This window comes from Cetorhinus maximus, chromosome 12 (genome assembly GCF_964194155.1).
Source record: "Cetorhinus maximus chromosome 12, sCetMax3.hap1.1, whole genome shotgun sequence".
In the NCBI taxonomy this organism is placed as follows: Eukaryota; Metazoa; Chordata; class Chondrichthyes; order Lamniformes; family Cetorhinidae; genus Cetorhinus; species Cetorhinus maximus.
This window is the reverse complement of record NC_135890.1, coordinates 117013440-117084771: the sequence shown is the minus strand read 5'-3', so window position 1 is coordinate 117084771 and position 71332 is coordinate 117013440. Positions and strand designations below refer to the sequence as shown.

The window sequence follows — 71332 nt, the reverse complement described above, 5'->3', positions numbered from 1 at the left end:
TATCTTGGTCAATTATGACACCAGGGTTGCAAACAGTCTGGTTCAGTCTTGGGCTGAGGGAGAGGGATGGAGTCAGCGACTAGGGAACAGAGTTTGTAGTTGGGAACAAAGACAATGATTTTTGTTCTTTCCAATATTTAATTGGAGGAAATGTATGTTCATCCAGCACTGGATGTCAAACAAGAAGTCTCATTTAACACCTTTCAGGACCTCAGGATATTCCAAAGCACTTTATTGCCAATGAAGTACTGTTGAAATGTGTTTGTAACATTTGTGTTCTTCCTATTTAAATAGAATAGTCTTTTGTTGGGTTTGTTTCAAGCTCTGTAAAATTCTCCACCTGTGAGCAGGTACTCCATAAAAACTGCTTTGTAGAGACCCTGTTTGGAATCTGAATTACCCCAGTGCTGTTTGCAGGGGTCAGCAAAAGCTTACTCTATAGTGGAGACAATTTTAACGCGAATTTCCAGCACCTGCAGTGTTTTGCTTTTTGTAGTTGAATTTCATGCCCCACCTGAGTCACTTACTCTTAGAGGGACCATTGTTTTATTCCCAAGAAGTAGCAAACATCAGCTGCAATCAGATCATTTATATCTGGAGTTCTGCAACTTGCTGCAACATTGGCATAGTGGTATCGTTACTACACAAGTGATCCAGAGACCCAGGTAATGCTCTAGTTTGAATCTTGACACAGCAGATGGTGGAATTTGAATTCAATTAAAAATCTGGAATTAAAAGGTGATCATGAAGCCATTGTCGATTGTTGTAAAAACCCATCTGGGTCACTAATGCCCTTTAGGGAAGGAAATCTGCCGTCCTTACCTGGTCTGGCCTACATGTGACTCCAGACCCACAGCAATGTGGTTGACTCTTAAATGCCCTCTGAACAAGGGCAATTAGGGATGGGCAATAAATGCAGGCTTAGCCAGTGACGCCCACACCCCATAAATGAATAATTTTAAAAAGCCTTAGATCCCCATAAATATATTCAGAGAGATTAGTAACCTCAGTCAACTCTGAAATTATCTAGAAAATCAGTGTCCAACTTGTAATTATATGTAAAATACATATATAATTATATGTATAATATGTATATAATTATATGTATAATTATATGTGTATTCTATGTAATTAGAATTATATATATGTATCTGTGTATATAAGTAGCACTTGTTGCCTCTGGGTCAGAAGATCGTGGGTTCAAACCCCATTCCAGAAACTAGCACAAAACGTAGGCTGATGCAGTATGGAGAGAGTGCTGAAGTGTTGGATGTGCCATCTTTCAGATGAGATATTAAACTGATGCCCCATCTGCCCTCTTGGGCCCTAAAAGATCCCAGGGTACTGTTTCAAAAAAGAGCAGCAAGTTCTCCCAGGTGAGGTGGCATAATATTTACCCCTCAAACAATATCACCAAATATTGTTGTTTGTGGAACCTTGCCGTGTACAAATTGGCAGCGATATTCCTAAATAGCGACAGTGACTACGCTTCAGAAGTACTCCATTGGTGGTAAAGGGCTTTGGGACTTGCTGAGATTATGAAAGGTGCTATACAAATGCAGGTGTTTTTTAGCAGTGTAGAATGTAGCTAATTTTGTAACATTTACTCTGAATATTCAGAGATGGTTACACTGTGTATCAAACCAGACCAAAACAGGGAGCTATTGATTAAGATTAAGGTTGATCGGGGTAGTGTAGTAGATGTTGAGATGAGAATGGGATTCTTTCAGAGACCACACAATAGAAAATTGATTGAGAACAATAACAGAACATGCTAGAAATACTCAGATATCTGGCAGCATCTGTGGAGATAGAAACAGAGCTAACATTTCTGGTCGGCCGCCTTTCAGCACTTGCAGGGAGAACTAATGCAGGACTAGGAGGAAAGGGCAGGGGAGTAGGACTAGCTAAATTGCTCTTGCAGAAAGCCAGCGCTGGCTCAAGGGGACAAAAGGCCTCCTCCTGTGTTGTAACCATTCTATGATTCTGTCCTGGTGAACTGACCAGGGAGTGCCAGGTTGCTGCAATGGACGTGGTTACCCATCCCATTGCAACACAAAACCCTGATAAAGTGTATACTTCTACTCAAGCCAAAGGTTTCCCCTTTCCTGCTGTATGATACCTTGTTCTGCTACGTTTATTCTAGAGTTCCTTTTAAATGGAGAGTTTATCATTCCCCCTCTGTATTCCCTTCACTATTCACCGTGCTGCCCCCATCAAACCTCTTCATGCTCAATGTTGAACACGGTGGAATTAGCTGTGTGGTTGAACAGCAAGAAATTTGGAGGGCTGTGGGCAAAGAGGTGGAGCGGGACTGATTGGCTGTAGCTCTTTCAAAAAGCTCGCACAGGGTCGATGGGCCGAATGGCCTGATTCTGTGCAGTATGGTTCTGCGATTTTATTCGTAAAGCAAATCTAACTCTGCTCCAGATGTGAAACAGATGCTGAAGTTTTGCTTTAAAGCCCCTGGTCAAACAACTATTCGTAACTTTTTAAAAAAAAAATGTGGAAAATAAGAATCTATCAATCCGCCTATATATCTGTCTATCTATCGAATATATTTAAAAAGAACTATTTGGGAACACATGCTACGTCGAAACATGTGAATATGGTATAAATAAACTAGAAATCAACACGATTTACATAATAAATGATATAGACAGTAAATAACAATTCTTTGTGTTGATATTAAGGGAGAACATGTTGTTATTCTCTTACTGTCCAGTAGAGAGACTTCCATTGACACACCGCCGGCCTCACTATGTCCCTCAGCGCCGTGTTAGAGCGCTTCGCACGCATTGAGTCACTTTGAAGTGTAGCGATTGTTGTGAGTGCATGAAGCAGCCTCGCAATATTACTGGAGTCGTTATTTTTCAGCACCAACCTTTCCTCCCAGATGAATATTACTGGGATGCCTGGTATCCGTTGTTGTCCTGTTGACTCGCCTGTTTTCAACCATATGTCTGTCTGTGTGTCTTTTTTTTCGCACTTACATCTGTTGTACAGTAACTGGCAACACACAGGAAAGGAAATTAAATCAAAGGCGCGACTTGTGGACTACAACATTTTTTTAAAAAAAAAAGTCAGGAGTGGGCCAGTCGTGGAAAAATCATAAAAAGTTACCCCCGCTCCGCTGCTTCGACCTTGAGAGTCACTGACAGCTTCCCATCACTGAGTCAGGCAACTGCAATAGAACAGAAGTTTAATGGGGTTTCCGCCTATTCTGTGATAAATCGAATTCTTTTAATATTACAAACAGATGTGGGCAGAGATTTACGAAAACATAATGAGCAAGGAAGTGCTGAGAATCATTTTAGGTAAATTGCGAAGTCAATAAAGGGAAGCGAGGGTAGAAATGGTAATTCTTTGATAAAGCGATAGAGTCTAGTCCCAGGTGCACGTCAACAATGATTTATTATTTTCAATGAAACGTTAATGAACTGCACATTTTGGGCTGTGTTTGCACTATTTGAAGTGAAATTGCTCGGTTTTGGGCCCTGCTGTGGCCCTTATCATGTAAATGCAGCCCGAAGCACTTGAACCGGGTGCCAGGGTGAAGCACCAGTGCAAGGTGGTGGCAGAGGTCCCTGGTACAGAGAGTCTTGCTCTCCCATTGCTTTGGAGTCAGTTTGACCCTTCAGTCTCAGATTACTCAGTTTGCACCCAAGACTTGAGCTGGTGCAAGCGTGAATGTGTACACATTGCTCAGATTTTATAGCTGAGAAATAATGCCTTTTGGCCCAACATTGGCTGATTTTTTAAAACATGGGTTTAATTAGTGACTCTTGTATTTATGACCCCTAGTTTTGGACTCCCACTCCCCCCCAAGCCACCCCCCCCAACTCCATCCCACTCCCCCTCCAACCCCGCCCCCCCCCACCCCCTGACTCCCCCTCCAACACCCCCCCCCCCCCGACTCCCCCTCCAAACTCCCTACTCCCCCATGAGTGGAAACATCTCTGCATCTAAGTATCAAACCCTTTCACCCTTTTAAAGACTTCTATTAGAAAGATCTCAGGCTTCTCTGTCTAGTGAGAAATGGAGCTAGTCCTGGAACATAGTTACAACCTTTCATTTCAGGCATGATTCTTGGAAATCTTTTTTTTTGCATCTTCCCCAGTGCCTCGATATTAGTTTTGTAATATGGAGATCAGAACTACACTTAGCACTGCTATTCTGATTTAGGATTGATCCACTCGTAACAATAGTTAAAAAAAACACTCCTTCCACATTAATATTCATTATTGACCGAAGGGTCAATTTTTTGACTGCTTCAATTCAACAGAAACCTCTGCAGACTGTTTGCTGTTTAAATGCACACCGTTCTGAGCAAATAAACATATTTTTAAACATAGACCATTTGCTGTGAATCCTGCCATAAGCCCCTACTTATTGGGATGACACAGTGGTACCAGTAGACACCCTGAGCGCAGACAATAAATACTATAGATACCCATTGGCTTGCTCTTCTGTATACATTATGCTGTTTGTTGTTTGAGAATAGTTCCACTGTCTCAAGAGTGACTTTGTAAAGGCAGGACTGTATTTCAAAGGGTTTCATGACATGGATATCTAATATACCTGGTTATTACCTGTTGGCAGCAGATGTGGAGGCAAGAGGCAACTTCATGGATATAATTTGCGATGTAATTCTGAGGAATGTTTTAACTGGTAGGGATTGGGTGACCATTACAATTCTACAAAAATATTCTTTACTTTTCAGGAAAGTTTCCCAAAGCCAATCAAAGGAATTCTGTTGGAGGATTTGCCTTTTAAAACCTTTCATGAACTTTTTCAAAGTTGCTGTGTTACTTGGGCTAACTATAACAACGCACTGTTGTCCCTTGCTCTGTAAATAATAACCTTTTGGGGGGGAAAAAGGCTCTGTTTGGCAATTTAGTCTGTCACATAAGTGTCTAGCATTAAATGCCTTATGAAATTACATGGGTGTGTAGTTGAAATCGTACATTTATTCAAGAAACAATAAACGGGTCCACACTCAGGGAACTTGTTCTCAGATAACTTTGCACACAGAATCATCCTGCAGTTCATAGAAAACATTGACTTTCCTGTAGGAATAGGCTTTTGTGTTGGGTGCAAGAAATCATTTAGCAAAACTTGGAATTGTGGGATTAATTGTAATAATTTGGTGGCTGCTTTGGGATAGCTGAAACCAGGATTACATATTGACATTAAAATAGATCACAGGTGAGAGGCAGCAGAGGAGTGAAACCAAAAGGCGATTTTTCTGAAATCTGGAACTCTCTTGACCCAAAAGGCTGTGGCTGCTGGGAGACAACTGAAGCTTTCGAGATTAAGATCAATAGATTTGTGTTAAGCAAGAGTTTCAGAGGATGTGGAATAAAGACTGGAATGGATTTGAGGTACAGATCAACCGTGATCTAATTAAATGGTGGAACATGCTCATGGGGCTGAATGACCTGTTGTTTCTGTGTTCTTATGAAATCATTACATACGCTCACGGACTATGGCATCAGAAGTAGTTTGACATGTTAAATGCATGCAACCTACTAGAAGTTACCAGTTGGTTGTTATCTACCAAAATGATCAAATTGATTAATAACATGATGGACGGCCAAAGAACTGCTATGATATGAGGTGTTGCTGCATTCTTTGGGTAATGTTAGTGCTACCGGTTTTTCTCCCGTTGCCTGTTTGACTAGTGATATCATATATCACAGCAGTGGGAGAGGCTCCGTCTATTTGAACTACTGAATCAAATTCGTTGGAGTCGGGATAAAGATTCTGGAAAGGACATTAAGCTTATGGATGTTTTATCGATTTTAGGATACAGTGAAACAATGTATTGCTGATTATTTGGTCAACATTTGCTTCTATGTAATTTCTTGTAAATAAACTTGGTCACAAGTTTTAACCTGAATTATATGGTCAGGCAGCATGAAATTTTTTGCAGTTTGGCGTGGGCCACCTACATGATCTGCATTACTTGGCAGGCTAGGAGAAATGTGTACTTGTCAGTCCTGCAGCACACTATCCCACACATGACATGCACAAGGTTTTGAGGTTCAGATCATTAAAGATTTGAATCTGCTAACTGAATAACTTTTACCTGTGACCCTGAGTAAAGATTGCTGGCAATAAGCAAATTGTAATGACTCTATACTGCAAACAAACCAGTTTATTTACTTTATAACATTCTATAACTCACACCAGTGTACTGCAAGTGCAAAGCAATAAAATGAAGAAATGCATCACTATTTCTGCTCAAGCCAATTTATAATTGAAGGAAAGAGCCAACTTAGGCCTTAGTATACTATTCATTGATACCAGTCATACATAGAAGCAGCATAACTTGAACTAAAACTGAGTGGAGGAAGATGGGGGAAGGGAGAAAATGGACAATTTATTTATTTAGCGAATGCTATTCCCTGAAGCCAAGCGATAGTTTCCTCATTTGCTAAGTTTAAGGTGATTAGTCCACCACTTAATCTGTAGAGGGGACACTCCGTAGTAATGTGCAACATTGTTTGTGTCTTTCCACAAGTGCATTACAGGTTTGTACTGAGGCTGCACGGGGGGCCCTGGCCCATCCTGAACTTGTTTAGCAAGGATCACTCTCGCCATAGTTGTTCAAAGCCAGCCATTTGACAAATGGGACTCATCACAAGGAACTTGTTTGTGACTTCCTGTGTTTCCCATTCCTTGATCCAAAGGATGTCTGGTCGATCTTGGTCAGGAAGGATGCTCCATATGGGGCGCCGAGATGGAAGGTGGGCAGTAGGTGGGTTGAACAGGTTATCCTGGAGTGAAATGCAGCATGGATAGTTTCAACCAGCTTATGGGTTTTCGTCAGTCCACGGATGTGTTGCGGAGTGATGTTTGTGAGGACAGGAAGCCAGAGGAAGGGTGTTGAGCAGAGAGTTCCAGTTATGCTGCACATTGTGGCATTCAATTAAGTGTCAACAAGATGTGTGTGTGATGAACTTTGCAGGACAGGTGCACAATACTCTGCTGTGGAGTATGATAGGGCAATCGTTGAGGTCTGGAGTGGACAATGGTCAGCACTGAGCCTCCATTTCAACTGATAACTCACATAATGAGCATGCGCCATCAGATTGCTTGGAAGTTCACAACCATGAAATTACTTTGCCAGCTTTGATGAAAGGTTGGCATGGAGTTGCACCACATATCTGGCCTAACATCAGCTCTTCCAGTGGTTGTAGGGTGAAATGCTGCCAATGTTTCTTTGCTTTCCTGTGGAGGGTGACTAGATTCAGTCCCAGATCTTGCCTTAGCATGGACATTGGAGACAGATCAGCAAAGTCGAATCGTGGCAGCAAATCAGCCATGATCTTATTTTATGTTGGGTTGGCTTGGGGGGATGTATGTTCTACTCCTGCTTATCATTCTTATGTTCTTAATGCTGAAAGACATTGTGACTTTTGGAACTAACTGGAAATAATGTTGAAATTCTTTCACTTCAGAATTCTTGAACCTATTTCGTCCCTGAAACAGAATCCCTGCAGGAGAGATATTTGGGTTATGCAAGCTTTCCCCTCCACTTTCATAGTTGTAAACGTTATTGTACCGAAAGAGATTCCAGATAGGTTCCCCACCAAATCATCAACCTGCCGGACATGGGGCATATACCATTCCTTTACTGTCTCTGGGTCAAAATCCTGGAACTCCCTCCCTAACAGCACAGTGGATGTACTTACACCACATGGGCTGCAGTGGTTCAAAGGACAGCTCAGCATGACCTTTCCGAGGGCAACTAGGGATAGGCAATAAATGCTGGCATTGCCAATGATGTCCATATCCCAAGACCAAATGAAATATATTAAAAATTCAATGGGTGCTCAAGGACTGAATTCTATGGGAGTTGAAATTTGCAGCTCCATATGTCTCGTGGTGCACATGATCATGTATGACCGTACATCCATGTAAACATGTATGGTTTGACTTGTCAGCTAGTCTAGCCAATCTTACACGCTAATCTAGAATATCAAATGAGAATGCATGTGTTCTCTTTGTCTTTTAAAAAAAAAACCAAGCCACATAGTTCACAGTGAAATTTGATATCCGTGTGGTGATTGCATATCAGACACATTGATGCAGCCTGTTTTTGCTGGGATTAGGGGTAATGCAACACAGATCTCTGATCCTAGGATCTTCTTGGTATCTGTGACTCAGCGACAGATACTGAACTGTCAAAGAGTAACAGCTGTGTCAATTCTGAGTCAGAAGGTTTTGAGTTCAAGCCCCACTCCAGACACCTGAGCACAAAATCTAGGCTGATATTTCAGTGCCAGTACTGTGGGAGTGCTGCACTGCTGGAGGTAGCATTTTTCAGATAAGACATTAATCTGAGGCCTGCTCCCTCAGGTGGGTGTAAAAGATGCCATTGCACTATTTGAAAAAGGGCAGGGGAGATCGCCACAATACACTGGAAAATATTTATCCATCAACTAACACCTGAAGATATTATATGGCCATTATCACGTTGCTTGTGGATCTTACTGTGTGCAAATTGGCTGCTGAGTTTTGTACATTATAACAGTGCCTACACTTCAAAACAGTACTTCATTAGCTGTAAAGTGCTTTTGCATATCCAGAGCCATAAAAGGCGCTATATAAAGTCTTCCCTCCTCTAAGCCAGATTGCCTTAGTCACACAAGCCCAGGACTGACACATAATCAAGTTGACAGCAAGTATTCATTGAATGCTGCACTACATAAAATCTACAGTGCACAAACAGGCCATTTGGCCCTGCATGTCTATACTGGTGTTTATGTTCCACATAAACCTCCAGCCACCTTATTTCGTCTCCCTCTATCACCATGGCCTGAATTTTCAGCTTGGCCGCCGGGCCTGGGAGCGGTCAGGAAACAGACCACTGACCACGGTCTCATGCTGGCTGGCCGATTAATGGCTGCCCAGCATGAATCACGCACTGATACGACAAGTGCTGCCTGGGTTGGGGGGGGCGGGAGGAGGGCGAGCGCTGAAGTCAGCGCGGGCAGCACGAAATGGTAGCTCTCTGAAGGCGGAGAGTTGCTTCAGGGAGCTGAAGAATTTAAATACAAAAAATAAAAATTTTAAAAACTGGGGAAAAATGCCCCCACATCAGAAACAGTCACCTGAACATATACATGAAAATTCTGTCCAAACATTTTTATTTTTTTTAAATTTAATGATGGAAACCTCATCCCGTCCTTGGATGAGGTTTCCTGAAAAATGCAGAGGCTGCCTGGCCGATTTGCCTGCCCGCCAACCATAAGGTTAGATGGGCAGTGAAAAATTCCAGTTAATTACGCAGTTTATGGGCTTAATAGCCCTTGGAATTGTTGGCGGGCGCGCTTCTGAGTTTAGCGCGTGCCCGCTGACCAAAATATCGCTTGAGCGTGTCGGGCATGCACCCGCACGCTGAGCGCAAAATTCTGCCCCATATTCTTCCATTTCTTTCCCCCTCACGTATGTATCTATCTTTCCCTTAAATACGTGCATGTTGTTCTGGAGGTTCCAGTTCTTCGATGAAATGTTAAAACTGAGGCTCCATGTGGTTCTTCAGGTGGATGTAAAGGATGCCAAGCCACTTTTGTTTTTTTGAGAAAGGGCAAGGAGGTGGCCTGGCTATCATTCACTCCTCATCAAAACAGATTAACTGGTCACATTTAATTTGCTGTTAATATAGGATCCCCAAATTGGTCAGAGGCCCATAAATTCAAATCTTGCCATTATTACAGCTGAGTTCATGAAATCTGGAGATGTATGGGTTAACGTCTTGAATAATGGTTATCAAAGTTTCTGGGTAGTCATCAGAATCCAACTGGTTCACTAATAGGCTTCAGGAACATATGATTTTTAATTGTGTCTAGTAAGTGACTCGTAAGCTACTTAGTTGTGAAGGTGGGAACTAAAAAAATTAAATAGTTGAATCTGCTCTTTTAAATCGCAACATAAACCAGGTTCCAGAGTATTATCCTTCTTATGGTGGTTTGTTGCTGATTGTCCATAGACTCTCTAGTCTTTCAATCTCTCCCTGATGATTTCAGATAGGCCAATCAGTTGGATCAAGGATCTAAAGACCTCAGAACTGGAGGGGAAAGGAGAATAATTTTTTCTACACAATTGATTATTAAGATCTTGAGTGCACTGCCTGATAGGTTGGAATCAAATTCCATCAGAACTTTCAAAAGGCAACGGGACACGCACTTGACATGTACTTGAAGAGGACTAAGTTGCTCAGTTATGGGATATGGCTTGGGGCTAATTTGGACATTTCTTTCAAAGAGCTGACACAGGTGTAATGGGCCGACTGGCCTCATCTGCGCTGTACATTGCTCTGATTCTAAATACTTTCATCTTAAATTTTCCAGGCAAAATGAATTTTAGGCTTTTCTATTAATGGAACTGTCAATAAAACACAACACATTATATACACACACTCACAAACAAACAAAAGGCACACGATGCTCATATTTGAATTGAATGGCTTGGCTGTTCTCATGGATATCTGACACTGGTATCATGTTTGTATTCTGTGGCTAACAAAATAAGCTGGACAGTTTTCTGTGAATGAACCTTTTTTTTTTCCCACTCGATTTGTACCATAACAGAATGGGGAAAAGAACAACAGCGGCAAAACTGACAGGATGTTTCCTTTCTGTCACAGGCACAGCCCAAGATCAATTATTAGCTAATTGCTCTTTTCTGTCAAACATTTCTTTAAATTGGAAGCTGCTTGGCCCCTTGCCTTAGAGAGAAGCAACATTATCTCCCCATCAGAAAAATCAGCAGGAAATAACTTTTTTGTTACTTCTGTTTAACAGAAAGAGATTGCTCACTTTATGATTTGGTATTTTAATGCATAGCTGGACACTTGGAGAGCAATGGACATGCTAAATGCAAGCCTTTATGTATGTAAGTGTGTGCATGTATAATATATTAGTTGGCAGGTTGAACATGATATTGGCTTGCACACTCTGAAAAAAAACTGATTGTGGGGGGGCAGTTGTCATTAAAGAAATAGTATGACTTTGGGGAAATATCACAAGGGTGAATGAGTCTTAACAACATGACAAGAATAATATTACTATACATGTACACTTCCTTAACTGAACTGACAGTAAACCACTTCACACTTGCTCTTTAGATGTGACTTCTGTGATTTGCTATTTGGGTGTGAAACCCCTTAACTGCAGGGGAATTTCACTTCCAGCATTCTGGTCAATCTGTAGTCAGGTCACTAGTGAATGTCACTGGTTATACTCTAAACCTGGTTACTGCAAAATTAAAGTCGGTGTATAAATGCATCCCTTTACCACGGATAATTCTAAATAGAATTACATAACATTTAAGATACGAACAAACATATGAACAAGGAGCAGGAGTAATCCATTTAATAAGGTCATGGATGACCTGACAGTAACCTGAAATCTGCATCCCACCTACTCCCGATAATTTATCACCCCTCTTGCTTACCAAGAATCTATCCACCTCTGCCTTAAAAATATTCAAAGACTCTGCTTCCACCACCTTTTCAGGAAGAGAGTTCCAAAGGCTCACGACCCTCTGAGAGAAAAAAATTGTGCCTCGTCTCTGTTTTAAATGGGCGACCCCTTATTTTTAAACAGTGACCCCTACTTAAGGCACTGAAAAAGGCCATTCAGCCTAAGTAGTCTGTAGCAGCATTTATGCTTCATGAGCTTCTCCCACTCTACTTCATCTAACCCTATTTGCATATTCTTTTATTCATTGTCCCTCATATTTATCCAGCTTTGACTTAAATGCAGCTTTGCCATTTAAGAGAGAGAGACTGCCTGCTGAAGATTTTAGTTAATTCCAATGTGTCCCTCTGCCAAGCTTAAGCTATTCAACTGTGAAGGCCTCAGCAGAACTGCCCTATTGGTGCTTGAAATTCTTAACTGCTCCTTTGGGCCTGGATATTTAGAAAAGGCTTTTTTAAGCACTGTTTGCTCATAATAGAAAGATTAAAAATTAGGACAAGATTTGTAGCTAATTAACAAGTTAAAATACATGCAAATTATTGGGCATATGGATTTAAACTCCAAAGGTGGCTGGGAGGCCACATGACAACACCAATGTGTTCCAGTAAGAGAAAAGATCGTAGCACTCTCGCCTTTGAGTCAGATGATTGGGGCTCAAGTTGTACTCCAGAACCTGAGCATAAAAATTTCAGCTGAGGCCATGGGATAGAGGGGGGCCTCAGTTTCTCAGGTAGATGTAAAAGGTCCAATAGCACTATTTTGAGGAAGAGCAGGCAAGTTCTCCCCGGTGTTTTGGCCAATATCTGTCCTTCAGTCAACATCACAAACGCTAACTATCTGGTCATCATCACATTGCTGTTTGTGGGAGCTTGCTGCGCACAGATGGGCTGCCACGCGTCCTACATCACAACTGTGGCTACGCTTCTAAAGCACTTCGTTGTCTGTGAAGTGCTTTGGAACGCCCTATGGTTGTGAAAGGCCCCATCTAAATGCAAGCATTTCTTTCAAAAAAGCCTTGTACCTGAGATTAACCTGATTTGAACACTTGCGGTAACCGAACTCTCCACTAGATGGCAGCCGTTCGTAATTTTATGAGCAAAGAATGTCTGGACTCAGTAGTTTGGGTATTTTGCACATGCAGGCGTCTGAACATTTATCTCCACAACTAAGGCTGGTGGTGTTACTTAAATAAATGTTTCCTTTAGAATGTGCCAAGGAGCGGCAACAATTGAAATGCAACTGGGCGTCCTAAACTACCAACTGTCTTTAATCTGAACACAATCCACGGGAATATTGTTTATTTATAGACTTGGACCCCCTCATTTTTTTTTTTAGCCGCAGTTTGGACTCGGACGAAAGTAAATGTCGGTGAATCACTGAGTTAGTTTAAAGCGGATTCTGAACTCGGTTTATTCCTAAATGCACTGCTCCCCCTCCCAGTTACAAATCAGTCCGGCGGGTGGTGGGAGATGCCTTTTCCTGCAGCTGAGGCCCATCGGCTTCAAGATTAAAACCAAAACTCCTGCACTCAACACCCAACTTTCAAATAAAACCATTTCAGATAAAAGCAAAATCCACGCTCTGGAGAAGGGTCATATGGGGACTCGGAACATGAACTCTGTCTCTCTCTCTCTCACCACAGATGCTGTCAGACCTGCTGAGTTTTTTCTCAGCATTTTCTAGTTCTTATTTCAAAACGTTAATTGAGCATCTTACGAAACCAGGGCATTGATGTTCTGAGTATTTCAGAAACGTTTTTATTTTACAGGAAGGATTTTTGGTATCAGGTTAAAGTGACTGAAGCTCACACGGGACACATATTGTCAGCCGCCCTCAGATCCTAAATGTTCTGTACCTTTCATGGCTTTGAGAGACAAAAAAAACGCAATATGAACAGAATTCCCACAGAGATTGGTCATTATTATTGGATTGGGTGTTAATGGATTCAACGTATTGACGTCCCATATTAGATATCCGACGGCTGGCCTCTTCCCTGGCCAATTTACGCCAGCCCTGCTTTCCTGGACCTCTCTCAGACTCAGTACAATGACCCACTGGTGGTGGACCAAAAGTACGTGAGCCGCGATTTCCAATGTTCTAACTGTTCACGTTTCTTATTGCACTATCCGGTTAGTGGCGCCGGTTGCTAAGCCGGGCCATTGAAAGCCGCGTTTACATTTCCATAGCGCCGCTCACATACTTCATAACCAGTGTTTACGCACTTTTGAATGTCTAACTGTTGTAATGTGAGAAGCACAGGAAGGTCCCAGAAGCAGCATAGAGACCACCTTTTTTAAGGTGATGTTTAGACACTTGGGAAAACTCCTCTGCTCTTTGACTAGCAACTGTGGCAAATATGGCATTAATGAACTAGTATTATTCTGGTTAGTATTATTATTATTAGTATTATTCTGGTTGGTATTACTATTACTATTAGTATTATTCTGGGTTTTGTGCTGGAGTTGGGACTTGAACCCAAAGCCTTCTGGCTGAAAGGAAAGAGTATTACTCACTGAACTAGAGCCTATTGAGGTGGATTATTAATTTCTCATTAATTTATCTCAGACGCATCAATAAGGGCATTGGTCTGCTCAAGACATTTTGCCATTCTCAGTAAAGATACAAACCAAATTCAGGGAACATCAGACTGGAAGCACAAGGTAAAGTGCCTTCAACCTGGTTGGTTGTATTGGCTTCACCTGGAAAGGCTGCCTGTGGCGGTGTGGTGTCTGAGGTGATGTTGGGGCCTAACCAGATTATTACTTTAGACCGGGGGTTTTATTTGAGTTACCCATTGCCTCCCTGGATATCATCCCTGACTAGAAACTAAACTGGACCAGAACCTAACTACTGCCCTTACAAAAGCAGGTCAGAAGTTGGGAATCCTGTACAAGTAACTCGCCCCCTGACTCTCCAAAGCCTGTCCAGCATTTACAAGACGTAAGTCAGGCGTGTGACTCTCCACCTTCCTGGATGGGTGCAGTTCCAGCTACACTTGGGAACTCTTTCGAGTTATCAACAGTCACAGATTGCAACTCTTTTGAGTACAATCACAGTTCTTGGTTTTTCCGGGAGTGGGACATGAACCCACAACCCTCTGATTCAAAGGCGAGGGTGCTATGAACTGAGCCACAGCTGACACCTCGTTGTGAATATTTAAAATTCTTTCGAGTTATCAACAGTCACAGATTGCAACTCTTTTGAGTACAATCACAGTTCTTGGTTTCCGGGAGTGGGACATGAACCCACAACCCTCTGATTCAAAGGCGAGGGTGCTATGAACTGAGCCGCAGCTGACACTGGACACCATTCAGGACAAAGCAGCCCCGCTTGATTGGCACCCCATCCACCACCGACACAGTGGCAGCAGGTGTGGACCATCTACAAGATGCACTGTAGCAACTCATCAAGGCGCTGTAGAAGCACCTTCCACCCGCGACCCCAACCACCAAAAGGTTCAGCAGAGACATGGGAACACCACCGCCTGCAAGCTCCCCTCCAAATCACACACCATCCTGCCTTGGAACTATATCGCCATTCCTTCAATGCGGCTGGGGGTCAATAGCACAACAGTGAACATTGGGGCAATACAAAACTGTTAGAAAGTGAGGTGACGGAGCAATAGGTGATGTAAATAAATCTAGTGGGGGCAAAAAACGGGAAGAGGTCACGAATTGAAAAGAAAGATGTAATCGCAATGTATTTTTTTTAAAGCAACCGCATTAAACGATAAGTAATTTGCAAAGTGTCTTTCTCGAGCACAACTGTGACAGCGATTTTTGGATAAACCCTGTTTTCAGCTTTCAGTCCTAAAGTCGGTGGCTGCGCCTGAGGGAATGAATGATGTGGCTACTCTCATCTAATTTACTGAGATTTTACCCATTTTAATGAATTTCATTTCATAATCTTGGAGGGAGAATGCGGGTTACAAAGAGGGTCAGGACAACAGAGCAACAAGTACAGTTGGAAGAATATTATTTTGCGAATGTCAGCCACCAAAAAGCATTTTTACAAAGTCTGGTATTGACTTAACGGAACGTGAGTCTAATTATAAACTTTCCAACGGATCTAATTGTAAAAGTGGCGATACAATTTATTATCCAAAAAAAACTCTTCAGCATGCATTGAATTATTTTTTGTTCAATTATCCAATTACCTTTTGCGACATCAACCTGCATAAATTATTGTCAGATTAATGGGCTTTAATTTCACCGCTTCTTGTTGCTGATTTTTTTTTGGGGGGGGGTACTTTGTTATTGACGGGGGTGCGAAATACCTACATAAGCCTTTCCGATTCGTGACTGGAATTCAAAGCAGGATTTTGCCCCTATGTAAGGATGGTCAGAGTGAGCGGAGTGTTTGGAGCAGATATAAATGTATTCTCCCACTGTGCGTGGCAGCATTTTTTATTTGAAATACCAAAGATTAAAAAAGTTGGCACCAATTCAATAATAGTAAGTGGTACCCGGGCTCGGAAGGTGCAATTGTTAAAATCCCACAGTTCGGTTTGGCAGACTTTATTTCTAAACACGCATCTCTCAGCCCCACCTTACTTCAGCTGTGTTTGTTCACAACCCACCATGTTTTCTATGTGTTTTCGTCCATCGTATAGACTGTGTTCACAGTCACGGCACTGCTGAGAAATGGAAAGCGGAACTTACACAACTGGCCCCAGAGATTGTCCCTCTCCACATGAGCCTCTTCCTGATGGGAGAAAATTGAATCCAACTCCATCTAACGCAAAGGGGAACGGGATTCCCATCCCCATTTCCCCCTTCCCGGGAAGGAGCTGGCAAGAGGGACATAGATTTTCCCCGCTTTCCAACGGAAAGGTGGAGGGTGGAGGGTGAGGAAGGAGAGGGAGAGTGGAAGGGGGGGGAGGAGGGTAGGGGTGGAGGTGGAGTGTGAGGAAGGAGAGGGAGAGTGGACGGGGGGTGGGGAGGAGGGTGGGGGTGGGCGTGAGGAAGGAGAGGGAGAGTGGAGGGTGGGGGGGAGGAGGGTGGGGGAAGGAGAGGGAGAGTGGAGGGTGGAGGGTGGGGGAAGGAGAGGGAGAGTGGAGGGTGGGGGAAGGAGAGGGAGAGTGGAGGGTGGGGGAAGGAGAGGGAGAGTGGAGGGTGGGGGGAGGAAGGAGAGGGAGAGTGGAGGGTGGGGGGTGGAGGGTGGAGGGTGGGGGGAGGAAGGAGAGGGAGAGTGGAGGGTGGGGGGGGGAGAGTGGTGGAGGGTGGGGGGTGAGGAAGGAGAGGGAGAGTGGAGGGTGGGGGGGAGGGTGCGGGTTGAGGAAGGAGAGGGAGAGTGGAGGGTGGGGGGGTGGAGGGTGGGGGAGGAAGGAGAGGGAGAGTGGAGGGTGGGGGGGGTGGAGGGTGGGGGTGAGGGAGGAGAGGGGGAATGGAGGGTTGGGTGGGGGTGGGGGGGGTGAGGAAGGAGAGGGGGAGTGGAGGGTGGGGGGAGGTGTAGGGTGGGGGTGAGGAAGGAGAGGGGGAGTGGAGGCAGAAAGGCAGGAGCCGAGCCGAGTGTGAAATGAGCCGCAGGTGTGGAGCGGAGGGGTTTCACCTCCCACATCCTCCTCACTCTAAAAACCAAACTTCCTTAACGAATGAAATGAGGTTTTCGTTTAAGGGATTACAACTCAGTCGCCTTGTGATAATTCCCTGTTTGTCACCTCTCTTGGCCGTCCTTTGCTGATTTCGAAAACATTCCCAATCCCCTGGTTTACTGTCATCCTTTGAAATATTACAAGCCTCTTTAATCTAAAACTATTCTTAACTTCCCCAAAACTATCCTTAACTTCCCTAGTAAGCCACGCATGGATCTTTCATGTTGAGTTTTTAATGGAATGTATTTCTTGTTGCCATTTTGAATTTTTAAAATTGTTTCTCACTTTATTTATCGCCAAACCTTTTAGTCTATTTACCCAATCGGCCTTTTTCTGCTCGCTCTCTCTTCATACCTATATAATTGGTTTTGTTTAACTTTTAAGATAGTTATTTGGCACTGGAGTGTGGCGCTTTCAAACTGAATGTGAAATTCGGTTGTATTATGATCATTCTTTCCCAGTGGATTTTTACTATGAGATCACTGATGAACCCTTCCTTATTGCACAATACTAGATCTAAAATAGCTTTATCCGGAGTTGCTTCCATCACTTGTTGTCCCAGGAAAGGCTCATGAAAACTTTTTACAAACTCAATTTCCAGACTCTCTTTGCCAGTTTGATTTGTCCAGCCTGTATGAAGATTAGAGTCCATCACTGCTCATAATCTCTTCCCCCACCCCCCCTGCGCCCCAATCTCTCTTTCTCACTCAGCTTCTCTCTTCATGTCTGTTTCTATCTCCTGGTCTGCCCCGCCCCTTCCCCCCTCAATGTCTCTGACCATCTCGCGTTGTTATTGTCTCTCTCCATTTGTTTCTCTCTCCACCTCCTTTCTCTATCTGTTTTTCTCTATATCTCTCTTCCCCCCCCTTCCCCCCTTTCTCTCTCTACCTGTTTTTTTCTCCCTACTTTTTTCTCTCTCCAACCTCTGTCTTTCCACCTGTTGCTTTCTCTCTCTCCCCCTGTTTCTCTCTTTGATCAGCCCTAGGGAACGTTTATTTTCCCCGAATGTGGGGGTGTGAATTCCATGTTTGTCGGGCAAACAATGATGAATGCGTTTGGGAGGGAAGACATTGCGCGTGGATTATTTGATATTTTCATTTCTGCTGATCTTCATCCCACAATCTGTAAAGTTTGAACCTAAATTCCACAGATCACAACCACCTAACTCTCCGATTGAATCTTGTACTCTCTTCACCCGCAGCAATGTTCTGTAGCAGTATTTGTTCCTTCAATAGGACTTGTTTAAAGTGTTTAGGTTTCAACCAGTTTAAGACCGGGCGTATTCTCGATGTCGAACCGCGAGAGTGTTGTTTTGTCAGTGAAAGTTCTGTTGCAAATAGGGGTCCTGGGTCCGGGGTGATTTCGGAACCGGAGTCAGTGAATCAGGCAGCAAATAGAATCTCAAAAAATGAGGGTCATGGTCACAGCTCTGCGGGTATTGACTGAATGAGGTGTGTTTTCACATTGACACCGAGTCCTGAAAGGTGCAGAACCGGGACTGTGTGGCCAGTAGTGGGAGTCCTGTCACAAATCAATAACCCGGTTAGATTTGGGGTTTGGAATGCAGTGTGATTTTTAAAAAAAAATGAAATATCTCTGTGTCAGTGACCGTGTAATTTGTATGAAGGTGTCTTCAATTCAGATGTATCAACTAGAAATACTTGGCATGTATAGCTCAGAAAGAGGCCATTCGGTCCAACAGCTCTATACTGGCGTTAATGCTCCACACGAACCTTCATCCACTCCCTCTTCACCTACTCCTATTAACATATTCTTCTATTTCTACCTACATCATGTACTTTAAATACGTCTATGCTATTCAAAATCCTGGAACTCCCTCCCTAACAGCACGGTGGGTGTACCTACACCAACAGGGACTGCAGCGGTTCAAGAAGGCAGCTCACCACCACCACCTTCTCAAGGGGCAATTAGGGATGGGCAATAAATGCTGGGCCCAGCCGGCGAAGCCCACATCCCGTAAATGAATTTTTTAAAAAAAGCCTAAATCATTCCATGCGTGTGCATGAAGGTGTTCCACATTCTCACCGCTCCCTGGGTAAAGGCGTTTCTCCTGACATGGCCACATATGAATAATGCTTATCCAAACCCCACCCCCTTCAAAAATACATCGTTGACCTCCTTCCCCAGCCGGTTCCGTGATCAGGCCACAGTGTTACCGAGAGGACCGAGATAACATGTTGAAACTGCAGCAACTGAACCTGGGCAAGTGGCTAGAAAGTTTTTTTTTTAAAAAAAAAGCACTGGGAGAGTTATGGCGACTTTCACACGCATGGACTGTGTGATGGGCTGTGGGGAATTCAAAAAGGGTTCTGTCTGAAATTAAACTGCGGGAAGAATTGGAGCCGAACGGCGAGTTTGCCGGAGTCGCTCGATTCAGTCATTGAACAATAAACCCCTGGCCGGATTTCCAAATTATTCCGGGGCACACTCGGATCCGCAGAGAGAGAGCCGAGCAGAACCTAGACTCACCTGACACAAACCACAAACCCCCGCCTACAGCGGCTCCGAGTTATGATTCAGGCACACGGGGTTGGGAGGGAGGAGGGGGGTAGAGAGAGAATACCCTTTGCTAACACATCTGAATGTACAGGTATGATAAGTGAGACTGTGAGCAATGGATACGGAGGAAAGGTGATATTAGTTCAATTCAGTAGCCTCTACGACCTCCATGCAGCACATAACAGCTTCTCGAACCAATTCCGCTTTTATTTTTCCCCGCTGTCCCGTCCACCAGTTAATCACTATAGGTGAAAGCGAACTCGCCGTCCCGGACTTTCATTCCACTGTTTCGAAGCTGTGCCCCCTTTACTGACTTTGCTGAGTTTATTTTTTTTTCCGAATGGCATTTGCTATCTGTGCCATGCCTCTATACACGGTCCCCTCTCCCGCAGGGTGACAAGTAAATCCGTAATATCATGTTTTTAGGTGCGGGCCCAGTGGAATTCAGTCTAGTTTTGATGTCGAGTTCCCGTCGGAAGCCACTCTAGACAAACTCAGAGCGGATTACAAGGGATATCAGAATAGAAATGCAGAGAAACCAGCAACGGAATAGGGTAGATTGATCTGAGCGTTATATTTTTTCATATATCTATACATATGATTGGGTATAAATACTTAACTTGTGAAGAAATATAATGAACAGTTACAATGTTCCAACCGATGAAACCTAAATCTACAGACAACACAATCCACTAATATCACATTTTGCCACCTGTAAGGGCAGAATCTGATTAAGAGTGTGAATGATATTTAGCAAACGGTGTGCTGAAACCCATTAAACACAAACTAGTAACTTCAAGGGAGAAGGAACCGAAAAAATGACCTCCTCGAAGACTGGTTTAATCAAATTGAAACTAACCCTATCTGGCCGTGTGGGTTTTCAGTACAGAGTTCCCCCTCTCTTAATTTCCTATACCAAAACCAATCCCTTTTAAACTCCCTTCCTCAAACCCTCCCCGACTCTGCTCCTGGAAAGACATTCAGGTCAGTTTTACAGGGTTACCAGTATTTGTCAAGCCCCTGTCTAATTCATTGAGAAGCGCCTATCACATCCCCAGGAGGAGTCCATATAACCAGGAGGGAAAGAAAGGATTTAAACTCTGGTTAATTGTCCAATGGGCCGAAGGGGCTCCTTCACAATTCTGTGATTCTCTGAGGCGTTTCCCTCCACATATGCACATGTCCTGTTGAAACGATCTGTCCAATTGCAGTTGTCAATTTTCATGCAACAATTTCATTTTGTTTCCGATTTAAAGCGGGGGAAAGTATGTTATGAATGATTATGTATTCATACACTTCCAGGTGATTTTTTTTTAATACGTGTTTTCATCCTAGAGTTATACAGCACAGAAACAGGCCCTTCTGCCCGTCGTGTCCGTACTGGCCATCAAGCACCTATCTATTCTAATCCCATTTTCCAGCATTTAGCCCGTAGCCACTGTGCTGTTAAACACGGGGATGTCAATCCAGTCACCCCTTTCTGTAAAGGAAACGCTTTTACATTCCAGAGGCTCGATAATAATGCGGTGGCGTGGAATTAATGTTTTAACAAACCATGAGTTCGGCAACAGGATTGCTGTTTGCAGGAAGAGGAATTGGAGGGTTTGTACCTCCTGGGATGAGAGGAACGGGGACTGCGGGGTCAGAGAAGTCACTTCCCATCCAAGTAATTCATTAATCACATTTGTATTAAGAGAAAACGGTATTTTTCACCCTGTGAATTAAATTCCAGTCACCCAGTGTCAGAAAAAGCTTTCGGCTCCTTCAGTCTCCATAGTCAAAATAAAACCGGAGCCGCACGGATGTGCAATCATCCGTGTGGAGAGACTCCTGTTTAAACCCTCCCCCATTGCCCTTTGAGCGGGTTCCTGTTGACGAAACCCTCACAGCGGATCTTTACCGGGGATACAGAAAGAGAAGGGGAGGCCATTCAGCCCCTCGGGTCTCTTCCTCCATCCAGTCAGGGCTGATTTGTGTGTTAGCTGCACCTACCCGCCATCGTCCCTTCATCCCCCTTTTTAAAAGGATCTTCTTCTTCAGTTCTCTACCCAAAGTAAGGCGATTATCAATTGGAGCAGGGCTAAGAGCCCCGTGATCTGGTCTTTTACTGCAGTTGGAGTGAGGAGACAGGCCCTGTATGGACCTGCAGCCGGAACGCGGTCAAAGCCCGCGTTGCTGCTGTTAAACTGACCCACAGAAGCTAACTGGCCTCCTTTCGAGAGGGGAGGGGAGAGGGGGGTGGTAGGTGAGGAATGTAGGGGGCCAGGGTTGCATTTTTTTAAAAAAAAGACTAACATTCTGTCACGGCCACTGGTTCCAAGCTGAGCCCTTGGTGGAGGTGGTGGGACATGTCTTGCAATTCACTCCGAAACGCCCAAGCACTTCACTCCCTGTCAAACCTCAAGCAGTTTCAACAAAACGATTCCTACTGACTATCCGGATGACATCCTCACCTTTACCCTCTGGCTGCGACCAGAGGGACCTGACCTGATAATGAGTCCTTATGCAAGGGGCTGCTTGTTTTCGTCAATGGTATTCCTCAAATCGGCAATCTGTATTAAATGGAGTCAATTGATTATGGGGCATCGGTAAAATATCACAGAGAAATCGGCACGGGGGCTTGGCGTTAAACCCCTTCAAGCTAATCGTCAAAGTGTCCAAATCACTTCAACTCCACGTTATATGCCTGTGTGTGTGTGTGTGTGTTTGTGTGGGGGTGGGGGGGGGAGGGGGGTGCTGCGAGGGGCTGCTGATTATATGAAAGTACCGGTGTGATTTTGGACCATCTTAAGTGGTTAGGTCTTTTTTTTTTAACCAAGAGCCAACTTTACATTTCAACTCCAGTAAACAACAGCCCTCCCTCTCCAATAAATGGAAGTCGGTTGCGATCGTTGGAACCAGTACTGTGGAACACATTAGTTATAGTTATAGACAATGACTTTTGTGCTTATAAACCAGTTTAGACAATGACCTTCGTGTCTATAAACCAGTTTAGACAATGACCTTCTTGCCTATAAACCAGTTGTGTACACTCACCTTCCACGGCCCGCACTATTTAATATGCCAGGATTAGATCTGGAACATATTCAATGCACCGGGGGCTTTTTAAAGGGTTTTCAGACGATTATGAGTAGGCGCTATCTAAATCCAAGTCTTATAATATTCAGGATCATTTAGTTTTACAGTTGCTTTCAGACCCAGGGTAGATCTGTGTGTGAATAAATCCAACAGCGAAGCAGTGTCCCGGTCAAATTTCGCTACTGATTGTATTTTAATCTTGTTCTCGGATGGAATGGAAAATTGGGGCACTAATATGTCCCTTGGCTTTAGCTTGATCCGCAGTTAGTTGAGGAAACAATCACTCGGGACGTTAGAACTGATGTGTGCTCCCGAAACAGCCTTGAAAGTTTTGTTCAGGCGTCTGAATGCTCAATTAATTTGTGAGGGGCCTGAAGGAACAGGAGGCCGCGATTCTGCCCCTCGAACCTGCTCTCCTGTTTAATTAGACCATGGGTGAGCTGTACCTCAACACCATTTACCCGCTTTAGACCCATGAAAACATCTATCGACTTTTCAGCCTTGAAAGCTCTGATTATTCGTCAGTATCGACAGCTTTTATGGGGAGGGAGATCCGGCTTTAGACCATTCTTTGTGTGGTGAAGTGCTTCCCTGATTTCACTCCTGGGTTTGAATTTTGAGGATTGAAAAAGCAGAATTGCGCTTGATATAAAACTGATGTTTATTTTGTAAGGTAATAATGGCCTATAATTAAAGTTTCATTGAAACTACTCCCCGTGTCATTAAGAATTGATCTGTGTTTTTTTTTTCTGAATGGGCAATTTAATTAAACTAATTTCAGTTCTGGCGCAGAGTGTACACTCGACAATGAATCAATCTTTTTTTTTTAACCCTGCTCTATATTTCCAGCATTTTCTGCTTTTATTAATTGGATTGAAGGCTAGATGTCATTAACTGGCAATAGTTTTCCAGCCCCCATTTAAATAAGCAGGCCCTGTGCTTATTACATGAAATGAAACAAGGGCGTCGACAAAGTAAATAATTATACAGTCGTTTTATGTGTTATTATCACAATGGAAGTCAGTTAGGAAGTTTAGCTGAATTGTATTTCCTAGTATCTCTGAGTCGAAGCTCTGCTGTCACCTGCTACACACACGACAATGCTGAATGCCTGTATCAACTTTTGTACTTGGTTCAATTTACTAATTCCAACTTTAATCCTGGGAATCTTTCTGGGTTATGTTTCTAATGTCGGATCTCCTGGACGTTATCTCCTAACCCCAGCGTTCAAAGCCTTTGTCCCCTGGGGAAAGATAATGGCGCCTAACATTGTGCAGGCTGAGTGAAGCGAATAGAGAGGAGACGGGGGGTGGGCGAAACATTTCTTTGTGTAAGGATAATGTATAAATGTGCAAGTAGACTCAAAATAGGAAAAGGTGCATGCTCTCTGACAGGGTGAGTTTCTAAAACCTATTTTTATTAAGGTGATTATTAATTTGGTAAATACTTTTCCGTTTCGCTGTTATTCCTTAAAGCGCGGGCTGAAGGCATCAAGGACCATCGATCCAATTATCCGCTTCCAAAACTGGACCTTCAACCACATTGTTTGACTCCATCCAAGAGCCCTGGGTTGTCAAACGGTCCTAAGCTGCCGTGTTACCATAACTTCCAGCAAACAGGGACAATCTGTCACAGTGTTCTGATAAAGTCTCGGGGCAATACATAGCTTTAAAAACTTTGTCGTAAACAGACATTTGGGATCGTTCTTTCTCCACGATAATAATTATGCCAAGCATTCACCAAAAGAGAAAAATGAACATTTAGTCTTTCTTTTAAATTTACCAGTTTATATAGAAAATTACAACACGCTGGTTCATTTAAAAAAAATATGAAAGCCATTTTACAACAAACATCGTTTTAACGTTAAAACAATATCGGCCACTAAAAAGTAACGTTACTATCTAAATATACAGTATCTACAGGGTTAGCTATCTACACTTATCTACACTATCCCTGTTTACAGGTGCCATCCTTTAGGTTACTGTTACTCCACCACACAGTCCCCGTGTTTTTAATATAATCATTTGAATTATCCACATTGCGAGAAATAATAAATAGCAACTTCATTCCGCGATAAGTTCAGCTTGACCAAACTTTGGCACTATAATTTGAATAATAATGTGTATGTGTGATTGAGTATGTTTTTGTAATTGTGTGTGTGTGATTGTGTGCATGTTTGTGTCTGTGATTGTGTGTGTTTTTGTGATTGTATATGTGTTTTTGTGACTGTGTGTGTTTGTGATTGTATGTGTAATTGTGATTGTGTGTGTTTGTGTGATTGTGTGTGTTTGTGTGATTGTGTGTGTTTTTGTGATTGTGTGTGTTTTTGTGATTGTATGTGTTTGTGTGATTGTGTGTGTTTTTGTGATTGTGTGTGTTTTTGTGATTGTATGTGTTTTTGTGACTGTGTGTGTGTGTTTGTGTGTGTGTTTTTGTGATTGTATATGTGTTTTTGTGACTGTGTGTGTTTGTGATTGTGTGTGTGTATGTGTGTTTGTGATTGTGTGTGATTTTGTGTGATTGTGATTATGTGTGTGTGATTGTGTTTTTGTGATTGTGTGTGATTGTGTGGTTTTGTGATTTTGTGTGCGTTTTTGTGATTGTATATGTGTTTTTGTGACTGTGTGTTTGTGATTGTGTGTGATTTTGTGTGATTGTGATTATGTGTGTGTGATTGTGTGTTTTTGTGATTTTGTGTGTGTTTTTGTGATTGTGTGTGTGTGTGATTGTGTGGTTTTGTGATTTTGTGTGCGTTTTTGTGATTGTATATGTGTTTTTGTGACTGTGTGTGTGTTTGTGATTTTGTGTGTGTGTGTGTGCGCGCGTGTGATTGTGTAGAGACAGTTTAACATGTCACAAATAGCGACATGGCATAACGAGAGTGACCGACTAGTCGGCGATTGTGTTTGTGTCTTTCTTTCTGTTTCAGAAGACATGCAGAAATTGGGGCATTCTTTGATAGACATCAGAACGGACAAAAAAATACAAGCGATTTAAAATCCGGACATGGAAGTAACGCTATGGAGCCTCGGTTAGGGCTGATAGTCTAATCGCAGGTGCCTGCATAAAGAGTAACACGGTAATAAATGTAAAATACATCCTCACATCCATTTCCCAAATATAATATTTAGTTGCAATCTGCACACAAGACTAGAAATATATATATATTAAATTAAAATATTACAAATGCTTGGATCAGTAGGTAGCTTTAAACTTGCATTGCATAACTTATCTGAGCGAAATAAGATAATTCATGGTGGGTTCTGAAATGATTTCTTATTTTCGTTTAAAACGTAATACTTAATGCACCGGGAATGTGATGTGCTGCTTTCGTTTTATTTGTCTACGTGGCCACGGTATTAACACACAATCAAAAGACTGTATTGCCTGGCTGATCACAGGCATTGCTGATACAATCGAAGCACACTCTTCATAGCACAGGAACTGGTTAAGCCTTTAACTGCGTGGATAATTGGATAAGTTCGTGCCATTGTGAAATTGTCGCCATCGTCCCCCGTTACAAACAACATATGGCTTTTCTCAAAGCTGAAAGTGCAACTCGACACCTTTTGCCGTTACAAATAAAATAAAATAAAACTCCAGTTGCCGCTTTACGTTGTTATCCACAGCCATCAGTGCAGTCCTTTCGCTGAAGTCACTCCGCCATGCTGCCCAACACAGGCACGTGCGATAACACCGCCCTTGGCACCAATGGGAGACAAGAAGTCCCACCCCCCGCCTTTCCCCAATTGGTTGGCCATGGTCATCAATCTACAGCGATGCAGCCGCTGATTGGTGAAGCGACGCGTCAATCAATCAAGAAAGCAACCAATCACAATTCTACAATAACAAGTTGCCTCGGAGCGGGCCAATCACGACTGAAGCCTTCCTTTCAGCTGCACTGCGATTGGTCAGTGGTCTATCAATCATCTGCTGTGCAGTCACTGACCCATCAAGTGAAATATTCTGAGTTCCACCAACATGAACCTCCCTTGAACCGCAAATGGTGGTAACAGTTCAGCTAAAGTAATGAGACAGATAATTCCCCCTTTGATTTGTGCATCTTCTTTAGTTTGCAGCATTAGTAGTTTCTCTTATTTCAAAAAAAAAAGTACATAGCGTGAAATCCTTGACGTTATCTGTGCCCATAGTCATAATTAGTGGGTGCTGCACTGGCAGGGTACATATTCGCAGTGGGGTTCATGTGGTGGTAGCCATGGCTCGCTATGCCAGACAACGGGTACGGGGCCGGCCTGGCTTTGGCACCGATGTAAGCATCGTGGTATGAACGGTACTTGTAGGTGTGGTGGAGGCTGTCCGGCGACTGCGCGTGGGGGTCCAGCCGCAGTTCGTGTGGAGGGCTTGGCCGAGTGAGCGGATGCAGTCCGCCGGGGAGAGCCGGGCTCAGCACCCGGGACATGAGCTGCTGCTGATGAGGATGCTCCGGGTGCATGGCTGTCCGGTTAAGATCCCGGTCATAGTCACCTCTGGTGTCTGCATCTACCAATATAACGTGCCAAGGTTTAGAGAAGCGCACACTGATTTACAACTCAGTCCATCAATTTTTATCAATTCATGAATTGTCAAACTATGAAAGGGTTTGGTAGGGTAGACTTGGAGCAGCCGCTTGCCTTTTCTGGGGAGTCCAAACCGAGGGTCATAAATGTTAAATAGTCACAGATAAATAGTCGCATATAAATCCAATAGGGCATTCGGGAGAAGCGTCTGGAGCCAGAGAGGGTGAGGATGTGGAACTCACTACACAGCGAGCATTTGGAGCGAATGGGATAGGTACACTTACAGGAGAAGCCAGTTAGATACACGAGGGAAGAGGGAAAGGATGTACTGATAGGGTGAGATGGAGTAAGTAGGAAGAATCCTGTGTAGAGCCGAGACAGATTGGACCTGTTTCTATCCAGTAAATTCCAACAATTTTATCTAACCCTGTTCCTGCTCTGAACAGTTGGGCAAAGGATTCGAATGTTTTCCCCCCACTGAACTCCCCGCCCTTAAAAAATGCCGGGAATGATCACCATGGTGGATTAATGACAAAGCAAATTTAACACAGAATGGATTTAGTGACGAATTGAATCAATGTTGAGACCATCGAGAGTCTCCAAATTGGCCGTAATTAAGTGTGCACGCCTAAAAACAACCAAGATTAACTATGTAGCAGGCACCAGTGTACTAAAAGGCAAAAGGCCCATACAAGAAATATACATATACAGTAAATGTTTTTTTTTTGTTTCATATGTGAAAATAATTGACGGTGGGGCGGGCCTTATCATTGCGGTAGCTCTGTGGGCTGAGCAGATAGAAGGTTCTGAAGCGGCAGAACACGCTCAGGCTCCAGGTGAGTAATAGAAGGAGCTTATCAGTGGTTGTGGGGAGAATGCAGGCCGCTGTGGGGTTGCATCGGAACCCTGCTCGTCCCGCACACGCCTCGCATTTGGACAATACAAGCAGAGGACGCGGGGCCAGCAAAAACGACGAAAAGCTGCAATGAAAGAAGGGACGATAGAATAACTTAAGTTTGTCTGGTCTCAAATCGGGGACCCCTTACAAATGTGGAGGGGAGGCGGTGGTGGAGACTCTGCTCGACACTCCTCTAGGCAGAAAAAAAAAAGCGGTAAATTAGTTGACCATCGGACCATTGCTTTCCTGAAAGTTGCGGTTTGGGGAAAGTTTTCTTTCTGTTCTAAGTCTGAGATGAGATGCGACATTGTTTTGAAGTGGATGCAGGGAGGAAAGGAGAGGGAGGTAGAATAACTCTTAACGGAGCAATAACATTAAGATGGTCGCTATGAAAATAAAAAATTGTCGAGAATCCAGAATTTGCTTTAGCTGCTCTGACCAAATAATAAAGGGACGATATACGGAAAGAACTTATTTTCAAATTTATTTCAGTTACCTGGGCCCCTAGCTCTGGAATCCCCTCCCATCCTGCCTCCCCACTTGGCTCTTCTCCTTTAAACCACTCCTGAAAACCTACCTTTTTGACCAAGATTTTGGTCACCTGTCCTATTATCTCCTTTTATGGCTCGGTGTTATATCTTGTTTTATAATCCGCCTGGGGAGCGCCTGGGAATGTTGCATCCACTTTAAGGGCGCTATATAAATGCAAGTTGTGGCTATATCACAACATGACAGTCCCCAAAGCACCTTCCAGCAAATAAAGTAGCTCTAAAGCCAGTGTAACGTAGAACACGTGACAGCTTCTTTGAGCATAGCAAGATCCCACAAACAGCAAGGTGATCATGATCAGATAACCTGCTTTTGTATTGATCTCATGTGAAGGAAGCACCTAGGACAGTGCCCTTGGTGTAACACTGAAACAGCAGCATAGATTATGTGCTCAAACCTTTGGAATGGGACTTGAGTTCACAGCCTGCTGACTTGAGAGGCCAGTGTCTGTTATCACTCTTTCGACATGTCACCCCCTTAACCAACAATGCACAGAAAAAAAAAAATCATATTAAGGGGTCACTCAAGTCATGTGCTGGCTGTGGGAGCTTGCTGTGCAGAAACTGGGCCCTAAAATTTGTCTGCATAACTGCACTTCAAAAAGTAAAACGTGGGCTGAGTGAAGAGCTCTCGAATATCGTTAGGACATGAAAGACAGTTACTCTTTATTTTTGACTGGATGTAGGGGAAGTTATAAGGGGTGTTGACGGGGGTATTAGAGACACAGAATGAGGGAAGCAATAATGTACCTTTGTCACTGCCGTTCTGCTGCGGTGATGACACTGGGTTTCTGTTTCTGGCGAAAGCACTGATTAACTGTAAAGATCCTGGCCTGTGATTTCTCGGCCTAAAATATGGTACAAAACTGTTCATTCGAGAACATTTATATCAATCCCAGGCATTTGTGTGTGCGTTTTAAAAATGACGTCAATGCATGCAAAAAAATTTTTTTGTTGAAAATTACAAACCATAAACAGAAGTTAAAAATTTAGTCAAGTTATTAAATGAAGTTAGCTTGTCCCTCAAGAAACAGACTTACCAGTCTTCAGGATCGCAGTCTCTGAATCCTTTTGCAAACGGATTGCTAGCGATTTTTAATTGTGTTATCTGAGCGGATTAAAAAAATAAATACTTAAATAAATACTTTTAACTATAAATACTTTTCAATTAGGGTTTGATTGCAACTGTGAAACTAAATGTTGCGTACAATTTTTAAAAAACTGACTCCTGTAATTTTTAGTGAAAATAAACATATCTTTCACTCCAAATACGTTTAGTGAGATTCTAGGGTCGCGAGATTCAGATAAAATTGCAAGTGCAGCCAGAGTGACTTGAGGTTTGTCTTTTTTTTAAAAAAAAGTTAGATTTATTCCAAAATAAGGCCAGCTTTTTAAAAAAAAATAAAACTATGGATAAATGGATATTTTGAGATACTCATTTTATACACCGATGCCGCACGCTTAGCCTTTTTAAATCAGACTGGTTGTCACCGTGTATAAAATAGACGTTGCTAGTAATTGGCCACTTTTTGAAGGCCTCAATAGCCATTTTCTCCTGTTGTTTAAATTGCACAGGAGAATCACATTACAGCGGCAGATACGGCTGCATTAAACAACTTGCAAACGTAGCAAACTATTAAATATTAACTCCCGCATATACTGAGTTGTCACAAGCAGGTATGATCAGGCGCGAAATTTTATATTGTTGTTAATTCATGGTTAAAAAATGCCCCTGTAAATGTCCGGATGGTTGTAAAACAAACTTTAATCCGTTATTGACAGTTGCAGACGGAAAGGTCAACTGATGGAAAGCAGGAGGTATAGTAGTCAGACTTGGAACAGCTGTTCAGAGACATCAGGATCACGCCAACAGTGTTACACATCGGCATTTCATTAAAACAAAACACCAAACCGAAACAGATTTACAGCCACGACCAGTATTGAGAGATCTCTTCATATTCCAGTTCTTGCAGACTAATATTTCAGAGATTTTGCAAAAAAAACATGTTATTAAAATGGAATGTAGCCCGGTTTGTCTATAAGGAACTGAACCACGCCACCCTTTGATTGACAATTCTTGCTGTGACACTTGGAGAGAAAAAAAAAATAGCCGGGGTCTTGAATTTACACAGATAATTGCGTCCCAGTGGGTTTTAGGAAGTTTTCTATAGTCATAATTGCAGGACGGCAGCCCTTGGGGTAGGCTGAATGTGCAACATTATGGATTTGGAGCTGAACTCCCTCAGCTATCAGGTTCCGCGTAGAATTTTTGGGAATGAGTTGAGCAGATGCACTGGAATGAGGGTACACTTTCCCCCAGACACTCTCCAAAACAGACTTCAATTCTCAAACGGCAACCGGGAACTGCCAGTTCAAATCTGCCTTTTAAAAAAACCTCCTTCATGCTCCAAGCTCTCTGTAATCAGGGTTCACGCATGCCAAGCAGAGATGTACAACAGATGACAATATGATTTAGCGCGAAGATCCGAAGGCATGACACTGGTGACACATAGACATACTTCAATGTTATATGCACGTTAAATGCGAGCGAGACGGAGCATATGAATCCTTTTTTTTTGGTTTAACATTTTTTTATTTCACTGTTTCGGCATGCCTCAAGTTGTTTCAATAAATTTAAAGGGACATGCATTTAATTTGCCTCTCTGTGTGTTTGACTCCTGAAGGGTGAGCGAGCAGCTGTGTGCCTTTAAGTATTGAAACACAGCGCGATTGCAAATCTCTCCTTCAGTCAATTGACTGCAGACGGCGCATGCCTTTGTTTAGTTAAGATTACCGATTTATTTACAGTTGTTAATGCAGTGCTGTGTACTATATATCTCCCATCCTCGGCAGGCACTTATTTAAACACTGATATACATTAATTAAATGCCCACAGTTGCATTCCCGTGGTTTGCAGTGTTTTAAAATTGTTCCCGTTATCTGAAATTTTTTAAAAAAAAAATTGCCCACGGTTTAGGACAAATAATAATAATCGTGATTAAGAGACCAACTCTTTCATCAATTTTCAAATTCAAGTTAGCTGCCCTACACTGCCCTCAAGTCTGTCCTTTAACTGCAGTTAAATTAATGATAGTTCCAGGATTTTAAAAAAATCTTTCCAGATTGTCATCCATCATTAACAACTTTGATGAATGAAGTATTGCAAATCCTGCAACCCTGTCATTGTGAGGGCAGAGGATGATCCCATAATGAATAATAACTTTCAGATACACACATACCCGGTGATTCTGATATGCCGTGACGGCTGTAAATCTCGTCTCCTCAAATAGAAACGTTTTAAAGTTCTCCTCGGCGTACTTCTCACTGTCCTTTCTGGGGTCAACATACACGACATGAAACCGCGGCTGGTATCTGTGCATCGAGTTTAGAATAATCTGCGTGAAGTATAAGAAATAAAAGGAGATTATTTGAAAATTCATGAGTCTCAGCCTGACACCCCCTTCCCCTTCCCCCTCCCTCCCCCACCCAACAAAAGAAATAATTTGAACAGGACGTAAATCTTCAGCCTACTTACATGGCCGTTATCGTCCAATAAATTATTGGTTAGTTTTAGCTTGTCGAAAGAGACAATTTGCTTCATCCACTGAGCACCCTTGGCAGGGGAATCGGGGTGATAGTGCACTCTGCCCGGGGTAGCAGGGTCTGCCTTACCGGCCACTAGCCAGGAGGAACTGTGGAAAGCATACCTGAAAAATGCGAAATAAATAAATCCAATCACTTACTAAATAAATAAACACAGGCCACTAATTCATAGAGTGCCGGGAAGACGCGGTTCATAAATCGATTTGATTGATGAGACAAAGCAGGTTTCAACTGATCAGCTAGTCGGAATTTCTAACCGCTCTTTTGGGGGGGGGGGCGAGTTTACACGGAAGTCACGTTAACTTGTCCTGCGAATTACATTTATAATTTAAGCTTAATTATTGTGAGTGTTCATGATCTCCGCTTTAATGTTTCAGACGCAAGGGGGTTGAAGGGTCGCTGGTTAAAAACATACCTAGATCCATATTTATAGTGCCAATAGTGATAGGATTTCCTGAGGTTAAACTGGGCAAATTGGCTGGGATTAAATTGTATGGGAAGCCAAAACCAGTTCATTAGCAGATAAAACAATGCAAAGTTTTTTTTCCCCTCCCCTCAGCATTTTCTGTTTTTGTTTCAGATTTCCAGCATCGGTAGTATTTTGCTTTTATATTATTACAATAGAAACAGAACTGCGCAGGAGAATCCTCTGAAGCGCCAATATTCTCCAAGGCGTGTTTACTCTAAATTACTTAAATAAATAATCATCTTACATTTTTATCGTGCAATCATCATATGCACCTTCAGTCTCTTTTTTAAAAAAAAAAAATCACTCTTAAAAGATAAAAACTTCAGTGTAAGTCGATGACGAAACTGCCCATGTTCCCTTACCCCGACATACATAGGATCGGGTGCAAAAAAGGGCAAAAATCTTTTAATTATGCAGCACCAGACTCTGTTTCCATTCACAAATATTGGGATATAGATGGATAAACTCGCGGACGGAATATAATTTAAAAAAAAACAAATTATTTTTATGTGTTATCTGCAACTTTTAAAATCGCTGCAAGAGGAAGTGGCGGGTCCTTGAAAAAGCATTCCCTAATTCAACTAATCTAATGTTTAAATCATCAATTTGTTATTCCATTGAACGCCTTAGAAGCTGATGTGGAATTCATTCTTTCGGAAGCTTGTGACAGAGTGTAGGAGAGTGACGCCCTCTGTTAATAGAGGCACCACATTTGGGAAAGAAAGTAAGGGATGTAATCAAATCAAATTCAGCCGCGCAGCAACAATCTTTATTTCAATAGCTTGTAAAAAAAAAATCACAAGGAACGTTCCTTCTGAACACCGATGAAAGGAGACTGGTATTTGGAAACTAAAGAGTGTCAGCAAAATTGCCCTGAAATTTAGCACTCAACCCGCGCGTAACAGCAAAAGGCCACTTTCCTGCCCTTGTAGGGTTTTGTATTTTAACATACGGCCACAATAAACGGTTGCCTTGCCAGGCCAATGGCACTTCTCAGTGTTTTATGGAAGGTCAGTGTTTGATAGAACGTGGCGAAGCTTTATTTTAAATTCTTTCGAATTATCAACAGTCACAGCTTGCGACTCTTTCGAGTACAATCACAGTTCTTGGTTTCCGGGAGTGGGACATGAACCCACAACTCTGTGATTCAAAGGCGAGGGTGCTATGAACTGAGCCACAGCTGATTTTAACAGGGAAGGGTTGGGGAGGGCGGCTAATTATTTTACTTTAAACCCTTTTCAGTCTCTACTTCTGTATGGACAAAATAACAATTGGCCTTGGCACTGTGCATTATTTGCCATGTATCGCCTCCTCGCTGATCATCAGATTAATATCAATTCAAACTCATTTCAGGCCCTGTCTGTCCCGCTGTTCTTTTTGGCTGGAAACAATTATGCTTTTGCCTGCACATAAACACGCCGCTATGAAAAGGACGCCATCCACAGCGCACATTTTTTAACCCACCCAAATCCCCCGGTACTGCAGATCCAAACGAAGCCTGTTTCCTGTGTCAATATTTACTGCAGTCGTTTTGGCTGAACAATTCCGCCACATTGTAACAAATTGATTCCGATTAGTTTACATGATACAACAAGCAATGTGAGCGAGGACGCGTTGCAGATTTAGTGAAAAAAATCTTCGTAATGAGCGGAATCAATAGATGAAAATGCTCTGCTAATGTATATTTTTACTAATGACTGTACACTTCGGTATATGAAGAATTTTAGATAAATACGTTAAAGCGAAAGTTCATTAGCAACTTTTATCGCCAAAACTTAAAACGCTCCTTTGCAATAACCTGCTGCTCATCTCCGGTTTAATGCTGACTTAGCTTCACTTGAACTGGTTTAGACTGAAGCTATCATGATTTATTTCAACGTTTAAATGTAAAAAAAAATACATGTACAGCCTGGGGTGTGGGGGGGCGGGGGGGGTGGGGGGTGGGGGGAGGGAAAAGAGTGGGGGGTGTCCTGGGGTGGGTGGGTGAACTTGAAATTTGGAGTGTGTGATGATTGTGGTATTATATATTCACATATATAATATACACATATAATGTATATATATTCACACATAAATACGCACACACGTATATGTGTATATCTGTAAATGTAAGTATAGATTATATATATAATATATACATATAAAATATATATTCACGCATGTATACACACACATATATATATGTATTTTTGTTATACATATAATATACACACATAATATACATATTCACACATATATGTACGTGTGTAAATATATCTATAGATTATATATATAATATATACATATAATATACATATACACACATATATATATGTATGTGTATTTTTGTTATACATATAATATACACATATAATATACATATTCACACATGTGTGTAAATATATATATATATAGATTATATATATATATAATATATATATAATATACATATTCACACATATATATATGTATATATATATATAGATAGATTATATATTTTAGAATATTAGAATACACTTTTGACATTGTCAGGAGCGACGTGTATTTTGCATCGCCAGCAGGTTACTCCTGTCTCTCAGGTTGTTGGCTGCCCTGAAGAAATGGCCGTTTCAAACCACTTCAGCCTCGGTGCTAGCGGCATTTGGGATTCGTGTTTTTTTTTCCCCTCTAAATAAATGTTGACAAGAGTTTTATTTTACTTGCCGGTATCTTTTGTCGTCGACGGGTACAAAATCCATGAGCAGCATGTAGTCAGCCATGGGGTCCATGCCGAAAATCTTCACTTGAAAAGTCGGGAACATTCTCCTGTGAAGTTTGGGGGGGGCAAAGGAGCGAAGGCGATTAAACCGACACCGTCAACAATCGGCGAGGATCCTTTAAAGAGGGACAACAGCGGCGGGCTGTTCTCCGGCATTCCGCGGGTCACAGAAATGAACTTCGCCCTCCTCCCCCCCGCCTTCCTATTCCAGATATCCCTCTCTGTAAAGGACCTCGACAAGTTTTTATATACCCGCTATAGCAAATAGCTGCTGTTGCTCATTCAGTCCGACCTGGGGGAAACTCCAGTTACCTGCTTAATACATGGTTGCCCCTGTACATTATCTGGACTTGGCCCAGTCACCTTTAGTACCCGATAAAAGTGCAGGACTCTGTTTAACCCTCTCCTCCCCCCAAAAATAGGAGGTCAAAATCGTTCCAACTGGACCTATGCAAATCTACCCAGCTGGTTAAAAACCTCAGAGGCCTGGTCTCGTCCCCTCTTCTGGAACTTAGGGATTGTCATAACGATTCAATTATTGTTGCTATTTTTCTAAAAAAAAACCCTGACGTATAATTGTTGAAATGAGCTCCATGCAAATACTCCTAAATTAAAGCGTAATTTTATGCAGAAATGAATATCATTTCCGTGTAAACATTTAACTGAAACTGAACCTTCAAACCCGTATTTCTCGTCACAGATGCTGTCAGCTCTGCTGACTATTTCCAGCACTTTCTGCTTTTATTCTAAATTTCCAACATTCCCAGTATTTTGTCTTTATCAAACTGTAGCTGTCAAGTTTGCCTCTGATAAACTATTACTTTAAAAGTGAAATAAAAGCATCATTTTGTAATAAATACAGGGATTAAACGACAGACTCCATAAAAGGGTTCCAACGGGTGAATAATTGAAATTAAGAGATTGAAAACTAGGTTACTGCAACATAATATTAAATGAATTATGTATGCGCCTGTCTACATACAAGAGTCCAGTCATCTACCTTACCCTCGCAAGTTCAGTTATTATTTAAGGATTTTCTATTCTGGTCTATGCTTCAGATACAAATACATCTACAAAAATGAATGTTTGCCGTAGGTTATTATGCGGTTGTGTGAGGCTATTTTACAGGAGTTTTCATATAAAATAGAAACATGCTCTAAAGAACTGGCCGGGATTGCTTTGTGTGTGTGTGTGAGAGACAGCAGAAGTTAAATGCAGGGCGCAAGGATTATTAAAGTTGTTTTTTTTAAAAAAAAACTCCAACATCAATTAAAACACGGATTTAGAATAAGCGAATTTTAAACCTTCCAATGTTCATTTCTCCCGTCAGAAAATGTGTATCTGCTTAACAACATTTTATTAAATTAATGAAACGAGGGGTGATCTCAAAGCACAGCCAGACTCTGCATAGTGAAACCTTGAGATAGATGTGCGGGGATCGCTTTACTCTGCTGAGTTTTGGGTTTCTTTCCTCAGTTAATTGAAGAAGGGGAAATGTACCTTTGCCAAAGGGTTTGCCGTTAATATTAAAGAGGAGGGGTAGCGATCAGCCGAGTGGGAATTGACCGCATGGCCTGTGGGCACGTTCCGTGGCCAAATGGGCTGTTCCTTGGCCGGAACACACTACCATTCTGCTGAGTGGAGAGTTTTTATTTCCCCCCCCCCACCCCCGCCTTGCCTCTTCACTTTTCGGCACAGGTTGTGCAGAGGGACATGTTTCAAGGTGTCCATTTGTTACTGAAGGTTACATTATCCTGTAGCATTTCACTTGCTGCACGACCAACATTCCTTTATTGTTCCCTAAACAACTTTTGATTGGCCACACAGTGTGTCTGAGCGGAGAACAACATCGTGTTCTCTTGAACTTTGCGGGGTTTGGAGGAGGTGAACCGATTAAAAGCGTTCGCTAAGATATGGTGCATGAGTTGGATGTGACTTAGCTGAATGTCGATTCATCGGCTTTGGAAACTATCGAGCCAAACGTCTCAGGCTCCGGGACAATAGTTCGCAGTTTGATTTAACCCCCTCTCTCGCTGACTAGTTGGGAAAGATTCTCCAACTGAGTTTGAAAAAACAAAATCCCTGTATTATTTACAACTAAACACTCCGTCTTGATCTGGAGGAACTGACTAACACATACACTATACAAAATCCCCACGATGTACAAGATTCTACGATTCTAGTCCAAAAAAAATCTACAAGCGTATTCGGCAGTTGTTAAACGGATTAAAGTGATTTTACGCCAAGGTATTATTCTCGGCAAAAGCAGAAAAAAAAACCCATCAAGGAGCCAGAATCTGTTGAGTGGGTGCCATCATACTGATTGCTATTATGGCAAACAGCTCAAAGCGCAATGGAAGGCAAACTAATGTGACACCTACATCTAGATTTACTCAAATTTACACAGTAAATTAGGAAGAACCGCCTCTGTCAGGGCCTCGACTTCAAAATAAAAACAAACACCATTTAAAACCACAGGCTTCTGCAGAGCTGAGATAAAATAGACACGGGATACCTATTAATCCAATATTAATGCGGCTCACCCCTCATTTGCCTGGTACCGCCATTTTCTGCCAAACTAATGAACACGATGACTGCAGCTATACAAACATTGCATAGTTCAGCTGAAGGAACCGAAACAAAAGGAAATGATCTCGCTGTTCGAATCATGTCCAAATATTCGCTCTTTTACTTTTTTGGCATTTTTTTAAAAAGCTGAAATTGCTTGGTAATTTACAAATCCGTGGCATCGATCCCACTCAATCGGGGTTTTAGATTCACTCTTCGTCAACAAACACTAGAAATGACTTTTTAAAAAAGCCCACGGCCGTTTTAAGTGAGACCTTAAAATATTTCGATTTCCTAAAGTGAAACCAGGATTAATTCGGGATTTTAAAAAAAAAGTAGGACTACTATAACGTAATATAGCCACAAATTGTATAACAGTTGGTTTAAAATATATATTATTTGTGTATTCAGTCCAGAGTTTCATTCCAATTCAAAACGGACCTTTTTAAAAAAATTTAAATGCTTAACTCTCCGTTCCTTTGCCTATATGTGGCGAACATTTACAGATCGGACACAAAATCAACAATTCTAGGAGTTAACTAACTTGACAAGTCTTGAAGACAAAAGACGCACAGATTGTGGACAGGGATCAACCCAGGCTTTAGTTATAAACATCTTGCACAACCTCAACCAACTCCCTGATCTTTTAGTGCAAACTCTTCAACCCACTGTAACCCCAGTGTTCTGCTCCCTGAACCCACTACGCTCAGGGTATCCTGTAGGTTTCCAGCTGCCGGGGTGGGGTTGGTGGGAGTCGGGGGTTGTTTGGGGAAAGGGGAGGCGGGATGGTCGAATTGGGCAAATCACGGGCTGTGAGTTCGTTCGATTTATCTGGAAATAACTGAGGCCGAGTGTACACAAAGCGCTCCGATAATAGGAGCTGCAAGTCAGAGACAGAGTGGAACAATGCTCTGCTTTTTTATCTGTTTTCACAATCTCCCAGGTCGAGTTCTCGCTCGTGCGACATCCTCTCTTTAAGAAGAAAAGAGGCGAAAGGGGGAGAGAGAGAGAGAGAGAGAGAGAGGGAGAAAAAAACATCGCTGCACATCTGATTAAATGAAAGAAAACTGACTCCTGATTAACCTCAGCGGCCCGAGTTCACCGCGGGGTAAGGGAGTTTGTTCAATATCTTCACATCTAGATCTCCTAGGCTCTTACCCACAGTCCCCCCAAAATACACACACACACACACACACACCTCTAACACTCCAGACCCAGTCAGTCACCCCCTCAAGAGTTTATACACCACACTAGCATTGTCATTAAAATGCTATCTTTGCAGTATTGCAGGGGGAAAGTCGGGATATTAAAGTGTGCAGTTTTGTCGTTTGCTTCCTTTTACATATATGACTACATTCATTCTCAGATAGAGAGAGGGCGGTGTTTCATTCAGCATTTCTGAAATAAATCTAACCTTTAGTTTTTAAGGCACCGTCAACCCGTTGGGGAATGGGAACTGAGTGGCTGATCCCTGGGTATAAATGCTGGGGTGGGGGGTTAGACGCGCCCGGGAGCGCGGCTGGAGTTTTAAGCAGCCGGGGTTTGACATCATTGTTATAAAGGTGCTCAGATGGAAATTTTTATCCTTTCTTTTGAAGGCATTAATAGCTGCAAATATATTAAAAAAAACACGATTGACAATTGTAGACGCCATTGTGAGTGTTTCGGCCTCTGAAAAGTTTGCTAAGAAAGTTTTCACGAAAGTTAATTTGAGGCTGAAAAGGATATTAGGATTGAAAAGGAGAGAGAGCGATGCAGAGACAGAGAGACACACACAATTGTAAAATATGGCGGCTGTGTATTTAAAAAAAAAGGTTCCTCACCTCCCCGCTTTGGTGACTATCATCTCAGTCCCGAGCTGGTTAAACTCGTCCCACAGCGCCTTCATCTCCAGCTGCACCGTGATATTGGCCACTTTGGGGTTCTTCTTGACCGGCGCTTTGCTGGACGTGGTGATCGAGGAGCAGTTGGAAGGGTCGCCGCCGCCGCCGCCGCCGCTGCTGCTCTCCGAGGAGGGAGCCGAACCAGCACCACCGCCGCCGCCGCCGCCGCCCCCGCCGAAGCTGCTGTAGCTGTTGTGCTGGGCGGCCGGGCAGGACTCGTAATGGGCTTCCTGGCTGTAAGGACCGGGGTCCCCGGGAGAAGGCGAGAGGTGGTAAGCTCCGGACGAGTTCAGGCTGCTAATGCTGTTGGCGGTAAAAGCTGCAACATCACAGAATTGAGAGAGCTGCGTTAACCAGGGGCTGGAGATGGCAGAGATCATCTTCCAATGTATTCCCGGCTTTGTTTTTGTTTTAAAAAATAGAAATGTGTATTTTCCCTCTTCTACTTCTTCCTTTCCCTCTCCCTCTCTCTCTCTCTCCCTCCCTCGTCCTTAATCGCTTTCGGTTTCCCCTGTGCCCTTCCTCCGCTGCTTAGAATCTAACCCGAGTGGCACCGAGCTCTCGGCGCTGCTTCACAATACACTGTGGCTCAACTCTTGTTGAGAGCTCTTATCTTTAGGGCCTCCCCTGACCATGAAACCGGTTCCTCTTTTCTCTCTCTCCCCCTCTCTCTCTCTCTCTCTATTTAGATAAGGGCCTACAGGTAATGTGGATTTTGTCGACTTGGGACGGAGCTCCTGATGGTTCTGATTGACAGAGCAGTGCGTCGTTTCTTTAAATCAAATGTTTTTTTTCGGACACCCATTGCTTAACGTGGGTGGGTGGGTGGAGGGGGGTTGGGGGGGTGGGGGTGGGGGGTGGGTGGGTGGGTGGAGGGGGTTGGGGGGGTGGGGGTGGAGGGTGGGTGGAGGGGGGTTGGGGGGGTGGGGGTGGGGGGTGGGTGGAGGGGTGGGTTGGGGGGGTGGGGGTGGAGGGTGGGTGGTGGGTGGGAGGAGGGGTGGGTGGGTGGGGGGGTGGGGAAGTGTGAGGTTTGGGAGAGCAAAGAAAGACTTGGGTCACACCCGCAAAAATAGAAACCGCTTTAAACAATGGGGATTGAAGTTTGCACTGGAAATCCGCTCCGACGATAACAAACACCAATATCCAGCGTCGTAAATAAATGACATCAGGCTCATTGTCAAATTAACCCCCAAATCCCGCACACCTTTAAAAACCAGGCACAAGGAGGGGGTGGGGGTTGGGGGGGAGGGTGGAGGTGGAGGGATCGTTTTCGACACATTTCAACTCCGACGTTAAGGGGAAATCGATGACACGCCAGGTCCTATTTTCACAGCGGCGGCTCGGTGACACGCGGCTCCGCCGGCGCTTTCCCCGGCGTTTGCCGGGGGAGTTGGAGCTCCGAGTGGAGGCGGCCAAACCATGTTCCCTGGATATTGCGCAATCGGGCTGAGGGGGTGGGGGGGTGGGGGAGAGAGAGAGAGGGCTGTGAGCCGGAGCTCACTTACAACCCAGCTTTCCTTTGAAAGGAAACTTTTTGCAACAACAACAACAAAAAAAAAGAGGCGCTTTTGGCTATCACCTACCTTCCATGTCCCTTGTCACCGTGCTAAAATGCATCCTACTGCAAGTTAGACTGGGATCGAACTGCTTGCCGAAGGCAGGGCTGTGCAGAATCGCTTCGTTTCCTGGTTGCTGGGCCGCTGTAATCAGAGAGGCAATACTGAAAGCGTTTGCCTTGGGAGAGAGAGAACTGTTTTCGTCCATAGGAGAAGGTTCTAAAAGCGCTCCAATTTCCCCCTCCTTCTGGCTTTCCTCCCCTTTAAAAACTGCAACCAAACAGAACAAGAGATCCGAGTTTAACCTTTTTTTTTTATAAAAGCCACGGATCTCCCCCGAGATTTTTTTTTTTGCCTTTTTAAATAAGTTTTCTCGCCTTTTCCCTTTCTTCCCCCCCCACCCCCCTCCCGCCCCCGCCAAAAGAAAGAGTTACATGGGATGGGCCCACCGGGTGTTGAGTGTCCCACAGATGTGCTCCCTCACTTTTCCAGGCGAGTTTAGCTATTTTGTTTTGTTGTTATTACCTCGAGTATGTTGGCCGACTCATCTAAAAAAGATGTTGTTCATTTGGGAGGGGAGGAGAGGGGTGGGAGGGTGGGTGGGGTGGATAGTGCATGTTTAAGCGGCTCCATTCCGCATGGTTATTCCCTCCCGAAAAGGGCGCTGTGAATTGACGGGCTCTCATTCACAGGCTCCTGGGTGATGTCAGCCGGCCTTACCCGAATGAAGGAGCCGCAAGCGAGCAACGAAAATGTCAAAAGCGACTGATCCCTCCCCGCCCTCCATCTCCCACCTCCCCCACCCCCCCCCCCCCCACTCCTTCCCACCCCCACCCCCCACACCCACCCCCAGGCAATGCTAGAAATGTGCTTTTTCCATGTGATGTTTGATTTGAACAGGTTCCTGTCAATCAGAGAGCAAATATTTTTAATCCGGCCTGAAGACGGCGAGGTGGTGGGGGGGAGAGAAGGAGGAATTTGCTGTCATTGGCGGATGTCCGCCAGGCGGGATTCATCGAGTCTGCGGATCTCCGCTAAAACCTGAACACTTTGAGAATCTTCCCACACAGCGGAGGTGGGCTCGCTTCGCCTCTACTCACAAACACGCCGAGTAGACGAAGGATTCAGGGGGTAGCAAAATGAGCAAAACAAAACAAAAAAATTGCTGATCTCGGTTTGTGGGCGGCGGTTGCCTGCTCACTGGAGATGAGTTCAGGACACCAGGCTGTACTATTGCCTCCAATGTGACTCTGGTAGAGTCACGTGTAAGAAACCTGTTCAAAGTAACGCAGCTCACCCTGCGTCTATTTTAAATGTAATTAACTTAAATAAAGTAAGTTCCGAAATGCAACATTTTCGAGGCGGAATGTAAGTCTTTATTTTTTGCACAGTTCTTATCAAGGCTCTCCGTTCCTCCGATGCCCTGATGGGCTTCACTGGATTTTAACAGTAATGAGGGCGGTGAGGGAGGGTACATGTCAAGGCTGGACAGTTTCACATCGCCTGCCTGTTGGCTCTCTCTCCCTCTCTCTCTCTTCCCCCTTTAAGGTCAAATAGCTACACTAGCTCCCAATTCAGACCAAAAAAGGGGAATGCTCGCGCCCGGTTAAGTTAACGATTGCTCTGAGAGTAAAAGGAGGTGGGGGCAGTCGGTACATAGTACATTATGACCTTGTATCATACCGTCAGCAAACAACGCGGCGTGGACTCCAGCATTAATATCTCAGAAAATAATATTTCATTAACAGAGCACAGGTAGTTGCGAGGTTTCGCTGCACAATCATACACTGTTACATTGCCTCAAGGCACGGTTTGCACAGTTTACAGTCCCCCTCCCCGCAGGTGAATTTCAAACCGTTTGCATCTGTTTCATTACCAAATTAACACGGTCTAAAAATTACTGCAGCCAGTTGTTAGAACTGGGTCCAGTTCCAACCTGTAAAGGTAAGATAAAACCTTTCGGCCCTGTCTCAGAGGAAAGCGACCTCCAGGAAGGCATCTCAGGTTCTCTTTTTAATTTTACCGATTTTAAAAGACATTTTTGTCCATTTACCTCTCATAGCAGTTAGGCCGAGAGAATTGAGGGAGACGCCGGACTCGCAGCCAGACGAGAATCTGTCTACCTGCTGTCTGCCTGCACCGTGAAAATGAACATGTTTGGCTAAATGGGAAAACATCTTCATTCGTGCCCGGTATCTTTTGCACGGTCACACACAATGCAAACACGGGTGTACGTTCTGTGGTAGCATTGTTTTAGCATTCAGCCTTTTTTTCCCCCTTTGCATTATATAAGCGATGTAGACCTGCCAATTGATGCGGCAAGTTAACCTGGCCGGGGTTAGAATGTTCCATCTTTCCCGTGTGATGTTAGAGGTTAAATTATTCCAGTTTCTTTACTTTTTTTTTTAAAAAGAAGATCAGACCCGCGTGTTTATTATGTGTCATAAAATGTGTTCTAAAAAGGTCGGTCTCACTAACCATGAGGAGGAGATGTAGCGTGAAGCGGGTTAGAAGTATTGTTTTTTTGCAAAACTTTTTAACCATTGTTGATCGAGAGAGAGAGAGAGAAAGAAGCAGGCACATAAATAGGCAAGATATTGTCAAAAAGAAAAACACCGGTCCTTCAGGAGTTAAAACATACTTGTTGAAAGACTTCCAACTCTTGGCCCGTGTCATTAAAAGGGGGCTGCATGAAGGCGCCCATACCTGAAGCAGGATGTACACTCTGCCATAGTGGTTGCGGTGGTTTAAATTCCCTGGCCGAATATCCCGCTGTCAGCGGGTTCGCCCCCCTGTCACCTTGCATGTGCGGTCCTGAACGCCGAAGCAGAATTTAACGTCGACATATTTAAAGATCACCTTGTGAAAAGGTCTCATCTGTTGTTAAGCATCAGCTGGGAGAGGTTGGCCGTGTTTTGCACGCCCCTCAAATCCCTCCATCAAGATTTATTCCGGTTTTAAGAAAAGGGGGCGTTAAATCTGCGCGAGGTTTGAATGAAGTATTTACTCCTTTAAAGTAGCTGAAAGCAAAACTATACAGATAAGGAAGACAAGGGTGATTCATGTTCTCTCTGTGTAATGTACCAGCCAAAGCCGACGTTTTTAATCATTGCCGCGTCGGAAGTGCTTTTTTCCCTCTGACTCTGCAGGCGTTAAAAGATAAAATGCATTGCCCTCTACCAGAGGAACTGCTTAACCAGTCTTTTTTTTTTCAGGAGTCCCCCAGGGAGCCGGCCGCAACCAGGCCGGGGCCGAACCGCCACAGGCTGGGGCGCGATACAGCGAATGCGACTGACCTGGTGTCGCGACTACTGTCCAGTTGATAGAGGGATTTGACACAGGAACTCGTGGGGGTTTTTTTTTAAAAAAAAACGATCGAACTTTTAAAGAAAATAAAAACGAAAATTAGTTCGAGTAAAATTATTCTCCCTCTTTGGCTCTTCTCGTTGCAACCAACCCCCTAACTGCCCTACATTCAACCCCTTTCATGTAAAGGGTAGCTGAAGTGAAAGAAAGCAACATGGAAAAACTCCAAGCCAAAAAATAAAATCTTTTAAATACAAGAGATCTTGTTGGAAAACTAACAGCTTGAAATAAGTAAACTGTACTCTAAAGGCTGTTGACTGTTGTCACTCTCAATCAAGCTCAGTCAATATAGAAATTGTCAGTAATGATTAATGAAAACCTTGCTTAATTTAGAACGAGTTGACATTATTGCTCGGAATAAAGGAATACTTACATTGCAATTGGTGATAAACAAACATTTCTTTCGGCACAGATTCTTTGCCAACCTCTCTTGAAACTCCCCACGGTCTCTGCTCAAGAATGTCCTTTAAATTCTGTTTTTGTTTTGCGATCCTTGCTATTGGCTGTGCGTCTGCCTCTGGTCTCTCTCAATGACGCATCAATTTTACCTTAACCATAAAGTTTTAATTGACTCATTAACGATCAGTTGAATTGTCCTTGTGCGTCATGTGCATTATATCTTAGTCTTACACCTTGCTGGCATATCCAATCGGCGTGCAAGTTAAGCAATCGCTGTTTACAACCCAACAATATCATCAAACCGAGTGTACCGAAAGCACCTGAAAATTATCCGTTTCGTGCACTTAATATACAATTCAAGATATGAATTTAAGGTCGCATTAATAAACTAGATTTGACATCCTTACTGAGTATGTCCATTGTAAATGCTCCAGTATTGTTAAACGCGTGTTCTTACTTTTGGAACATGCATACAATCTGTCTAAATTTGTCTAAATGTAAACCCTTCGCTGTCTACAAAAGCATGCATGGAATAGAAACTCCCATCGTTGACAAGGGACCTTTATAAATGAAATCTTTAAACTGAAAACCGAGCTTGATTAATGGACTGGCGCTTTTTTTTTTACTGTCATGTTGAAACTGGGAACCCTCAAAACCGTTCAAATAAACAGTGGTTTTATTGTGAAAAGGCGACTTTGTGGCGTTCATTTATCATGGAGAGTAGCAGAGATTTGGAAGGGGGGGAGGGGTGGTTACAGCAAGGACAGTGGGATCCTTCCTATTATCTGCTTAGATTTCTATATCGGGCAGTTTGCATGGGGGTCTCTAATAGGATTAACTCTCAAGTTAAAGCCTCATCTTTCCTTCCTTAGGCAGGAACTGAGCAAAAGGTGCAGATGAAACCAGGAGAATGCGGGATCAGGCTGGTCTGGATCCATATTGGTCTTTTAAACAACGTCTGTCAAATCGTCAGTTTACTGACAGCCCATTATCAGGCTCTGGGCTCTTACTTTATTTCGCTGAAATCCAGTAAGGCCGTGATGAGGTTTTAAAAGTTTACAGTCAAAGTCTCAGGCAAGTCTGAGCATAGCGTGCCCGAGTCGCCAGTTCTTGTTTCTCCTTACTGTGCACAGACCGGCCGCACGTACAGACCTAGCCATGAACTTCAGATGCCGAATGAAACTGACCCAGGTTTGCAACTAACCCAAACTCCGGATTAACCTGTTTTGTTTTGATCTGCCAAATGGAGCGAATGCCCAGCTTGGCGAGACCCATTGGAAACACCTCAATCACTTACCCCTCTCCCCACCCCGGGTGATCTCTTGTTAATTTTAGGTTTGAGTTTATGCCCCGCATATCAAACAGCCCGCGAGCCTCCAAGTAATTGGTTAACATACTATTCACGTCAAAAGACAATGCTTCGTATCTTCACGGGTTGGGAAACATGGAAGGAATAAAAGTTTACGAAACTGCGACACTTACGCGGGGGTTAAGCACTTGCGTTCTTGCTGGAGGATTTGGGATCAAGCCCTTATTATTCTCTCTGTCTTCAAGGCTCCATTTCACTCTCTTCCTGACACAGCTCTGTGCTTTCGTGCAGTTTCGGGACGTTTCCTTTGTTTTCAGATGTTCCACAAACTTCCATCCCGGGTTAAGAGCGTCAGGTCCGCCGGCTGAGAGTCCAAGATGCAGACTGTGAAAATCTGCCCCACCGCAACGACCACCTCCCCCTCCCCACCCCTCTCTCTCTCTCTCTCTCTCTCACACACACACACATACACACACACTTCAATTCAAGGCTGCATTTTGATCCAATATCAGAGGAAGATTGGAATTTTCATCCGGAGAGAATGAGCATTGTTTTTGGCTTCCTCTAGTCTCCCAGCTATGGAAGAGGTGACATCATTAATTACTGACCCAGAGGGTGTAACTTGCAGTCAGAATTAAGCCACGATTAGCAAGAATTATACATTCCTGATTCCCTGAACAGTGGCGGACATGTCAAACATTTATACATTCGCTCCTTTTATGCTCGTCCTCCTCTCTGTCCTTCTCCCCCTCTCTGCCTCTCCGGCTTGCATTCCTTTGCCACTGGCTCGTCCGCACCAGGTGTTCACGTTCAGCTTGAATCCAGTCGCCGTAACATTTAATGTCTTAATTGTTATTTCCTCACCTCCTCCCCACCCCCACCAAGAGCCATCTGTTTCTCCCCTCTGTGAAACCCCAGTGCAGAGATAGTCGGGACTTGACAGAATGAAATGTGAATCGTAGCGACAAGTGCTGAAAACGTCAAATTCCGCGCGGTTACTTATGTAAAATAATCAGCAAAAGGCGAGACCGCCTACATATTTTTTTTTTTGGAGACGGAAGTGTATGAGCGAGCAAAGAGGTGAAAGTAAAATAAAGCTCTCAAAACCGCGCTCGCTCACACCCGGCTTCTGGAATCAGGAAATGGATGTCCGAGCGCTTTAATAGTGCATTCACCTTTAACCGAGAAGTTAGAACAAGCGAAAATTATAGAGCCAACTTGTGTGTTTTTTACTGAAAAATCATTGGGCTGACGGTTTTTTTTAAACAGTGGTAAAGAACAACAACAATAACAAGCAGTACAAATACACATTCTTAAATTGTCCTCTCAAATCGCTACATATATATATATACCCTGGGTGATCTTTGCATCAACAAAGAAAACTGTTTCTACAGATTTGGTAAGAGTATTTGCCATGACTATCTCGTGTTCTGACCTTTTTACACACCAAGTCTACTTTTACAGTCAGCGCCCATTCTTGCAGCCAATTATGACTGATTTTGCTGTTCGATACACGAAGGCAACGTTTGTATGTGTATATATATATACATATATATATATATATTAACCCAGGATAGATTTTAATGTATTGTAAAATGCCGTTCTTCACCAGGGGTTGTCATGAACTGTTTTGTTATAGAAATAGACGAACTATATCGATATCGTGGCAGTGATTTTTGTATCTAATGTCGTTAATATCGCTGACCACTTCTCCCCACTATCCACTTGAATGGCCACTGAAGGGTTACCTTGCGATACTAGAGACTTGAGGTTGCGGGGCTCGGGATAGATTTTATTGTATTCTTGGTACGATCAGAAGATAACAGCAATTTGCATTTATATAGTCCCAAGGCACTAAATGTATGTCATTTATCCTGACACTGAATGCATTCTGGCAGATGTAAGGTGGCCAAAGGCTACCTGATAACAATCTAACACATGTAGAAAGGAGCGACAGGCAGCGCTGACAGGTAGTGGAGTTGATGTGTTTACCTATTAAAGAAAGATGCAGTTTCCCTGATGCAAAAATAAGGATCCAGGCAGACGAATCATATCAGTCATTTGCGGCACTTTATGGACTGCAATATGAAATCGGGAAGAGTTCCAATTGCAAGCTAAGGTGTTTAATGGGCACATAAGTCTTTGTGGACATCGGTGTTACAGGATGTTTAACATACATTTAACATAGATGGGGCTTGATTTAAAATTTTGCTCTTTTCATGAATGCTAACAGCCTTTCAGTTACCACGGGCACAGGAAAAATAACGACGTTGGGGAGGGGGTGTGGTGGGGGGTGGGGGGAATCAGAAATCAGAACCGCGTAACCTTTTTTTTTAAGCACCAAATTTCCATCAAGTTTCCTAGGCAGGAGGTTGTGAGGAAGGCCGAACGCACTCAAGAGTTTTAGAATGTGAAACGATACCAAGTACTTGACAAGCAAAGGCTTCCCCACGTCCACCCAGACTTGCTCATTACCCCCGGTTACTTGCAAAGACAAAATAAGTACATTCCAGATGTATAAAGTAAATTCGTTTCTAAAATGCGGGTCTGCTGTAGTTGTCACTTAGAAAAGATAATGGAGGCAATGCCAGTCAAAACCCAGTGGGCCTGGTTATGAATTTGGGTGGGCAGTAGTTCTTTGTTCTTGGTTTAATTCATTCTCGAGGCGCCCCTGATCTATTCATTTCCACATTACACAACCGCGCTGGAATTTCCCTTATTGCTTAATTTTCATTTCCAATCAAATAAACTTCGGCGTAACGCTAAATGAACGCCCATCAGCTTGTTAAAATCGTATCCATTTCGCTGACCTACGTGCTCACGAAAACCCGCAGCGATGCCGCTTATGTAGTGTCTATTTTAGACCTGTGTTCTGCTAAAATGGGATCCCATAAAATATCTGAGTTGCCGGCTGACATGGACAATCCCTGTAACGCAATGAAAAGGCGTCGATTCTAAAACTGCCACTCACAAACAACCAAATGTGCACGAAATCAATATTGGGGACTTCCAAGATACAATCGTGAATTTGGAGCCGCCTCCGGTTCATTATATTAAACAACCAACTCAAACTAACACCTCCGAGGTCGGTCTGCTTCGAAATCCCTCGGTGTGAATTTCTGTGCTGACTCTGCAATTAAGACAAAACAAGATCCCCCCGCTGGGATTCATTTAATATCAAAGCCACACCAAGGAAAACACACGCTCTGGCCTTCAGTCTGCAAAACGCTAAATAGTTGCCCTGTTCCTTTTGAAATTCTTGCATCCCCTTCTCTCTCACAATTTACAATTTTTCCAAGTCCTTTTCGAGGGACAATGTTCAGCATCCACCAAACAGAAAGATTACCTGAAACTCATTCCCCACAACATGGTGCCAAAACTCAGAGAGCTGTAATATTATTACAAGACATGGAAACTCGTGTTTCCTAGTTACATGCTGCTTTCACGGCGGATATTTTACCATGTTATTTGTAATGTAATCACAGAATACTACAAAACAGAAGAAGGCCATTAGGCCCATCGTGCCTGTGTCGGCCTCACAGTTATACCATCGTTTTGTGTCAATTGGAGGCTCACTGGGATTCGTATTTTTGTAATGGCTGGTATTATAGCCCGGATAATTTATAATATTCTAGTTCGGATAATTGGAAAGGCCCCCCCACTTCTTTTGACCATAAATACTTGAGCACTTATAACAAACATCACAGGAGACATCCTGTAAGGAACACATTAATTCCATGTCTGGATTTTTTTTTTCAAATAAAGCGTGGCACTCTGGCCCATCTTTGTTTCCAGTCCCATTGTCTGTCTGTTAAAGATGCCTGGCTTGAAAGAATAGCCTTTTCTGTGCTGTGAGGCTCCTGCCATTGAGTCGCACTTCCTAATTAAGCAGGTGTGTAGATACACGCGATTTGCTACAGTTAATGTGCCTTTTATTAAGTGTTTGTTGTGCCTTAACATTTTAATAGGCCAATCAACAGCACCACTCCAAACTTTTCTTTACCCATTCACGTGTCCACTATCAAGAGTGATTCATGACTCTCTAAGTTTCCTGAGGAGACTGATAGTTTAGCCAGATAAAGAGCCTCAGCAAACACCTGAAAGGCCGCCTGACCTAAAATAAACTCAATTTAACTCCAAGTTTGGTGTAAGGAAGGCAAACAAGAGAGATGGGGGCTGGAGGTGGGGAGGTGAATGAGCCAGGTCAATGAAATCGCCTAATTGGCAGTCTGATTTAGTACCGATTTGTTGATATGATATTTCAATGAGGGGGAAGAGGAGGTGAAACGAAGTAAAACTTAATCGAAGCGCATTGTCTCCAAGTGCAATGGGGGGGCTTTTAAAAGTCACGCGACGGCTAAATCAACAGAAGGTAGACAATTGGGAAAAAGCTTTGCTGAGGTAAATCTTTCCTCGCCCGGAGTTACCCGGCAGATCGCTCCATCTCACGTACCAGGTTTAGGATGTTAATCCTTCGCGCCTGTTTTCAGAGGACAAAGGAACGGTGGAATCGTTTTGAGCGAATTGCTGGGGGAAATGGAAGGAATCTTTTATGGCTATTCAGAGTGTCTTTCAGCATCAAGTCACCTGGAAATATAAATGACCACTAGAAAAGATTATTGGTGGTCCTTGAGAGTTTAAGATTTCCAGAAGCTTCCATAAGCACACTTGAAACAAATGACTGGTGGATTTATTCTTCTATAAATGCAATGCATTATCTGTCAGTGAGTGTTTATTTACAGATCACGAGAAGAAAAGCTCAGAACAGTAAATATCTCTACGTCTCCAGATTGGAATAATTTGTTAGATTGCTTTATCATTCACTGTATATTTTAATATGTCAGTTTAAGAGCATTGTCATGTTTACAGATGCCGGATTGTGTTGTGCGCCGCTGCTCAGTTCCGTGTTATGCTTGTTAAAAGTGACAAAATAGAGAACTGCAATCATTTAAATTTCTGATTCTATTTGCAGTTGAGGTCCATTTCCTTTGTCATAAGTGTAAACATCAATACACAATCGCAAGCAAGAATATGCTGGAATATAGATGAGCCATCAATGATAATTAACCAAAAAAAAATCAATGTCTAAAATCCGAAAGGGGCAGTTGTGCGCGATTAACTATAAGTGTGAGTGTGATATAGATTAAATTTGATTTACTGGATTACTCCAGAACTGCGATGCCAAACTGGCTGTTGAATCTTGTGTAAATTGATGGCTAAATAGTTACTGCATCTTACAAGAAACAAGTTGCAATTATATTAACTATTAATAATACATAGTGTTGGGGAAATAACTTTCCTTTTTTTGCGAATGCTTCATTATGTAAAATTATTTTTGGCAGACTTAACTCTATACAAAACTAAATGCAATCACTATTATTATGATTGGCGAAAGCAGAGTTGTATTTACAAACGCGCCAATATGGATATTTGTATGAGAACGCAGACAGATCTTGGGTGTATTTTGGCAGCTTTCTGGCTCCAAACAGAGGGTCCATTTTTTGGTGCCGTTTTTCCTTATTTTAGCAGCTATTTTAAAGCCTCGTGTGCTGACCTCTGTCTCAAAAATAAAAAAATTGTGTCGCCGAGACGACACAAAACGGGGGCGGGTGTCCAACATGAAAATTGCAGAAACTCCACACAAAAGCACGCCACACAATTTCCGGGTATATGGAGATAATTGAAAAATGATTGCGAATTGGCTTTGATAAATACAATCCAGCCTCCCTTAATTCGCAACCTTGGGGATTTGCAGCCCAGTGAATTTATACAGAATGCGAAACAGAAGGTCTTCCCTTTGATGGATGAACATACATTGTGAAGCAAACACAATGGTAGGTATTGCGCACCCACACGAATAATATCACCGAATCGAGTGTAAAACATGGCTGCAACAATTGAAATTGATAAGCAAACGCTGGCCAAATTCAAGTGAACAGAGGATTAAGGAAAAATAGACATTTTAATATCAGGTATCCTTCCCTCCGTTATATGCCTATATTACATAGTTGTTGCATAGTACAAAATGTATGTGCAGGTATATAAGATGTGAAGTGAAAGGGGAATGTGCAGCCTTTGTCCACATGCTCATAGGAAGGAAATTCAATAAATCGTGTGTTTATTCTAAATATTTAAGCGGGTTGCGTCGTTTTTGCCCTTGCACTTAAATTTCCCCTCAAATAAACCCCACCATTTCATATTGTACTCGATTATTCCGATGTACGTTTTAACCCTTAGAAATGGCACAGGCTATTTGTTGTGTTAGAAATCGAGAGGGCTGCATTCGTGTTCAGTAATTACAGTCAAAGATCTCTTTATTTCGCCTGTTGCTGATTTTTAACAGGTGAAAGTGCGCGGTTTTAAATACCTTCTAATAGAAGTGTGTTTTTAATGCAGAGGGTAGATTTGTGTATTGTATCGTCTGCCGTAATAATTTAATCTATATTTTTTACATTTTATGCATGCACACGTTTCTTAGTTTCGCTGTTTTCTCTCTAAATTGGCGGCTCCGCAGCGCAAACCTTAGCTTTACTTAAATAATGTAAAACTAAACGAAAACCGCTTAAATGTGCGTCAAACGATTATTTCTGACCACCTGTCAGACAGATATGCCAATATTGTAGCATTTAGGAGGCCAGTCTCCGTTATCCGTCCCTTTATTATAGACATGGTAAATTTGATGTAGCATATGATGATTCTATAATTATATACATATATACACACACATATACATATATATATACATATATACACAGAAAAATACACACATATACACACACACATATATATATACATACACATATATACACACAGATAATTATAACACATATTATTACATATATATTATATATATGTGATTAACCAATCTTTCCGTGTCCTCTAAAGTAATTGTAACTTGGTTTGTTTCAACTTTGTTTGGCTTTAATTTACAGAATCTTTGCAGATTACCTTATTGACCCTTCCGGGGACACTTGGTTTCATCTTAATTCAAAGCATTAGTAAACCAGTGACAAGTTATCCGCTTTATGTATGAAATGGCGCTACGGTTCACGCCATTACTCTGAAATTCCTCCCGCTCCTATTTTAGCGCAGGTATTAAATCTGACCAGAGTATTTCACGGGCACGTTTTAGGGGATCTCCGTTAGTATCAGGCGGCATGATAACACGGACGTTGTATTTCTTCGACTTTCACAGACACCCGTTAACCAGATGTAAAAATTAACCAGAAGCATAACGGAGATCAAATGCTGAGGTAAAAATAGATTTACATCGCATTTTGTGGCTGCTTATCAGACTGAACGAAACGACACAAAACAATAAACCACCACTCGATACAGGAATTTTAATTGAATAAAACTCAGCAACAGAATAGATGAATTTACCTGATCCGAAACTGCAAGAAATAGTTTACCATTGTCCTTTTCAAATCTAAATAAAACTCCTAAGATGTATTGCAATGCTGGAGTCGTATTAAGTTAGAATAAGACAGGACTTTCGTATTTCTTAACATATTGAGTAGGGAATTTCCTTTCAAACCTTTTCAGCGATTAGATGCGGTATCAGCCAAGCACCTGGGGCTGGCTTTTTTCCAACCTGAATAACAGGAATTACTACTCACCTGTGGGGTAGTCCTATTATTATCAACAGTAAAAAATGGACGCGTTTTATTAACATTTAGCGCGGTCTTCACTATTATCATTCCTCTCAAAGGTAAGCTGCAGATCATTTGACGAGCCAGGTCTTGTCGTTTAACCCGCACCAGTAACTGATTTTTTTTTAAGGTCTTCCAGACCTTTCTTTCATTGCCGTTAATTTGGGGGGAGTGCTTTGCATCATTTAAGTGTTCTGCTGGAAGGTTTCAAACTGACTCCCAGCCAGACAGACTGGGAATCACCAGAGTGGAGCAGACCAGGAAAGCTGCATACCGGCTGGGAATTGGAGACTGGGATACATTGACACTTTTTCCAGACATATCGCCACCGTTTCTGCATGTGCTTGTATTTGCAGCCGGTAAACGTTAGAAAACGTACCTATTTCCAGTTACGTTCCTCTGCATATTAGGCGGGGGTGGGTGCGGGACACGGGGAGGTTCGGATAGCGTGAAAGATGTAAATCATATTCAATAATACAGCCGACTCATTATTTTTCCCTGCGCCTCAGTCTGTATTCGGGATTCGATTATAAGAATGTCCCATAATATAATATATCTGGATGTTTACGGTAGACAGATGGGAGTTTACATTTCATTAAAGAAACACTCTCGCTTCCTATTCAAGTGCAACTCACGGAGCACCTTACTGATGGTTATTAAAGTAGTGGGACCATGTGTATTGTGCTGCAAAAGTACAATACGGTTAGATGGTTTCAGAAATGCTTTGAAACGACATTTGTTAATGAGATGAGAAAGGCCCCTCAGGCCATGTGTGTTCACTATTTAAACATACGTCTTTTAATAAGACACATTCCATTCAGTTCCTATCTTTCCTATTAATGAATCACAAAGCATTGCCATAGTATAGCAATCTGTGTCCTGCATTGCGCCTAACGTTCTGAATGATCTACCAGTAATATACTAAGCTGAGTATTAAGCGCGAGTTTGGCATGTTTTAGGGAGCAGCAGTTAATGCGGGCACTCATTTAAACCGACACACTGTACATTTTTAATGATAAATTACACCATGAGTTTATATAACGTAGTCAAGCGTTCCAAGGTGCATAATCAGTCCAAATTAACACTGACTCGAAGGAGCAGACATGAGGGCAGGTGACTGAAACGTTCCTCAAAGAAGTAGGTTTTAAGGCGGGTCCAAAAGTGGCTCTGGGAGGTTCAGAGGTTCAGGAAGAACGTTTTAGAGCGGAGGGTCTAGGCAGCTGAAGCTACGGTGGGACGGCGAGGTGAAGAGAAATAGGGAATGCACAGGCGACCCAGAATTGGAGCAAACAGGAATCTCGGAGATGTGTAGAGCTGGAGGAAGTGACAGGGGTGAGGGTCGACAAGGCTATGAAGGGATTCGAACGCGAGGATGAGAATATTAAAACTGATGGGTTGTGTAGTCTGGAGCAGGGTGTGTTGAACATTCTTCCCCCCCCCACCCCCCCACACCCCGGTTTTATCCCTCCGACCTGAGTAGGAAATAGCTCAATCGGCAACTTCCCCTCACACTGCTGCAGCCAAGGGACCAAAGTGGAATGAGTGGCTCACAGGCCCCGCCAATACTGGACCTTCATCGGGTTAATTGGTAACCTCATCTGAATTGAACTAGTAAACATTTCCACCAAGTTGCTCGCCCCATTACTCTTCAACTCCTAATTGTTTTAGTTTGATTGTCGCGGACGGTTGATCGCATTTGACTCGAGGTCTTCAGCTTATTAAAGAAAATATGGTGGGCATTACTTCCTGACAGAGAGCAGTTACAGGAAATATTCGGTTAATACCAAGCCCTCATAATCAGCTGTGGATTTCCCGTGGTTTCAGGGTCAGTTTGGAACAGTTTGGAGAGGAAAGAAACATAGATTAGAAAATTCTTGCTCAGGAGCCACACACCTTCCTTACGATCAATAGGCGGATCATCACATTTCATTGCAGTATTTAAACCAGACTGATGTTGATACGCGGCTCCTCAGATCAGCGGCTGCTTTCATTGGGAGAGAATTTTCTAATTGACCCATTTTTGGAATGTTCTAGAAAACTGGATCTTCTCGGTTCTGAGTCAGAAGGTTGTGGGTTCAAATCCCTCTATAGAGATGTGAACACGCGTTCTCGGCTAACACTCAAGTGCAATATGGAGGGGGTGCTGCACTGCCCGAGGTGCATTCTTTAAGATACGATATTGAAACAGGCTTTTTCGCACTTTAAGGTGAACAGAATGATCCCATTGCACTATTGCGAAGAATAACAGGGGTGTGCTCTCTATTGTCTTGGCCAATATTCATCACGTTCCTATTAGTGGGAGCTTGCTGTGCACAGCTTGGCTGTCGCTTTTTCTACAGTAGAACAGTAGCCATACTTCAAAAAAGTCCTTCATTGGCTGTAAAGCACTTCGGGACGTCCAGAGGCACTACAGAAATGCAAATCTGCCTGCGTCACATTGTTTTTTTTCACTCTCCAAAAGCAGAAATTCCTCAAAGGCCGAAATTGATTAGCCAGTGTGTGAAATCATTTTTTTATTCCTGTCCCAACTCCACCTCCTGCAATGTACTGACACTAACCATCATGTTTGACATCAGCAGAATGAGGAGGCCCTATCAAAGACACCCCGGCTACACTTTCTGCTGAAGTGATAAGTGATTTTCGACTCTGTTGCTGTGACTCACTCATTGTGATAAAGTTGCCAAAATACAAAAACATTACAGCTGATGATGATCTTTATTAAAAATGGAAGGTTCCATTGGCAAATCAAAACCAGGTTCCTAAAATATGGTTTGATTTGAAGGATAAACTCGCTGTTCCTTTATTTCCAGCGCACGTTTCCTGAGCAAAGCTAGGACATACTGAGCTGCTTACCAAAATGCTTTTAGTGTCATCACTCCCCACCCCCCCGAGTCTCCAATCATCAACATATCACAATTGTTGCACCCGGATACTGATCGCTAACCTTTGGCGGACTGATCATTCCGCGCCTGTTGTACCTCACATCGCCCAGTTTGTTGATACAGTAGCGAAAACCGGCGGTAAGATTTAATAATAATAAACATCAATCAATTCACAACCTCCACCTTTTTATCATTCGATGTGCATAAATTTTGAGACCATTCGATTTCCTAGAGGTACACCGGCGCCTTGCGGGAGTGTTAATCCGTGCATGTTATGGGCGCACAATGTGTGCAACATTGGGGAAGCCCAATTGATTAGGCTCTTCACTATCCGTTTTATACAGATCTTATAGCTCGATTTGTCAATTGAAGGGAATACATTGCAATGTATTTATAAAGCGCCTTTCCAGGCCCCTCAAACACCTGCTCACATCAATTGAGAATGGATGGTTAGTGAATGCCAACACAAGGTGGTGGCTGGGGAAGGACATAAAAACCACCATAGAGAAAAGGATGTTCACATTTTGGAAATAGGTATGAAAGAAACCAGTAAGTTTCCATTGCTGAATATATTGCTGACCCAGGAAAATCTTCCACGTTTCCAATTTATAAATAAACACACACCGGGTCTCACACACAATAACAAGGTCATGCTAATGGTCTAACTTACTTTCTAAGGCATTGTTTTAATTACAATAGATTATATCTGTCCTCTGTGTTACTCTTTGATTTAAGAGTTTGCAAATCCATTCAATTGTCCCTTTGTGGCACCAGTGATCTGTGCCAGTTGACCTGCGTGGCATTGCTGGCAAACGTTGCGATCGGCAGCTTAGTTTGAAAGATTGTTAACACCGGCCGGAATTTTACGGCCCCGTCGCGGCGGGGACGGGGCGGTAAAATGCGGCGCGCCGTTCTCAGCTCCAATGACTTCGGCGGGACCGTAAAATCCCGCCCCCTGTTTAATGATCACACGAAGGGATGCTTCTGATTGGTTTCTAAGATGGGGAGCGGGGGGAACCGTCACTGGTTTGTCGATGTATAGAAACAAACTCACTACAAGCTCAGTGAATACAGATTTCGCGGGATGGATTTAAAAAGGAACTAAATCTGTTCCTGATCTGGAAGGGAGGGGAGGGGAGGGGAGGGGCTTTCTGACCCTGGGGGAAGCAGAGGGATGGTACAGCTAAGACTCAAACGCGGAGCATTGAGGCTTTCTTTTGTCCTCATGGTTCAGGCTCTAAACCCAAGGAGGGGGAAGTGGGGAGCAAGGCTTTGCCCTACTCGCGACAGTGAACCCGTAAACTCGCAGTTTGACTTTACACGTCTGGCTTTATCCCATATAGGAAGGCAAAAAAAAAATCTCGAAGCACATTTTGAGTCACGTTTAAGAAACGAAATGCCCGGGAGCATCCCTCACGGTTAATAACAGAACAAGGTTAACAGTCCTGACACCAGAACTGGCGACAGGGTTGGGTACCAGCCGCTCGGCAGGAAACAGGGGGCGGGGGAGCGGTGGGTGGTGGGGGTCAAGTTACACCAACACTTGAGGGCTGGATAGGATCAGCAATTCCTCCAACCCCACCCAGGCAGCAGGTTGCAACACGTCTGTAACCCGTACAAACCAATCGGGTTGACCGGAGACAGGCGCAAAATTCCTGTTTGAGATTATTTGTAGCGTTTCCTGTTCAGCACTTTTTTAAAAAAAAACACTCCTCATGGGACGACAGCGTCCCAGGCAAGGCCAGCGTTTGTTGTCCATCCCTAACGGCGCTAGAGAGGGTTCATCCCGGCACATAAACCATGACATATCTGTTCATTATTAGTTATTTCATTTCCAAGCAAAATGAAGGAACCTGGTATCGAAATATATATCCTAAATCTTTATCTTCGTTCACACAATATGAAAAGGAAATGGTGTTAAATTGCTTCCAATCACGGCACGTGGCCAGGATACTATTTGATTTATAAAGTCCAGGACGCAGCAATAGGGTTGTTACATACATTGAAACCGTTTTGTTTACAATTCCAGGCGATGTTTTATTGTTATCCAGGAGCATAGAACCAATTGGACTGAGGCCAATTCGTTGGTTTGTTACAACCTGAGTTGGCAAATTCTGCTCTCTGAGGTACTCAATGTTTCCAATCTATCGGTACAAATACCCCATTATATACCCCAATATAAATGGAACTGGTGACAAGCCTGATGTTTCCTTTCAGGGCGGGGAAGTTGGGGGGAGGGGGCGGTGGGTGGTGCGGCTGGCTCATTATTTGGAATTTTTTTTAACGGTTTCACTCAAAATATCTCCAACCCCATTCGATTAGTAAACATTCAAAGCGGCTCACTTCCTTCTGTTTGGTTTATGTTATCTTCTGCACCGCTTTCTCCAGTCAAGTGGAATTCAACAGGGTCGGCGCAACAAGGCACTAAAAATGATCTTAGCACCGAATTTTGGACTGTTGGTGGAGAAAGGTTGAAATTTGAGGAGACACCAACAACCTGTAACCCCCGCACCCTGTAACCCCCGCACCCTGTTACCCCCACACCCTGTTACTCCCACACCCTGTTACCCCCACACCCTGTTACTCCCACACCCTGTTACCTCCACACCCTGTTACCCCCACACCCTGATACTCCCACACCCTGTTACCCCCACACCCTGTTACCCCCGCACCCTGTTACCCCCGCATCCTGTTATCCCCCACACCCTGTTACCTCCGCATCCTGTTACCCCCACACCCTGTTACCTCCGCATCCTGTTACCCCCGCATCCTGTTACCCCCCACATCCTGTTACCCCCGCACCCTGTTACCCCCACATCCTGTAACCCTCGCACCCTGTTACCCCCGCATCCTGTTACCCCCACACCCTGTTACCCCCCACATCCTGTTACCCCCGCACCCTGTTACCCCCACATCCTGTTACCCCCGCATCCTGTTACCCCCCACATCCTGTAACCCCCGCACCCTGTTACCCCCACACCCTGTTACCCCCACATCATGTTACCCCCACACCCTGTTACCCCCACACCCTGTAACCCCCGCACCCTGTTACCCCCACACCCTGTTACCCCCACATCATGTTACCCCCACACCCTGTTACCCCCACACCCTGTAACCCCCGCACCCTGTTACCCCCGCATCCTGTTACCCCCCCACACCCTGTTACCCCCACACCCTGTTACCTCCACATCATGTTACCCCCACACCCTGTTACCCCCACACCCTGTAACCCCCGCACCCTGTTACCCCCGCATCCTGTTACCCCCCCACACCCTGTTACCCCCACACCCTGTTACCCTCACACCCTGTTAACACCACACCGTTACTCCCACACCCAGAGACCCCATACCCTGTTACCCCCACACCTTGTTACCCCCACATCCTGTTACTCCACACCCTGTGATCTCACATTCTGGTTGATGATATCGGGTCACAAAATCACTGAGGAGAAAATATTTCAGATAAAAAAAAACCCCTTCTACTCCCACCCCCACCCCGCAGGAAGTGATGAAGATTCAGTGGTCGATAATTCAAAAGGAGAAGAATGACGCGGCTGGTATTTAAATTGTTTGAAGTATGAGACACAATCCGTTAAAGTGACTGAGATTGGCACAGTCTTGGAATATAGAAAAAAAAAATTCGCATGTATATAGTACCTTTCGCCACCTGGCGCGTCCCAAAGAGTTTTACAATATACACTAGTATAAAACAATGTGTGTTTGAAATCCCTTTAACACTGTTCTCGGCCATGAAAGCAAATGCCTACAAGTCGGTTCTTTAATAGTTTTCCATGTAGCTTTCAGAAAAATATCTAAGAATTTCATTCAAATATGTGACAGCAACAACTTATATTCGTATAGGCATTCAAGAAAAAAAACACTCAGATGTAAATGGAAACAAAACTTTAGGAACAGAATGGTTTATTCAGTGGTCTCTCTCCCTCTATAATATAGACCCCCTTCAAAACAGATTCAAATATACAGCGGTGAGAATAGGGACGGTTAAAACCTCTCACGCCCAGAATAAAGGTCCCCGTCGGAGCTGAGTTTGTTTGGCTCTAGATTTCTATGGGAGATGGGAGTGTCTCAGCAACGCATAATGTCCCCATTTTATTTATAGTGTATTAGCAAAGTCACCAATGATTCTATCATCACCGAAAGAGCCCTGTCTGAGCTTCGCACAATAATTCGAGGATGTCCCCTCCCAGTTCGTTCTCATCCTGATGTTTACTGAATACTTTCACAATGAACCAATACTCTCAAAAATAAAACTTCAAAACAGAGAGGTAACAGGGGTGCAGCTATATCCTAAATCAAATTGGGAGATTTTTTAGGAAACTAGCCAACAGAGATTTGGTTTTACCGTCCTGGTATCGGTTACAACATTATGGTTAATGTATTAAAAATGCTAAAAAACCCAGGGCTGAATCTAATTTAAGGACCTGCATGTTTGGGTGAAATATCCAAGCGATTTATTTCATCTGGGATGTTCTCTGTCGGTGCTGTTTCGCCAGCAGATTGTGTGATAGAGAGAAACTTTAGAATAAGCTGCACAAACCGTCCGCAAAAAATGCAAGCACCAGCTCCATAAAACAGTCTAAACCCCGAGCCCCTGGTAATCGCTGAGCACCGGCTCTTCGCGGTGAAACTAACTACAGCCCAGCTGCTCTGATTCTGTTCCTCATGCATTTTTGGGATGTGGGCATCGCTGGCAAGGTCAGCATTTATTACCCACCCCCAACTGCCCCCGAGAAGGGCTTAAATCTGGCGGATTAGGCCCTCAGGCAGCCACTGAAGTCAAAGGATGTGGAATGGCAGTAAATTTATGGTCAAGAGCTAAGCGTGGATTTTTCTGAAGAGCTGAATTAAAAATATTAGGGGAAAAGATCAAATTCAATACTTAGCAAAGTAAGTTGCATATGTTCGATTGGATAACATGGAATGGATACAAGAAAACTGATAGGCTTCAGTACTTTTTATCAGTTTCATATCTAGCGTTTTTAAATTATGGGCTATTTTATACATAGCAATTTTAGCGATTACATTTATTACTTTGGGGGTAATTTCCACACCCGTATCAATTTCATGTCTTGCACTTTTTCCACATATTATTTACCCACAGATTCAATGTTTAGATAAAGAGTGCCAAATTGACCACGATAATTGTTTAATGTCAGCAGTGCGTCTCGTTGGTAATGAATATATATATATACATATATACACACACACACATATATATATATATAAGTACAGGCAGTCAAACATCGCTAATATTGGAAACCTTGCATAAATATTCGGAGTACAGCCTCCCTTCCCCCTCCCTCCCTCTCCCCCTTCCCCCTACAGCCTCTCCTTTCCCTTTTTAAGACACCGTTACCGGCCTATTATGTCTTTAAGTGAATTGGGAATGCGGTAAGTGGCTATTGAGGTCGAATATCGGGGCATTGAAGAGGAAGTAGATAAACGCTTGGGGAAAAGATATTGATGGGCTGGGAAACGAGATTAGAATATTTGACTCCGGCCTGATATTCACCGCGACAATAAAGCGAATCGTCTCCAAAGTTGTTATCGGCCGTACCAGATTTACACTATTGGCGTTTATCTGTCTTTAGTAAAATCTCTTCGTTATTGCTGCTGGGTCACGCGAGCGGTGTGAACAGGAATTGTGCTATTTATTAGGGGGGGGAGGGGGGAACCGGCCGGGGTTTTTCATTCGGGTGAAGAAAAACAGAAATTAAACCAGTTCACCAAACTCTTAACAGGATATGGAAAGATAAACCGTGGCCCCTTTCTTAGCATTGGAAAGGTTACACTCACATCTGGTCTAGCCGCCGCCTGGCCGCTGGTTTAAAGACGGCTTATTTGTAAACCGCAGGTGTTTCCCAACAAGTCACCTTCACCTTCAAAGTGCACAGTCCATGGTGGGTGGGTGGGGGGGAATGTGACACCCTGGCTCTTTTTGCGCCTTGAAAGTGTCGCCTTGTGTGTGGAAAATTTTTTTTTAAAAAAGGAGCCTGGGCTACACGTTGGAGGGGTGGTGAGGGTTGGAAAGCCTCTCTCGGTTACACTCTCCACACAACATGACGTGGCCTTCAATCTAAGGAATGTCTGAAATGTCTCTAACCGTTTTTTAGCAGGCTCCAGGTTTGGTTACTCCCGGAGTGATGTGCAGTCATCACTCTGAAATCCATTCCTCCCGTCCCAACCGTTTGATTTAGCAGAATTATAATGTCAGTGTAGGTAGATGCATGGAAAAAGTGGCCTTCGACATTTAGCACCATCTCAGTTCCTCGCACCGACAGCATCACGGCCAGTGTGTAATGTGTGGGTTATTTTTAGGATCCATTACACATTCACCACCCAACGCAGCTGGATTCCCTCCGCACGTATCAGGTTACCGAGCCCTAAACCGACTGAAAGCTTATTTATTTATTTTGTTTTTACCGTTCTAAAAAGAAAGCGGTTTATTACATTTATCCGGAGCCCGGCTGCTCTCCCTTAAGCCCCGTAACAAGTCAGCGTGGTTTTTGCTGACCTGTTAAGCGAATGGCTGGCGAGTCTCACTGTTGGCTGAGCTGCTGAACGTTTTCCAGCGTTTCTCTTTTTATTTCGGATGTCCAGCACCCGCACTATTGTATTTTTCGTTTATAAAACGTCTCGAATCGTTTCCTCGGGACCCCCTTGGGTCACTGACTGCGTCTATGAGACTCAAACCCCAGTCTTTCTACCACACCTCCCCCCCACCCACCCAAAACCTGGCTCACCAGCAGTAACATTTAGGTAGATTTTTTTTTTGCTGAGGACCAGTCCCTTTCCCCACATAGCGAGGAGGGAGAGACCTCTCCCCAGTGCAGCTACCCGATACCCCGCCGCTTGTCCCTCGGGGAAAGAGCCAGTCAAACATGCAATTAAAAGCCACTGCGCTGCTTTCTGACCACCCTCCACCCATTGATATCAAGGCTGCCAAAAATCTAATGTTACCAATTCCCCCTCCCTTCTCAAGGTAATGAACAGTCGCGGGCCTATAGTACAGCAACGTGACATCCTGGAGCAGACAGGCCTCGTCAACAAAGGATAGCTGAGTGATAACTTCCCTCGCCCCGATGGAAGAGGCAATGTATTGTCCCCCTGTATCAAAGGGCAGGGCACTCTGAGCGAACTGAATTCTTGTTTGGAGTAGTTCAGTAAAAAGGTGGTTAAATGGTTTGGCGTGTAATGGTCGGTGTAACAACAGCGTGTCACAAACAATTGTATCAAAACACACCTAACGCGATTGATATCATTTATTTGGTATCGGAGTTAGAGAAGGAGGCAGGCAATATTTCCCAAATTTTTTTTTTGACAAAGCTGTTTTCCGATGGCAGAATCTAGAGCAAAAATTTTTTTTTAAGATAATTGGCAAAGGGACCGGGGGATTTTTTTTTTGAAGACAGCGGGTTGCTATGATCTGCAATTGTGCTGCAATGGAAGCAGATTCAATGGTAACTTTCAAAATAAATAGTTGCGAATGCAAAGTTGAGGTGACTATGGAGAAGGAGCTTGTGGGGGTGGGGTAGAGGGGCGGTGGGGTGGGGATTGAGACTAATTTTACAGCTCTTTCAAAAGCCCTCACAGGCACGATGGGACAAATGGCCTTTTTCTGTGCTGTATGATTGTAATGACTTGGACGTCGGGGCATTTAAATTATAATTTAAAGGCCCATCCTTGACCTTATTGCTGAGTATTGCGGGGATTTTTCTTGTATCTGAAAGTCAGAGCGTGAGCAATTCTCTGGGGTAGAATTGTGACCTTCAGAAACCGTGTCTATTATCCGATGTGAGTTGCACCTTTGGCTGCAGACAATCGAGGACCACAGTCTTATATAATTTTAAAACTGGCTTCGTAACGCTGGAACTCTACCTAATATGGAGTTTACATAAGTAGCAAAATGGCACAACTGCTGCTCCCTGTCTGCATGTGGAATATTTACATTTTCACCTGCGTGTTCTAGAACATTATTTCTTCGGCCTCAATAACTATCATTGCAGTATTTTTCTATTAATGGTGACCTAATCCAGTCATTACGTGACACATTATGATCGGTCGTCTATCGCCGTTACAATTGGTCCCTCACTATTTGCTATCCTAGGTTTGCTTAACTTACACCATTTGGAAATCGAGTTGGATACATATTAGGTGTTCAAGGCCAATTGCTAATAATTTTCACGGAAAATGGACGGAATCTCAGAATCCAATCGCTAAAACACTGGTAAAAAAATTCCCAGGAAATCCTGTAATCCCATGTAATGAAAACGGAATTTGACTCATTAATGGGGCCCGATTTTAACTCACTCACACCCATTCACTTCGAGTTAAAATCGGGCCCCACGAGTCACCGTAAACCGGCGGGACTAATTCTAAACCGCGAGCCCCGTAAAATCCAAGGATCCCACGTAATAAACACGAATTCAGTCCTCCTGCTCGGGTAACCTATTTCGCAGAACATGTTGGGTTTGGGGATTGGAGGGAATTTTTCATATTCCCCTGGCTGGCGGTGTCCTCAGTTACGCTTGTGCTCCGAATTCTGCACATGGCGTGAGTATCAGAGGGATCACCGGGACAGCTAGACTGCAGGCTGGAAAAGAAACTTTCTGAAATAAATAATTATTTAAAACTCCTTCCTGGAAATGATCACCATTCCGTATCTTGGTTTGCTAAGAAGAAAAAAAACAGTACAATTGGATGTTGCAGCAATTCTCAACTAGTGCAGCTGCATATAAATAGCTCAATAATCATTAGTCATGGATCAAGTTTAAATTTATGTCTCTGACACTGTTTAAAACGTTAGCACTTTTAACACGCGGGCCTCCGCCTGCTCCTCAATTTAAATGCGCTCAAACTACGAAGCGAATTAGTTAAAATTGCCCGTTTCTGACTCATTCTCGGCCACAGGATGTGAACGGAGTTAACTTGTTAGTAAACTAAACTGAAAGAAGGTTACGCGCTGGCGGGGTAGGAGATGCTGGGTAGGGTGTGAAGTGCCAAACTAAAGGCTCATCTACGTGAGAAAAATCCCTTCCTGACCTTTCGACACATACCGCGGGGGTGTTCTGGAAAAATACAGTCATCTCTCATTGAGCAAGTTCAGCTTCTGGTTCAGGGACGGCAGTAAATCCAGGACCCCAGAGAGTCTGACTTTATTCATTAAATGCAGGAAAATAAATTGCGAAACTGGACAATGAATTCAACTCTGACATTTTCACGAACGCTGTTAAACCAGTCAATATTGTTGCCTAGTCTCAACTGTCACATCCACACCTCTACCATCTAGGGATAATTAATTAAAAACAATATTTAACTTTCAGCATCAACTTTCACTCACTCAGGATATTTTCTTAAAGAGCGTGTCATATAAACAACCTTCATTTATTTCTTAAAGTGAATTCAATAAAATATCGAATTACTTTAAAATAAAGCAAAAACTCACACCTCTATCATTTGTAAGTTAGCGAATCAGCCTCACCCCTGGAGAGATTTTTAACATTCCTCTTGCATCACCGTCTGTACCTGAGCAAGACGCTTGCTGTAGAGTGGGACGAAGGGTTTGCATGTTGAAAAATATTCCCATATTTGTGCCAAATTCTTGTTACGGTCAGTGTATTGGCCAGCTCACTTTTTGGTTCCGATTTTCAGAAACAATCGCTTCCATTATTCGGGGGTATCACAGGTGCGCATGTGCAATGCTGAAAAATAAAACTTCTGGTTTTGGAAACAAATCGCAAATTTGTAAAACTCCAAAAATAATTCGGATGGAGTGAGAAATATACTCCCCCGAACTTGTTAAAAAGCCCTCAGAATTTCCTGAACATTGTTTTTCGACAACTGTGGCGTATAATTTACAACCACAATTTTGCATATACATTGCTTTATGAAGGGAGACGATTAGTTATTAATAAACGATTCTTAATAAATGATTATTAATGTAATTGTTGTAATTTTTGAAACTTGGCATTCTCGCATTTGTCCTAATGAGTTACGAGACCAAAATCTTCAATAACATGTCTCTCTTAGCAAAATTATTTCGTCTTATCCCTCCCAAGCTTTGAGAAGCTATGAACCCATTTGGAGCATCAAAGTTTGCCTCTGTGTTGCTAATGAAGTTAAAGGGCTTTTTCAGGTTTCAGAATGTGTAGCGTTCGGAAGCTCAAAACGCATGTTCTGGGCAGAACCTTAGCAAGCCTAATTGGAGAAGTGCAGAGAAAGACACAACAACCGTGAGGTACTTCAAACAAACTAATCCACCATCTCCTTGTTCAGTCCTTTCTCTGCTGGGATGCCGACACCGCCCTCTGCACATTGGACAAGTCGCTCGTTATTAATTTATCCAGTTATTTACCGCAGTCCCACCAACACGCAGATATTCCACATTCCAACGTCATCCTTTTCGCTGTCCGCTGTTCCTCAGTTCGAAGGTGTCGCCTACTCAGGGTCGCGAATTTCGGCCATGGGTCTTCATGTGACTGAACAGTCTCATTCTCAATCTGCAGATCCTTGGGCGCATGGGGGCAGGGTGGCCCACGAGGCAGTGGGATCCGGAGGGCAGAACTTACTTCCTTTTGTTACCTTCTCTGCCACCCCTCAGTCTCATCCCTAAGAGGTGGAGACACAAAGTGTGATGCAGCCCGGTGGACATGTTGTCGCTATTTTGACCCAAACAATGGCATTATCCAAGAGATGCCAATACTTTGATCAAGGATGCTTCCACGTGGATTTGTATTCTTCCTTCTAGTTGAAGAGGGCGTTTGTTTTATTGAGACCATGCTGAGCACACCTGGTCTGCAGAAGGACATCATTTGCATTGGCTTTTCCCACCCCCTTTTCCCCAATGGTTCCACTCCAGACATTGGAGTCACGGTCAACCCTGACATTACTGTCAGGTCACTGTTTAAAAATAAGGGGCCGCCCATTTAAAACAGAGATGAGGCAGCATTTTTTTTTCACTCCAAGGGTCGTGAGTCTTTGGAATTCTCTTCCTGAAAAGGTAGTGGAAGCAGAGCCTTTGAATATTTTTAAGGCAGAGGTGGACAGATTTTTGGTAAGCAAGGGGGTGATGGGTTATCGGGTTAGGCGGGATGCAGATTTGAGGTTCCTATCAGATCAGCCATGATCTTATTAAATGGCGGAGCAGGCTCGAGGGGCTGAATGGCCTAGTCCTGCTCCTTGTTCGTATGTTTCTATGTTTGTATTAAAGCCTCCCAGAAGGATGGTCTTTTCTAATTTGGGATGGCTATGAGGACTTACATCAAAGTTAGAATAGAATTTTCCTTAGTGCCTTTATCGGAGTAGAGGGTGGGGGCACCGCATTGATGATAGTGGCATATTGCTCATGTTGAGCTGGTAGATGAAGTGTCTTGAGTCTTTCATTTTTACAGGTGGGCAGTTCCGGCAGTGCATCCCGGATCCTGCCCTGGGTGACAAAACCAACCCCATGGGCATGAGGGTGACTGTCAGCCTTTCCTTTCCAGTAGCCGGTCTGCTTGCTCCTTCAGATACCCCTCCCCAGGAAGGCGGGTCTCACTGAGGGCCCAGATGTCCATTTGGAGTCTTAATAGTTGGTGTGATACAGTTGCAGTTCCTCTTTCCAGTCCTGGTTGAGATTATCCACCAGTGCTCTAACATTTCAAGCTGCAAAATGTAAAGTTTTCTTTCTTCCGCCATGAAGATGGTGATTCCAGAGGGTGTGGCCTCCCAGCCAGGAGAAACTGGGATAGCTTATTTTTAGGGCACCTTTTTAGCCCCACCCCCACCCCGATTTGGGCTGAGTAGAGGGTACCCTGAAGAGGGCTGCTCAGTCACAGATGCTGCTGCCAGGAGATACCTCTGTCCCAACACTGGTGTCCAATGACCTTCATGCATCTGTAGTGTAGATTCTTGACTAGGGACTTCCCAGGTTCACAGCCCTGTCCCTGTTACCAATTCCCCATCGCCATAGGGCTTGGCAGGTGAACCCTGCGTGTGACTTTGTTCAATGTGGCGATCTTGAGGCACCGTCATTATCCACACGATCTTGACTGGTTGGCGGTCAGATTTTGGTGATGTCTCAAACCACGGTGACCTGGACCATTTTGCCGCTGCCTTTGCAGCTGGTGAGCTGCACAGTCTTCCTTCGCCTGTTCTGCCCTTGAGGACTTCTTGGGCTGCACTTTGTATGGCACCCTCCACCCCGCAACCTTGCGGCACGGTTGGCCCTACCAGGAACATGGAGCTCCGGACGGCATCACCCCAGTGATTGCCAAACCGCTTCACCACGGCAAGGTGGTGATCTACGCAGGTTAAAAACAGGCTCCACAATCCAACGATAGACTGATGTTGCTGCTGTATATGATGAATATTTCCCTGGAGGAAAAAGTGCAATTGTGTATGCTGAAAATAATGGTCCCTAATTCTTTAAAGGAAATGGTTAGATCATTCAGAGAGGGAAAAATCGCCTGGCAAGATTTCCAGTTCCGACACTCTGTAAACTTGTCAGTGGTTCTTAAGGAGTTGTTGATAATCTTCCAGAATTGTGACACTGAGATGTGAGGCAGCCGAGTCTGCAGGAGTTCAGTGTGAATTTGTGCTTCCCCAGTTTGATTTATTCCTTGTTTATACAAGATACAGATCCACTTGAGACAAACTGTTAAAATTCCGCGAGATATCGGTCGGGAAATTATCCTGACTCGGGCAGTGTGTAAGTCGGAGCCGAGCTCTGTAATGAGCAAAGAAGATAACATTTGCCCTTTAAAAATGTTTATTTTTGTTGGATTTACATTTTGTCGCTTTTCTTATTGGAAAGCCTCCACCAGTTTGCATCATGACCATGCAAGTGTTGCCTAGAATGATTCCCACGCGGCTCGCCCCCAACCTGCTTTTAAAAAAAAATCCTTTCACGGGATGTGGGTGTCACTGGCAAGGCCGACAGTTGTGACTACCTGCCCTTGAACTGAGCAATTAAGTGTCAACCACGCGTTGCTGTGGGACTGGATTCACATGTGGGCCAGACCAGGTAAGGTCAGCAGATTCCCTTCCCTAAAGGACATTAGTGAACCAGTTGGGTTTTTGCAACAATGAAGAGTTATACAGACTCGAAACGTTAACTGTGTTCCTCTCCGCAGATGCTGTCAGACCTGCTGAGTTTTTCCAGGTATTTTTGTTTTTGTTTCGGATTTTCAGCATCCGCAGTTTTTTTTGCTTTTATCTAATGATAGTTTCATGGTCACCATTACTGTGACTATGGTAACTTTTGAACCTAGTATCCCAAGAGCTTTAGCCTGAATTGCTAATCCAGTGACATTTTCCGCCCCCCCCACCCCACCCCACCCCGCTTTCTGGTTCCACTGCCTCCCTATGCACGGGACAGATAAAAGCCTCCCCAAAGTTAATTTGTCAGATTTTCCTGAGGCCCAACAGCCTGTTTGAACCAAGAGTTTCCAGCTTCATGATCTCAGTCCCACTAATTTACCCTGGGCTAACCACGGCTCTCCAAGGCCAATGCATTGGGAGCTAGTGGCATTAGCGTGGTTCTTAACCCCAATATCAATGCAACTTTACAATGGCTCAGATTAAGGGGGAACGCATGACCAAAGTGAGGGCTGCACTGCATTAACCCCACTGTGATTCGCTCCCCGTATTCTGGCAGCAGAATTAGAGACCCATTCAGGTTTTTTTTTGTGCCTCGACGATTCTGGCTGCTGAGTCGAGGAAGCTGGATGTAGTGGTGTAAACTCAGGGAGGCAGCCCATTGGATCCCAGCCTTTGGCAATCTAAACGAACGTCAACATGAAAGGTACTTAAAGAGCAACAATTTAGCTTCAACCCTAATGGCCGAGATCGGGAACTCACATGGAGAATGCCCATTTCCCAATACCCACCACACCGAACATTGGGAGAAAGATCACACCTAAGTATCTAAACCACTTATAGACTAAAGTTTAAAAAGAAACAGAGCAGGTGAGAAACCCTCCCCTCCAGGCAAACTATGGTCTATTATTGCTAATAATTAATATTAATAATATGCTAATTACTGCTCTAATTACTTATTGCAGTTTATTCTTCGAGGTTTTAATTCTCTCTGGTTTACTGGTTACTGTAAGTGTGTTCCCATCTACACAACTCCAGCCGGCAATAACTTGCATTTTAAATCAACAGAACCACCTGCAAGTTCCCCTACAGGCCAATCAATCCTGACATGGAAATATATCGCCATTCCTTCACCGTCGCTGGATCAAAACCCTGGAACTCCCTC

General features: G+C 43.5%; 1 protein-coding gene across 4 annotated transcripts; it reads right to left on the bottom strand.

The window, feature by feature from the left end:
• Positions 1-25443: 25443 nt before the first annotated feature.
• On the bottom strand, positions 25444-46933 carry tbx1 (T-box transcription factor 1). 4 transcript variants are annotated; one of them, XM_078554479.1, is made up of 10 exons: positions 46710-46933; positions 45202-45376; positions 41490-41606; positions 39847-40225; positions 35401-35502; positions 32182-32353; positions 31886-32041; positions 29687-29754; positions 29397-29512; positions 25444-27183 (listed from the first exon to the last, which is right to left on the bottom strand). In XM_078554479.1, exons 2-10 carry the CDS (start codon positions 45224-45226, stop codon positions 26819-26821), a joined length of 1500 nt encoding a protein of 499 aa, XP_078410605.1. In that variant the 5' UTR covers positions 45227-45376; positions 46710-46933; the 3' UTR covers positions 25444-26818. The 4 variants fall into 4 exon arrangements, with proteins under 4 accessions (XP_078410605.1, XP_078410603.1, XP_078410604.1 ...); XM_078554477.1 differs by lacking the exons at positions 45202-45376; positions 46710-46933 and having other exon boundaries at positions 41490-41670; XM_078554478.1 differs by lacking the exons at positions 45202-45376; positions 46710-46933 and having other exon boundaries at positions 29397-29494; positions 41490-41670.
• Between the last annotated feature and the right edge of the window lie 24399 nt (positions 46934-71332).

Bases quoted from the DNA above. Each gene is read 5' to 3' on its own strand.
- tbx1 (XM_078554477.1), bottom strand. From the start codon at position 41,670: ATGGACGAAAACAGTTCTCTCTCTCCCAAGGCAAACGCTTTCAGTATT. The intron at 32,354-35,400 runs GCAAGTAAAATA...CGCATTTTTCAG, and splicing joins GTCGACGACAAAAGATACCG to GTATGCTTTCCACAGTTCCT. The intron at 32,042-32,181 runs GTAAGTAGGCTG...TACTTCACGCAG, and splicing joins TATTGGACGATAACGGCCAT to ATTATTCTAAACTCGATGCA.